The sequence below is a fragment of the Pipistrellus kuhlii genome, unplaced genomic scaffold (assembly GCF_014108245.1).
Source record: "Pipistrellus kuhlii isolate mPipKuh1 unplaced genomic scaffold, mPipKuh1.p scaffold_m20_p_72, whole genome shotgun sequence".
NCBI lineage: Eukaryota > Metazoa > Chordata > Mammalia > Chiroptera > Vespertilionidae > Pipistrellus > Pipistrellus kuhlii.
Window position 1 is genome coordinate 1 of NW_023425576.1, and position 68,051 is coordinate 68,051.

At 52.9% G+C, this 68,051-nt stretch overlaps 4 protein-coding genes across 4 annotated transcripts; all 4 read left to right on the top strand.

Annotated features, from left to right (window-relative positions):
* The first annotated feature begins 2,969 nt into the window (after positions 1–2,969).
* ABCB10 (ATP binding cassette subfamily B member 10) lies at positions 2,970–18,246 on the top strand. Its single transcript, XM_036422757.2, has 13 exons — positions 2,970–3,677; positions 8,261–8,461; positions 9,355–9,557; positions 10,556–10,690; positions 11,242–11,388; positions 12,320–12,455; positions 12,948–13,043; positions 13,161–13,370; positions 13,568–13,647; positions 14,487–14,667; positions 15,739–15,782; positions 15,963–15,997; positions 16,447–18,246. Exons 1-13 carry the CDS (start codon positions 3,191–3,193, stop codon positions 16,676–16,678), a joined length of 2,187 nt encoding a protein of 728 aa, XP_036278650.1. The 5' UTR covers positions 2,970–3,190; the 3' UTR covers positions 16,679–18,246.
* Positions 18,247–19,611: 1,365 nt separating this feature from the next.
* Positions 19,612–41,328, top strand: NUP133 (nucleoporin 133). The gene is made up of 26 exons (XM_036422756.2): positions 19,612–19,889; positions 22,055–22,173; positions 23,483–23,586; positions 24,039–24,146; positions 24,574–24,708; positions 25,570–25,740; positions 25,895–26,050; positions 26,358–26,428; positions 26,677–26,824; positions 27,595–27,742; positions 28,940–29,097; positions 29,231–29,322; positions 30,388–30,545; positions 31,302–31,396; positions 31,995–32,219; positions 32,847–32,969; positions 33,349–33,448; positions 34,034–34,285; positions 34,910–35,043; positions 35,755–35,913; positions 36,493–36,628; positions 36,921–37,039; positions 37,865–37,945; positions 39,114–39,178; positions 39,809–39,897; positions 40,742–41,328. The coding sequence occupies exons 1-26, from the start codon at positions 19,708–19,710 to the stop codon at positions 40,876–40,878; spliced, it is 3,465 nt and encodes a 1,154-aa protein (XP_036278649.1). The 5' UTR covers positions 19,612–19,707; the 3' UTR covers positions 40,879–41,328.
* Positions 41,329–43,801: 2,473 nt separating this feature from the next.
* ACTA1 (actin alpha 1, skeletal muscle) lies at positions 43,802–46,842 on the top strand. Its single transcript, XM_036422764.2, has 7 exons — positions 43,802–43,958; positions 44,732–44,872; positions 44,991–45,315; positions 45,531–45,692; positions 45,816–46,007; positions 46,156–46,337; positions 46,431–46,842. Exons 2-7 carry the CDS (start codon positions 44,744–44,746, stop codon positions 46,572–46,574), a joined length of 1,134 nt encoding a protein of 377 aa, XP_036278657.1. The 5' UTR covers positions 43,802–43,958; positions 44,732–44,743; the 3' UTR covers positions 46,575–46,842.
* A 6,410-nt stretch (positions 46,843–53,252) lies between these two features.
* On the top strand, positions 53,253–60,971 carry LOC118710318 (centriole, cilia and spindle associated protein). The gene is made up of 4 exons (XM_036422776.2): positions 53,253–53,551; positions 54,426–54,858; positions 58,485–58,753; positions 60,335–60,971. Exons 2-4 carry the CDS (start codon positions 54,489–54,491, stop codon positions 60,509–60,511), a joined length of 816 nt encoding a protein of 271 aa, XP_036278669.1. The 5' UTR covers positions 53,253–53,551; positions 54,426–54,488; the 3' UTR covers positions 60,512–60,971.
* Positions 60,972–68,051: the final 7,080 nt, after the last annotated feature.

Consider the following 68,051-nt stretch of genomic DNA (forward strand, 5'->3'; position numbering starts at 1 on the left):
TGAATGAACTCAAACTAATTTATTGAACCATTTCCAGGGAAAGGACTCGGTCCAAGATGTCAGTGACGCCAGAATTTCCACAGTGTACTTCCGACGCGTGATTTTCTTCTGGCCAGGACCCGGGAACTGCCAGGAGATTGTCGAGGGAGACTCCAGAATTCTGTGCCAAAAAAACAAACACATTTTTTTTACTTGAGCCCATGGTGCTAACTCACAGGACATGTTTCTTATAGATAAAAATATATATATTTGAGCCGAAGCCGGTTTGGCTCAGTGGTAGAGCGTCGGTCTGCGGACTGAAGGGTCCCGGGTTCGATTCCGGTCAGGGGCATGTACATTGGTTGCGAGCACATCCCCAGTAGGGAGTGTGCAAGAGGCAGCTGGTCGATGTTTCTCTCTCATCGACGTTTCTAGCTCTCTATCTCTCTCCCTTCCTCTCTGTAAAAAATCAATAAAATATATTTAAAATATATATATATATATATATATTTGAGACATTGCAAGAAGGATCCTTTAGCAACTTAAAGCAGTATCACCTTCCACGTGGCCTGCAGGAAAAGCCTGGAATGGAATCCCTCTGCTGGATGGACTGCACGGCGTGTTGCTGGAAAGAATGAAATTCTCCAGTTGGAGCGAATCATTCTCCGAAGTGGAAATAGCGATCATCCGGAAGCTTTTGCGTTTGTTTTGTTATTTTTAATGCAGAACTTGTTTGATTAAACACAGAAATAGGCTGGGCCGTTCTTCACCTTCCCGATCATGTATATACTTTGTGATTTCAATGGAAGCTCTTAATGATTTGCATATTTGGCCTTTTTTTTTTTCTTCTCCTTTTTGTGAACTCATTTTATTGTGGGGTCATCAAACTTTCTAGAACGCTCCTCAACCTTCTCCCCAAAATCTTTGAAATAGTATTGCGGGGGAGGGTGGGGGGGGGGGGACAGGACGACGACTGTCTGTGTGTCCACAAGGGTGTACAGAGAACGTGGGCGCCCCCTCCAGGTTGCTCTCTGCAGTTTTATTTTCTCTTCAGAGCACTCAGTCCTGTGGGTGATGCTACCATTTTGTATTGAAAATAACCGAAAGTCTAAAGAAAAAAGAAAAAAAAGCTATATATAATTTATTTTTCTGGAATAAAGAAACTTTAGAATATTCAGTTATTTTGAACCACAAGGATAGATCTGTGATGTGTATATGGGGTGGGTTGGGGATAGTCGAAATATCTTAACACTGACAGGCTCAGTAAATCTGATTGTAAATTTTAATTTTAGCATAGACTGGCAGAAAGGAAGAAAGAAAGAGAATTAATTACCAAGGAAAGTCCTGAACAGAGAAAACAGGAAACAGTGAGAAGTTTTTAAATTCAAGGTCTAGCTTCTAAGGAGACTAGTTTTTCCTTTGTTTCATTCCTGTATTTAAAAAGAAAAAATGTCTTGGTTGTATAAAAAAAAAAAAGGTATTTTTTTTGAGTATGTAGGCTTCTCATTTTGCTGTTGCCCAGATTGGTATTTAAGTATATGGATTAAAACCTTTAGTCTGTACTTCAACTTGGCATTCAGTTGCATGTTTTGGAAATGTGTCCGTTCACTCTATGGCCGGGCCACGGGCTGGCGAGGCTGTTTGCCTCCTTCCGGTGCCGCTGTCCCCATGAGCTCCTTTGTCACCCTTAGAGAAGACAAGAACCCACAGGTGGAACTGACCTGGGAGTAATCCCAGCTGCTCTCAAGTTTCCATCCAAAGAAGTTCCTTCTGAACTTGACACCTGTCGGCCACTAAACAAACCTAGGAAGCCTCTATTCACGGAGGGCCAGATTTCACTGCTTGGCACAACCATGCCTCGGCCAAGGGATCTGTCTTTCTGGGGGCAGGATTTGAAGTTCTGTTTGCTGCCTCAGAATTAACACACAACCTTCCCTGGCTTTGCTGTCCCATTTCTTTTATTTTTTTACTACAAACCCATTCATATCTAAGTGCTTTGCTTCTTTTTTCTCCAAGCACACCTTAGAAGATTTCTTGCTCTTCTCAGTGGCCAATTTTTTAAAGTATGTTTTTATTGACTTGAGAGAGAGAGGGGGGGGGGGGCGGAGAGGGAGGAAGCAAGAGAGAAACATGCACGCCCCACTGGGAATCGAGCCCACAACCCCGGCACGTGCCCTGGCCGGAAATCGAATCCTGACCTCCAGGTTCATAGATCGATGCTCAACCTCTGAGCAATGCCAGCCGGGCAATTTTGTCCTAATTTCTAAAAAAGGTAGTGAGACGTTATCCTTATTTTCGAGTGGGAATAGTAATTCGCATTACTAGAACCGCTATCCCCCCCAGCCTCAATCACGATCCTGAAATAAGAACCAGCGGGGAAGCAGCGGGCCCCGCGACCACCCCTCAGCTTACAGAGGCGCCCACCACGAGGCCTCCTCCAGCTTTCCTGGCGCGCGTGTTAACACACATGGCACTCGGCTTGGTCTCCATGTGGTCCAGAGTGCCTGGACCACATGTGCGTTTGCACTTGAGCTCAGGTTATAAACTGATGTCTTCGCCAACCACCTCCTCCATCCACAATGCCTTTCAGAACGGAGCCGCCCCGCAGCGAGGCTCCCTCCAGCAATGTCTCTGCGCCTCGGCTCCGCCCTGGGACACAGGGTGACAGGACCCGTTCCCGCTGGGCCCCCGAGGACCGGACTTGCTGTACGCCCAGCCCAGCCAGCTCGCTGTCCTGCAGCCGCATCCTCACGCCCGGCGTCCTGTGATCGCGCCTGCGCGCTCCGCCCCGCCCCTTCCGCCGGCGTGAGAAAGGGCTCGCGCCGCTCCAGGTTCTGAACAGAGTGGACGGAAGAGCGTGAAAAAAGCTCCCTGCGCGCCAGTGCGCAGGCGTGGCGGTGCTCATCACTTCCGGGCCGGGTCCCAGCCCGCGCGGGCGGCAGGCGGCGGGCCGGCCCTCGGCTGCCCGGTGGGGGGCGCTGCGAGGAGGGCGCCCGGGTCGGTCGGAGGGCGGGTGTGGCCGAGGGGCGCGGCCCGGGGCGGGCGCCTGGGGCGCCGGCCCGATGCGGCGGGTGACGGCGGGTGACAGCGGGCGGGGCGGCGGGCGGCGCGGAGTGCACGCCCTCCGCTCGGCCGGGCCGGGAGGGTCCTCGGGCTCCGTGCGCGCGGGGCCGGCCGGGCGGGCGCAGACACTCCACTCGGACGCGGCGCCATGCGCGGGCCGCTCGCCTGGCCGCTGCGCCTGCTCGTGAGGCGGGGCCCGCTCACCTTCGCGTGGACCCCGGCCGCCCGCGCCCCCGTGTCCCGGCCGCTGCCGACCGGCCTGGGGCCCCCGCGGCTCTGGTGCGCCGGGCCCGGCCCCCTTGGAGGTGCGGGAGCCGCGCGCAGCCTGCGCTGCTGGGCGAGCAGCTGCCCGGGCGGGGGTCCCGGCGGGGGTCCCGGCGGCGGAGCGGGTCTGGCGCGGCTCCTGCTGCTGCGGGCGCGGCCCCCCGGAGCCCCCAGCCTCCCGCGCGCCCTGCTCTCCGGCGGCCCAGCCGGCGGCGCCCGCGCGGGGGGCGAGGCCTGGCGGCGCGGACCGGCGGTGCCTGAGGCCGCGGTGGCTCCGAGGGACGACTCTCCGCTGCGCCCCGCGGCGGCCGGGCGCTCGGAGGCACAGAAGCTGCTGGGGCTGGCGTACCCCGAGCGCCGGAGACTGGCAGGTAGGGCTCCCCGTGCCCTTCCCGCCCCCGCCGCCCGCCGGTGCACCTTCCCCGGCGCGGGGTCCCGGCCCCCGAGCGGAGACCCTGCCCTTGCAGCCCCGCGAGGACAGGGTGACCTCTTCCTTGGGGTTTTGAACCCAGAAGCGCTGGACGGAACCACTCAACCCACAGCGGCGTCCGGTTAGCTTTAGGATTCGCTTTACGATGGTTTGTTCGTTATCCGAGGAGCGCGGCGTGGTGTCTACCTAGAAAGTCGGGTCTGCCGCTCTTGGGCGCTGCCAGCATTCTGCGAATCAGCCGGGTTTCCCCGTCCTCCCCATCTCTCTCTTTTTAAAAAAAACATATTTTGTTGATTTTTTTACAGAGAGGAAGAGAGGGATAGAGAGTTAGAAACATCCATGAGAGGGAAACATTGATCAGCTGCCTCTTGCACACTCCCTGCTGGGGATGTGCCCAGCAACCAAGGTATATGCCCTTGACCGGAATCGAACCTGGGACCCCTGAGTCCGCAGGCTTTATCCACTGAGCCAAACCGATTAGAGCTCCCATCTCTTATTTTTACAAATTAAAACTCGAGCCAAAAACATACCTGCTTTGTATTACGCGCTCACACTGACTTGCTTTATTTAGGCAGGGTTACTAGAGCAGTGGGTTTTGGCCAGGTGAAGTGGAACCATCTAAGCCTTTCCCATTAGGCCCACTGCTTTTTGCCCCTGGGGTGATGGGGAGGGAGTTGCTTTGCTATTTTCAGAGCATTCAAACCTGGCCCGGCTGACTGATGTATATAAACTCGAGAAGTTTTGCCCTGGCCGGTTTGGCTCAGCGGAAAGAGCGTGGGTCCGGGGGACTGAAGGGTCCCGGGTTCGATTCTGGTCAGTGACAGGTACCTCGGTTGCAGGCTCTGGATCCCCAGCTATGGATGTGGCTTAGGTAAAGGCAGCCAATGAATCAATGTCTGTCTCTCTCACTCTCAAAATTAATGGGACAATATCCTCAGGTGAGGATTAACAACAAAATAAAAGATATATCAGTAAACTCCAGACGTTTTGAGAAACGATAGGTCACAACCCAACTAAATCAAAAGTAATTTTTATAAAGAGAATGAACACTTTTAGGAAACAAAATCCAGATAAGACAATTTTCTTTAGCTCCTCGTTTTTTAGGCATTAATTAGAGAAAGCTTTAAATGCACATTTTTTTAGGTTTCTCTAAATCTTTCTTTTCTTTCCTTTTTAAAAGTTGATTTCACAGAGGAGGGGAGAGGGAGAGAGAAATAGAAACATGAATGAGAGAGAATCTTTGGGATTTGAGCCAGCAAACCAGACCCGGGGAATCGAACCGTGACCTTCTGATTGGCAGGTCGAGGCTCAGCCACTGAGCCATGCTGGTTGGGCAAAAATCTTCATTTGTTTAGTTGTGGGTTTCCTTGGAGAGAAACTCGGTTTCTGTCCCTGCTGGGACTTCCCATGAGTGAAATGATCACATGACTAGACATGCAAGTGCGTCTGTGCTGAGGGCTTGGAAAGAGGCCTGTGAGGCTTTTGGGGAGACACTTGAAATGGCTGAGCACCCCACATTCTTTACTGCAAAACCATTGCCGTAGCAAGGGGCCTCCAAACAGCGGCTGGTGACTTGGGGCTTGGTGCTGGGGAGCAGGCAGTCCCCGGGGGAACATTACCTCCCCCTGTCAAAGCTTGGGGGCAAAGAAGGTTCGTTCCTCACTTGGTCCCGTGTAGGCTTTGATAGAGAGAAAGATCCTTTTGCCAAGCCGGCGTTGCTCAGTGGTTAGAACATCGACCTAGGAACCAGGAGGCCACGGTTCGATTCCCGGTCAGGGCACATGCCCGGGCTGCGGGTTCGATCTCTAGTTTGGGGCGTGCAGGAGGCAGCCGATCCATGATTCTCTCTCATCATGGATGCTTTTCTCTCTCTCTCCCTCTTCCTCTCTGAAATCAATAAAAGTATTTTTTTAAAAAGGGAAAGTTTTGAAACAAGGAGCTCCTGGACTGAGCTGCTTGGGCGAGTGGCCGTCCCACTCCTCTGCCCCCCTCCAGTTCTCAGCGTGGGGCCGATGGAATACATGCCGGTGGGACCAGGCCCAGGGTGAGGCCTAACTGAGCCCCTGAGCCCTCCAGGGGGTGGCCCCTTTCTCCATGCAGCGTGGAGCAAGCATACGGAAACCCGGTTTTATTTTGTCTCTGAGGTATTCGATGTCAGGACGGTTTTCTGGTTCCCACACCTGCCATGCTGATATGTTAAGACAGCCCTAGCCACAGCAAGAGCTGTACCTCCTTTTATTTAAAGAAGGAAAGCTTTGTTGATATGCCACCTTGAATAACTATGAACACAGAATTTGAGGAAGTAAATTGCGTTATACACCAATTAAAAAAATATTTTTAAACAGATAATAAATACATGCGGTATCTTATGAGGCAATCTGACAAAAAACCCTCATTAGGACATCTGGTTTCCTGGGAACTCACCCGATAAGATCTCTTGGGCCAGCCTGGGTGCCAGCATTAGTGGGGTGCAGAGGAAGTGAGGGGTCATCATCAGTTTGTAACTTATCTTCCTGAGAGCAGTGCCGGAGGTTGAAACATGCCCTTCAGGTGCTGGAGATAGAGAGCAGTTGTGTGTGTGTGTGTGTGTGTGTGTGTGTGTCTGCTTTTTAATCGAGAGACCAAAGAAAACTCAGTTGAAGAGAAGGAATTCCACTATCCATGTGTTAACTTTTAGAGAAACAAATATTTTTTTTTAAACTATTTAAAAAATTCAGCTACCCACTTGAATAACGGTATTTTCAACCGTTTGCAGCGATTTGTGAAATTGCCACCTGAGCTGCCTGGCCAGGACACTTTGATCTTAAGTCATTTGTACCGGGACCTCCTGTCTGACATGTTGCAGATGCGTGCAGAGACGTGTTCGCATGACTTCCCTGCCCTGCCCTCTGCCCCCACCCCGTCGCCCCGGGCGTAGGGATGGATGCGCAGCTATCTCTCTGCAGCTGTGGCCCTCGGCATTTCCCACTGACAGCCCCTCATCTTATCTCCTGGGCCGGCAGCTCAGATGCGGGGCTCCCGTGTGGGCTGACGGGATAGGAGCCATCGGCTGCACCTGGGCGATAGGGGAGCTGGGCGGCGAACAGGGGCATCGAGTTGGGCCTTCAATGGGCTCCTGGGAGATTCTAACGGGGCTGCCAGCCGGAGGCCCTTGGGGTGATGGCCGAGGTGTGCAGAGCAGCTGCCTTCCCACACTTCCCAGGCCGGTTCCTAGTCACCCTGGGGAAGGTACATCCCCTCCACCCTCCACCCCCATGTGCATTGGGGAACTGTGGGGGCGGGGTGTGGGGGAGGCCTGGGAGGGCGCCTCTCGCTTTAATTCCCGATAAGAGCTGTGTGTGTGGCCTTAGATTAGGACCGTTCTTGGAACCCAATGGCCGCCAGGAGCTCTGGCTGCATCTGTAGTTAGGTTTTATGAAGACAGACCAGGAAGGGACCAAAATGGACAGGCTGTGGGTGCTGGCCAGGACACTGCAGCTGCGCCCAGGCGTGTCTGCCTGCCGGGAAACCCCGTACTTCAAAGAGAACATTGACATTCGGTGCATTGCTTCAAGTGTAGAATACACACGAGATTTGGAAAGGACTTAGTATGAAAGAAAGTAAAGTATCGATACTTTTATCTTGATTACATGTTGTTGGATTACATATTGATACTTTTTATCATGATCCATATTGTTGGATAGTTTGGGTCAAATATTTGGGTCAATGTATTGCTAGAATTAATTTTACCTATTCCTTTACTCTCTCTTTTTTTTTAAATCTTTATTGTTGAAAAAGAAATCTTTGTTAAAAATCCTTTCTTACTAGTATATGCCCTCTTCTCCCCCCATCCCCCCATTGACCCTGCCATGAAGACAGCATGGCAGGCATGCTCTTTTCAGTGTGACAGAACATGTTACGTTCCATGGCCCGGCTCCCCTGACATGCCTGCGGGTGCTGGAGTCCAGTGTGGCACAGGCGCCTCGCTCCCTGGCACACGCTCACGGTTGGGCCTTGCGCCAGACCTGCCAGGACTCAGGCCTCTGTTCTGCCGAGTCCTCTGTGAACCTGCCCAGCTCCCGACATCCTCCACTTCCTGCTCGTCTCTCAGCCCCTCATGTCTTCACTTCCTTCCCTGCCCGGCCTCCATGCTTGTCCCGTGTGTGACGAAGGCCTGTTACCTGTTACTGCCTTCCCACGCTGACTTAACGTGTGGGCATTCTAGACTCATCAAGAGCTTTCCCTGCATAATTGGAGCTAGAAACTAGGATACAGTTAGATGCCAAGGCGTGGCAAAGGGTAGCATGAATGTAGGAAAAAATGCCATCTGAGACGAACACCCAGGTCAAGAGGCAGGAAGGAGGGGCTGGCGGTAGTCCTGGGGTTCTAGTGAGGGGGTAGGGGGTCAGGTTAGGGTGACGCAGAGCATGGTCCACCCTACTGGTTCTGTCCCAAGACCCATGGGTTCTTCCTGCGGTCGGTCCGGGAGCTGGAGGGACGACCGTTCCCTGCGGCCGTGAGCTGAGCGCTGCCCGTGTCTTGCAGCCGCGGTCGGCTTCCTGGCCGTGTCCAGCGTCATCACCATGTCGGCGCCCTTCTTCCTGGGGAAGATCATCGACGTCATTTACACCAACCCCGCCGGGGACTACACCAGCAGCCTCACCCGCCTCTGCCTGACCCTCAGCGGCGTGTTCCTGTGCGGAGCGGCGGCCAACGCTGTCCGTGTCTACCTCATGCAAACCTCAGGTCAGCGCCCCGCGCCCGGGAGCCCCGAGGGCAGCCACGTGGGTGTCGTGTGCTGCGGGTCCGGGCTTCTCTCTCTGCATCACATTCAGTAGGGGGGCTGGCCAGTGTGGCTCAGAGGTTGAGCGTCAACCTATGAACCACGAGGTCCCAGTTTGATTCCCGGCCCAGGTTGTGGGCTCGATCCCCAGGGTGGGGCGTGCAGGAGGCAGCCAATCAGTGATTCTCTCTTATCATTGATGTTTCACTCACTCTCTCCCTCCCTTCCTCTCTGACATCAATACAAATATATTCAAAAAATCAACAGCAATCAGTAGGGACTTACGGCTTAAGGAGCCGTGGCTTATGTTAGCTCCGCGCCTCTCCTCAGCCTCTTCTGCGTGACTTGGATTGGGCTGGGCCGGAGCAGCCGTCTGTCTCCCGGGAGGTTGGAGGCTGGCACGGGGCCTCCCTCCAGGGGGAGCTGGGCGACCGCCACAGTCATGACAGCGCCCGGACGCCCGGCTCTACGTCGGTCGCTTGCCATTTAGCTGATAAAATAAATACCCGGTGGATAATTAACCAGTCATTGCCATTTGGAAGTTCAATACGGAAAAGGTTGCCGGGGAGGGGACACAGGTAGCCTTCGAGCAGTCACTGGAGTAAAACGTCTGTGTAAATAGTCTAAGGATCTCTCGGTCCCGTAGTGTTTACACGGTCCCTGCAGCCTCTCCTCCGTCTCCAGGCTGCACTGGCTAAGGGAGACTAATGCCCCTTCCCGGCAGCTTCCTGCCCAGCTGCCAGGGCCCGGGCGAGTGTCCCCAGGGGTCAACAGGGCAGCAGCCCAGGCTCGGAGGCTGCCGGCGGAGAGGCGGTGACCTCGGGCTGACGCGGCCCTCCCCCGCTGGCTTGTGCAGGGCAGCGCATCGTGAACCGGCTGCGAGCCTCCTTGTTCTCCTCCGTCCTGAGGCAGGAGGTGGCTTTCTTCGACAAGACGCGCACGGGCGAGCTGGTCAACCGCCTGTCCTCGGACACCGCGCTCCTGGGCCGCTCGGTGACGGAAAACCTCTCGGACGGGCTCCGGGCCGGGGCCCAGGCCTCCGTCGGGATTGGCATGATGGTAGGTCGGCCCCCTCTGAATGAGTGAGTGAATGAATGAATGAATGAATGAACAAATGAATGAATGAACGAACGATTGTTCTGTCCATTACTTCACACTGCAGTCTGCTCCTTTTTCTCAGCATTTTAGAAGAGCCTTGTTTTGATTCTATTTTCTGTGCAATTGAGATTTGGTAGGCTTCAGTAATTTGCTGAAGAGGTGCTAGTGCCATTTAGGATACAATCTACAGCCGAAACGGGTTTGGCTCAGTGGATAGAGCATCGGCCTGTGGACTGAGGGGTCCTGGGTTCGATTCCGGTCAAGGGCATGTACATTGGTTGCGGGCATGTCCCCAGTAGGGCGTGTGCAGGAGGCAGCTGGTCGATGATTCTCTCTCATCGATGTTTCTCACTCTATCCCTCTCTGTGAAAAATCAATAAAATATATATTTTTTAAAAATCTACAAATTGCAGGATTGACAGGAACACCGCCCCCCCCAGGCTACTTCTGGAGGTCAGCTGGTTCCCCTCTGAGCCTGACCAGCTGTCAGATCCACATGCTTCCGGCCACTGAGCCAGGGAAACGCTGTAACGCTGCTTACCCTTGTCGTTTATGTCTCCCGCCCGTCACGCGTCTGCCCGTCACAGGACGCGGTGTGTTTGGTCTCTGTGCCGTCTTGGTCATTTCGGTGGGACCGTGGCTCTGGGCACAGGATCCTGCCGTGGTCCCGCAGCGTGAGCAGAGCGGGCCTCTCCCTCACTCCCGCCCTGCTCCCCTTCTCTGTCGTTGGACCCCCTGGTGCAGACAGCGGGGTCAAAGGCTCCCGCCCTGTCTGCAGCAGCTCTTGGTCACGTGGCTCCTGTGTGGCACCTCAGTATTCGTGGGTTTTATGAAAAGTTCCACCAGTGCAGCCGTCTCTTCATTGGAACTCACACTCACACTCACACGCTCACCTACAACGGGTGTGAGAGTTCCTGCTTCTCTGTGTAACAGACACCTTTTGGCTTTGTTTCTGACAGTTTTTTGTCTCGCCTCATCTGGCCACCTTTGTTCTGAGTGTGGTGCCTCCAATATCCATCCTCGCCGTGGTGTATGGACGCTATCTGCGGAAACTGACCAAACTCACTCAGGACTCCCTGGCACAAGCCACCCAGGTACAGGCCCCGCCTTGGCACGGTCCCCGCTGAGTGGGGACAGACCCTGAGCAATGTGCTCAGACTTCGCAAAAACTACTCACTTTTCCTTCCATCCGAACTAAAACACTCTGCCTTCTAGACTGCATTACTGCCACGTGTCAGAATAGATCCAACATAACTGGATCTACTTCTTTCTTCTTCCCATCACTACTTCTTGCAGGACAAAAAAGCTAACCATATCTCCCAAACACCTTCTGGGTGACACTCTGATCTCCATTAATGAATAACGGTAGCTTTGCAATGCTGTCCCATAGTGTCTTCTTTAAAAATTAAAAATAATTGTTACATTTTTATATTGCAAAACCATCTATGTTTCTGTTTGAAAATATGAAGGGAAAAAATAACACGCATAAGCCTGCCTCTCAATTAACATTATTAATATCTTGGAACCTGTCCCTTTTATAAATCTTGTTCTCTGCATGAAGATATATTTCTGTGTTAGTTGTACCTCCAGAACTCTTGACATGTGGCCTTGCCCCTCTCCCCCTGACGTGTCTCTGTTCTCCCAGCTAGCCGAGGAACGCATCGGAAACATCCGAACTGTCCGCGCTTTCGGGAAAGAGATGACTGAAATCGAGAAATACACCAGCAAAGTGGACTTTGTGCTGCAGCTGGCGAGGAAGGAGGCCATTGCTCGGGCCGGCTTCTTCGGAGCAGTAAGTGCATCGTGTGGGAAGGAAGAAGGAGGATGGCGTCCCTGGGAGAGATTTCTATCCTGCAACTCCGGCCATAAGTAGACCGTGAGTCCATTCTACCTCTAGACAAAGAGCTGTCATCCTTAGAGTATGTTTTGGAAAGAGGAGAAACCAGTAAATGCATTGAAGGAAGGCAGTGGGCAAGGAGACCAGACACTGTGGGATCAGGCACTGGTTCTCAGCGTCCCCTGGGCAGACTGTCCGCTCCTTCCAGACCTGTCGAACGGAAACGACACGGGGGGCCAGCAATCTGTTAGAACAGGTTCCCGCGTCTTCTGATGCGAGCAGTGGGAGCCCACTGAGGGTTGGCCAGCACACCCTCAGCACTTCAAGAAGGAAATGCCCGAAAGCTGATCTCAGTGAACTCACATGGGACACTGAGCTAGGAGCTCACCCTGAAGGCGATTCCTAACCCGCTCAGTCTGGGTAGAACTTCACAGGCTGGGACTCAACAGGTGAGGGACAGGCCTGGAGAAGACCCCCCAAGAGCCCCACATCTGACCCGTCAAGGTGGATCAGAGATCCCGGGTTCCAGTCTCCTGGCCCGCCATGGAGACTATGTGAACACACATGTTAGTCATGTGCTCACTGCCTCCAGTGAGCAAAGGAATCCTTCATGTTATTTTTTTCTTTTGCAAATTGAGCAGATAAGAGTGGAATGGGAACCTGAGGGGTGACTCAGCTTCTGGGTTTCTGTGTTGATGAGATGATTTCTTTCGATATTGCAATCTGTTGAAAGTACGTCTTTGTTTGACATTCAGAGGGCACCGTAATAGCTTGGGGAAGCCTGGCTGTGACCGTTAGATGCAGGAAGCGGTCATAGGCCGTGGTCTTGCTGTCTGCTGTCTGGGTCTTCGCCTCCCACCTGACTTCCGTGTTTCCTCCCTCGCAGACCGGGCTCTCGGGGAACCTGATCGTGCTCTCCGTGCTGTACAAAGGCGGGCTGCTGATGGGCAGCGCCCACATGACCGTGGGGGAGCTCTCCTCCTTCCTCATGTACGCTTTCTGGGTTGGACTGAGCATCGGAGGTATATGATCTAACCAGGGGTGGGCCGTTCACGTGGAAAACCGGGTTCTAGTGTCTGAAAGGGAAACTCACTCTCCTGTTGGCCCCTCTCTCAGCACCTGAAAGAACTCTGTGCTAGAATGTTTTCCCTTTAAGCATGGGATAACCTTATATGTGTTTTGTTTATGTTGTTATGCTTTGGGCTAGGCAGAATTTCCTCTGTAGCTCTGTGCTTTGAATTCAGCGGTTGATGAGTGTGGCCATATGTATTTGTAAACTCCCTGACCAGCCACCAAATCCTTATTAGAAAGCCGTGAAATCTGAGGAGGAGGAGCTGAAGGAGAATGCGGGTGTGAGATGGGGGTTCTGGTCCTGGGAGCCCAGGCAGCTGCCTGAGGTCCCTCTTCGAAAGCAGCAGGTCTTATGTGAAACGCACGCTGTCACCTCGCCCCGCGGATGGGGCAGCCGGCGGCTGTGGCCCGCACCAGTGGCGGATGTGCGCCTCTCCCCGCAGGTCTGAGCTCGTTCTACTCGGAGCTGATGAAAGGCCTGGGCGCCGGGGGCCGCCTCTGGGAGCTGCTGGAGAGGAAGCCGGAGCTGCCTTTCAATGGTGGGTCTGCAGCGTGTGGTCCTTCCCCGTGGGGCCGACAGGTGTGCTCCCTGCCCGGCCTGAAGGCGGGAGCTGCGTTCACCGCGCTGAGCGAGGATGCTCCGTCTGCCGTTTCAGAGGGGCTGACCCTGAACGAGAAGAGCTTCCAGGGTGCTCTGGAGTTCAGGAACGTGCACTTCTCCTACCCGGCCCGCCCGGAGGTGCCCATCTTCCAGGACTTCAGCCTCTCCATCCCCGCGGGGTCCGTCACGGCGCTGGTTGGCCCCAGTGGTTCTGGCAAGTCCACGGTGGTCTCACTCCTGCTGCGGCTGTACGACCCCCTGTCAGGTGAGGGGTCCTCCCCGCGGAGGGCGAGCGGGGCTGTCTCACGCCTGTGCCTTGCCAGAGCGTTCCATTGTGCAAAAAGCTGGGATGCAAACTTCTTTCCACTTCAAAATGCTCCCGAGACTGGCCTGGAACCTCCCCACCAGACTGTGTTTACGCGCGTGGGCAGCCCCGTGACCAGTGCTTTCCTTCCCCTACAGGGGCCATCAGTCTGGACGGTCGTGACATCCGCCAGCTGAACCCAGTCTGGCTGAGATCCAAGATCGGGACCGTCAGTCAGGTAGGAGGAAGGGGTGGCTTTTATGGTGTTTTTCTCTTAAAGCTGCTTTGGTCGCTCGCTCTTTGCTTGGTCGTGAGTTTAGCAAAGGAGGGACAGTTCGGGGAAGGAGGAGAGGCGGCTTCCAGACGCACTGAGCTGGTCGCCCGTGGCAGGGGGCATAGGTTTGTAAACAGTGCTGTTTCTCAGGACCTCACGCACTCTAACCCGTTGAAGCACTGACTTTTTTTTAATTTATTTTTTATTTATTTTTGCAATACATTTTCATTTGATTTCAGAGAGGAAGGGAGAGAGAGAAGCATCAATGATGAGAGGGAATTGTGGATCAGCTGCCCCCTGCACGCCCCACATTGGGGATGGAGCCCGCAACCTGGGCATGTGCCCTGGACTGGAATCGTACCCAGAACCCTTCAGTCCGCAGGCCGATGCTCTATCCACTGAGCCGAACCAGCCAGGGCTGGTTGCGTACATGTTAAAAAGCAATGTCCTCGGTGGAAGGCAGGTCGCGGAAAATGCAGAGGGGCTGTGGCCTCCCAGGGCCTCACGACTCCCGAGAAGAGGGAGCTTGCATTTATGAAGCGCCTACTGTGTGCTGAGCGCTGTGCAGGCCTCTGCCTTGGGATCTCGCTCCCTGCAAGGGGGTGGGAGCTACAGATGATGAGGTCAGTGCTGCTGGGTGATTTATGAGGAATGAAGAAGTGGAGCCAAGAAAGCGTGAGCTGTTGGGGGCAGCTGAATAGTCTCTGAGATCTAAGTGCTGTGCTGAGTGAGCTCCGCGGTCTCCAGGCGTGTGAAGTCTGTCTTGAAATGTGAGATAAGCAAGTCCCACTTCCATTTTGCAGGAACCAATTTTGTTTTCTTGCTCCATCGCTGAGAACATTGCGTACGGGGCAGATGACCCCTCTGCGGTGACCGCCGAGCAGGTGGAGAAGGTGGCGGAAGTCGCCAACGCCACTGGGTTCATCCGCAGCTTCCCGCAGGGGTTCAGCACGGTGGTCGGCGAGAAGGGCGTCCTCCTCTCAGGTGCCTGCCGTTCTGTTTTCAAATGTGTTTTTATTGATTTCGGAGAGGAAGGGGGAAGGGCAAAGGGAGAGAAACATCAGTGATGAGAATCTCGGATCACTGCCTTCTGCACGCCCCACACTGGGGATGGAGCCTATAACCCAGGCATGTGCCCTTGACCAGAATCGAACCCGGGATCCTTCAGTCCACAGGTCGATGCTCTATCCACTGAGCCACACCGGCCAGGGCTAAAAATGGGGGGTTAGCGTGGTTTATTCTGTTACCTCCAGTTTCATACGTGCACACAAACCACTGTATGTCCCAGTTTCTTCTCTGGGCCGGGGAAGAGAATGACCTGAGGGAGGAAGGAAGGGTCGGGTGACGCTCTGAGGTGGAACCATGGGTGGCAGGCCCAGCACCTCCCATGCCCTTTGCTCCCATCCTCTGCATGTTCTGCTGAGAAATTGGTGGGCACTGGGCCCCTGCCCCCCTGCTGGCCCTTCCTCTGCAGGTGCAGACCTCAGCTCTGCCACGCACCAGCTCGCACAGCTTCTCCTGTGCCCAGTGCAAAGGGAATAGAAATAGCATCTACTTCATAGGATTTTTAAGATTAAATGAGATAGTACATGTAGTGCATTTAGAAAATGCCTGGCACAGTCCTAGCTGGCTTGGCTCAGTGGATAGAGCATCGGCCTGCAGACTGAAGGGTCCTGGGTTTGATTCCAGACTTCTGGCCCTGGTTGGGGGCATGCAGGAGGCAATCAATCGATGTGTGTCTCTCACATCGGTGTATCTTGCTCTCCTTTCCACTCTCTCTTAAAATCAATGGAAAAAATATCCTCGGGTGAGGAAAAGAGAAGGGGAAAGGGAAGGGAAGGGAAGAAAAGGGAAGGGAAAGGAAAAATGCCTGGGCAGCTAGGATAATGTTTGTCACTATGAATTTTGAGGTTAATGAGGAGGGAGTGTATTTTAAAACAGGTTTCGGTCCTGCCATCCGTGTCAGCGAGGACTGCCTGGAAGAAGTCCTTCTTAGGAAGCCCGTTCCCAGGCCTGTTGTTCGGGCTGCGCACTAAACCCCCTTGTCGTTCTCAGGTGGGCAGAAGCAGCGGATCGCCATCGCCCGGGCGCTGCTGAAGGTGAGCCTGCGGCCCCGGGGGCGGTGGTTCTGTTTTCGCATCTGACTCACTCACTGAGCAGAAGGTTTTCAAGCTTCATTCGTGTTGTATCATGCACCGTACTTCCTTTGTCTTCATTCCTGGGAGTGGGTGTTTTTCTAATAAAAATATGTTTTCTTTTCCATGGTTGTCCTTCTTTAGAATCCCAGAATCCTCCTCCTGGATGAAGCAACCAGGTGAGGCTGTCTGAGCGCTGTGTGACTGTATAAAGCAAACGTTCCTTTTCCAAAGACTCAGCTTCGTATGTCCCAGTGTTCCGCTGCCAGGGCCCCGTCCCTGCTTTAAAGAGAGAGTCCGAGTGAGTGACGGCGGGAGGCAGGGGCTGGCTGAGCAGGAGGGAGGGCTGGAGCTCCAGTTCAGACACGTGTGTGATGCATTCCTGATCACTGCCACCGGCTTCTACCTCTGTGACAGGTTCTGCGGGAATGTAGAGGCCCCGCTTCCTGTTTGATAGTCTGGTTAGACTAGGAGATATGTCATGTAGGCCCGAAAAGTGACCTTGACCCTAGTGAACACCCACTGCTAGCGCAGGGCCGCTGTGTGTCTGTGAGTGTGTGTGTGTGTGTAAAGTGAACACATGGGCCTCGGTCTGCCCGGCCCTGACGTCTTTGCTTTCTCGCTCAAGCGCATTGGATGCTGAGAACGAGTACCTGGTGCAGGAAGCTCTAGACCGGCTCATGGAAGGAAGAACCGTACTGATCATTGCCCATCGTCTGTCCACCATCAAGAACGCTAACATGGTGGCTGTTCTGGACCGAGGGAAAATCATCGAGTGTGGGAAACATGAAGAGCTGCTTGCCAAACCCGACGGGATATACCGGAAATTAATGAACAAACAAAGCTTCATTTCCACATAAAGAAGCAATTGCTGGCAAAGGGAATACGAGACACTTTAAGACACAACAGCATTGCAGGGGGGAATTTCTTAGAGATGGTATGGAATCTAAATCAGACTTCAAGTTCTTTGAAATATGCCTATTTTTCCCAAAGTATATAAACTATTGTTTTGAGATGAACCTGTTCTTAAGACCTTTACAGCCAGAGTTTTAATAATTACAACTTTCTAAATGTCTATAGCACTGAAGTTATTTTCAGGTTTTATACTTTATTTTATCTTGGGATGTTTTCATACAGCATGGCACCTCATTTTTTTTTTTTTTTTTTTTTTTTTTTTTTACCTGCTGTTCGAGATGGAAGCTGTTGTCAAATGACAATTTTAAAAGGGAATTATAAATTTAAAAGCCTAATTATTTTAGGCCAGTCTGCCAATCACTGTGTAGTTCTCTCGGTAGCATTCTGCCCTCTTGGGTGGAATGGTACTGAGTTGTGTCATAGAAGATGAAAACCTCGCCATCTATTTTATCCTCATCTCATGGAGTGAACCCGGGTGTCATACACAGAGCCGGTGACTGTCTCCTGGCGAGAAGGGGGCGTTTACATTCTCCCTCCCCTGCATCTTCAGAGGCGTGAGAGCTCAGGAGGCCATGTCCCTCTTGCCGAGGCTGTGTGTGGGTGTGTGGTTTTTCCAGGAAAACTTCTATTTGCATTGCTCACACATTTCTTTCCGAGAGCCCCATGGAAAGAGGCGTGGACTGCCAGGCATCATCTAGAAAGATGTAAAGATGAATTTTATGTGATGTTGCCTAAGGCGCGTTCTGAAAATTGGATTTTAAACATGTATAAGCCCTAGCCCAAATTGTACAGCCTTTTCTCAGTTACTTAAATACATTTGAAATGTCACCTAATGAGGCTAACATCCGAATGATGTAGCTATCATTTTCAAGCTTAAAGCATTTGAAGAAGGTTTAGACATTCTTGCTATTCTACAGAATGCCAAGAAACCTTGAGAACTCGTCAGTCTTCTGAAAAGAGGACGTTAATAACTTTTTCTTCTACTTACGACTATAGTTTCCTTTACCTCAGAAATCATAAAGCAATGCTGACAGCCACCAGATTTGCCAAATTTCGCGTCAGTGCTGATCATTTGCTCTTGCCTCAAGAAAAAAGTGGGGGTTTTTTCTGCATTGGTGACACCACACCTAAGAAGTAACTGCATTGAGTTAATTCAGATGGAAGTTTTCCCCTGTACTAAGCAATCCTTAGCTTCCTGGTTAGACTGGAAGAGGAATCCACGATTCCATGATAAGCATGGAGTCCTATATTTCCTTCTACATCAGGGAATTCATTCATGAATGTGCAAACTGAGTGTTTTGGGTTGGTGAGCAGTACATCTGTCGCCATCATTTGAACAGACTTCACTGTGACGGTGTGGCTGAGCAGCTACAGAGCTGGGCGTGAGGGAAGTCTGGGCCATTGAAGGACTCACAAAACCGAACTTGATCATTATGTGTATTTTCTAACACAAGATATGCAGCGTGTCTTTAGGTAACATTTATATCGTGGATTAAAATTTATAGTGAACTTTGTGTCTGTCCCTTTTTTTGTTTTTGCTATTTTTATTCAATTTACTGGGGTGACTGATTAACAGCATTATGCTAACTTTCAAGTGTGCAAGTCTACAATACTCTGCAACCCAAGTATGTGCCCTTGATCAGTGATTGGTGTGAGGACCAACGCTCTAGCCATTTAGCAACACTGGCCAGAACTTGGTGTTATGTTCAAAGAACCAGTTCTTGGTTGCATGTATTTTCCTACTGTACTTTTTCTCTGTTTTGTTTAGTTCTGCTTTAATTTTTATTATTTCCTTCCTTCTACTGACTTTTCTTTTTCTAGTTACCCAAGGTGAAATGTTATAGGTTATTTGTTTGAGATTTCTCTTGTTCTTGAGGTAAGTCTGTAATGCTGTAAACTTCCTTCTTAGATCCACTTTTGCTGCCTCTCTCAAATCTTCATGTTATGTTGTCATTCTCATCTAAGAAGGTCATCTTCTATTTCTTCTTTGACCCAGTCTTTGTTTAGTACCAGGTTGTTTAATCTCCACATATTTGTGGTTCTTTTCCGCATTCTTTTTGTAGTTTATTTTCTCATTTAAAAGCATTGTGGTTGGAAAATATCCCTGGTATGATCTCAATCTTCTTAAACCAGTGAGGCTACTTTTGTCTGTGTTGAGAATGTTCCCTACTGTTCTATGATGAAACACTTGATAAATATCAATTATGTCCATTTGATCTAATGCGTCATTTAAGGCTGATACTTCCTTATTGATTTCCTGTTTGGATGATCAATCCATCAGTGTCAATGGGGTATTCAGGTTCCCTACTATAAATTTATTTTTGTCAGTTTCTCCCTTTAGTTCTGTTAGTGATTGCTTTATATATTTTGGTACTGCCTAGTGGGGTGCATACATATATCTTTATGATGTTTTGTCCCCTTTATCACTATGAAATATCCATCTTGGTCTCTTGTTACCTTTCTTATCTTGAAATCTATTTTGTCTGATATAGTTATACTACCTGTTTTCCTCTGGATGCTATTTTCCACCCCTTCACTTTGAGTCTATCTTTTTCCACCCCCACCCCTTGGCCTACCTCTACCAAGCCCCCCACGTTCCCCTCCCTGTGACCATCAGCACCCCGTTTTCTGTGTCTATAGCTCATGCATCTGTGTCCTTTGGCTAAGCCTTTCACCTTTCCCCCAGTCCTCTCCGCTGCGCTGAACGTCATCATCCCGCGCACTCGCCCAGCGCCTTTGACGTCATCGTCCCGCGCCCTCCTTCACAGACCGTGGCGCGATCCTTTAACGTCACCATTCTGTGCCCTCCTTCCTAGGCGCGGCGCTTTGACGTCATCATCCTGAGCCCTCCTTCCCAGCCCGCGGCGCGGCGCTTTAACGTATTCACGGCGCGCCCTCCCGCCCCGTGTTCAAGCTCCGCGCGCCAGCCCCACGGCCGGAACCTACGCGCGCTCTGCAGCTTTTCCTCTCCGTCATGTTCCCGGCCGTCTCCTCTCCGCGGACCCCGGGGCCGGGGGCCCGGAGGGGCCCGCTGGGCGGAGTCGGGCCGGGCTCCACGCCGCGGGCGGCCGGCAGGAAGGGTCTGTCGCTGGGGTCGGCGGGCGGCTCCCCCGCGCTCTTCTCTCCGGTCGGCCGGCACAGCTCGCTGGGCTCGCGGTAAGCGATCGCCCCTGCCCTGGCAGGTTACTGGGCATCACTTCCATTGATCGCGGTTTCGCTCTCGCACTTGCGGGGGGTTACGTTTGAATGGAGGTGAAGGGCAGAGTGTGTTGGCATCGGTGGTTTCCGCCCGCCCTCCCAGCCCTGTGACCTGGTGTGAGGTTCTCCCGTCGGTGCAGTGGCGGGGATGGTACCTGCCCCGAGTCCGCCTCACTCCGGCCGGAGGCGTCCGTGGGAAATGCCGACGCGGATAGAGAGCGATGGTGGGGATGAGCCCCCGACCCCCCGTCATTGTGTAGACCTGACGTGCTAACTGCCGGGACTCTGCCCATCGGGATGATGAAGGGGTTTTAGCTACACACATTCGCTTGCAACTAAAGTAACAGGGAAAAGGCTTCCCATAAGCAGGGAGATGAGAAGAGCTTTGTTACCAGATAAAAACTTGGCATGCTGGTCCGCATCGCTGGTCCACACCACGCCCCCTTCCGCAATTAATCCAGGGCTTTAGGAGGAGGCAAGTTTCAGAGAGGAAGGGAGAGGGAGAAAAATATCAATAATGAGAGAGAATCATTGATTGCTGCCTCCTGCATGCCCCCTATGGGGGATAGAGCCGAAGCCTAGGCATGTGCCCTTGACTGGAATGAACCCGGGACCCTTCAGCCTGAAGGCCCACCGCTCTATCCACTGAGCCAAACCGGCTAGGACAGGTGATGATCCTTTAAAGAAAAAAATCTTTGTTGTCCTACCCTGTTGGTGAACAAAGCTTTGGACCATTCTGTATTTGAAGTCTTCTCATTTAATCTCCATATGATAAGAGATAGAATAACGTTTAAACTGGTGACTTTCCATTTTTTTCTCAATGTTAAAATGAAGGTGAAAAGAAAAAAATATAATTTCTTTGGCTGTATTGGCTGTATTGAATAGCAGGCAGCAGCAGATACGTGTGACCCATTTAATTTCTTTTTTTGTGGTAGTTGTTTTATTAATCTTCACCAGTGGATATTTTTTCCATTGCTTATTCAGGGAGAGAGAGAAACATTGAGGTTGCTTCTTACATGCTCCCTAACTGGGGCAGGGGGTGAATCTGCAACCCAGGTACCTGCCCTTGACCAGGAATCGAACCCTTGACCCTGCGGTGTGCTGGACAATGCCCCAACTATTGGGAAACACCAGCCAGGGATCCTACTTAATTTCTTGCTTGATTATGCAGATCTGGTAGAGTCTTGTCATTCTAGCAGTGACAAGAGTTTAGAAGAAAATGTAATCCGAAGTTTGTAAAACTTGTTTGACCATAGCAGGGAGCTAAGAGTAGTTTTGTTACCAGAATTTATATTCATATTTTATATCCTGTCTTGTTTTCAAAAATGTTGATTGGCCGAAACCAGTTTGGCTCAGTGGGTAGAGCATCGGTCTGTGGACTGAAGGGTCCCAGGTCCGATTCCAGTCAAGGGCATGTGCATTGGTTGCGGGCACATCCCTGGTGAGGGGTGTGCAAGAGGCAGCTGTTTGATGATTCTTTCTCATCAATGTTTCTAGCTCTCTATCCCTCTCCCTTCCTCTCTGTAAAAAAATCAATAAAAAAAATATATATTTTTTTAAATGTTGATTGATCGAGACCCTCAGTTTTACCCACAATTTGAAAAACTCTGATCTAGTCCAACCTTATGTCAAAGCTAAGGAAGCAGAGTTATAAAGAGTTTAGGTCAGTGGTCAGCAAACGCATTAGTCAACAGAGTGAAATAACGGTACAACAACTGAAATTTCTTTTGAGAGCCAAGTTTTATAAATTGAAACCATATAGGTAGGTACATTGTTATTAACTTAATTAGGGTTCTTCTAAGCCTCCCTTTGTTAAAAACTCAAGGGGCCAAAGAGCCCCATGTGGCTCGCGAGCTGCAGTTTGCCAACCACTGGTTTAGGTGAATGACACATGCATCCAGAAACTAGAGTATAAAAGTGTAAGGCCGGGGTCTCCTAAACCCCATCTATCTTTAATGAAAAATACACTTAATTACGAATACACGAGCCAGAGTTTTTTTTTTTCACTGTTCCACTTCATATTTGTTTATCAAAGCTCTTCCCTTTATTGTGGAAATAGATACGTAAACATTAGGCTGATGGAGAATGTAAGTTATGGTGACAATGAGGTCTCTCTTCTTTAGAGGAACACCCACACGAATGTTCCCACATCACTCCATAACCGAGACCATGAACTACGACGTGAAGACGTTTGGATCGTCTCTCCCGGTCAAAGTCATGGAAGTCCTGACATTGGCTGAAGGTGAGTGCCGTCTTCCATTCGCCTCTCATTGCAATTCACACAAAGCCTCGCTCTAGCCAGGAGCTTGAAATGGGTGCCCTCTCTGATAGCCCTCCAGCGAAATGCACAGACAGGGACAACCTGTTTGCTTTTTCACTGTGATCGAGAAATATAATAAATTTTAGAAGCAGGATTTCATGCCAGCACAGTCAAATCTTTAATGGTTGTAAGTACTGCAAATGCAAAACTCGAAGTCCAATTTCAAAAATTAATTGAGGCCCGGCTGGTGTAGCTCACTGGTCGAGCATCAACCTATGAACCAAGAGGTCACGGTTCGATTCCCAGTCAGGGCACAGGCTCAGGTTGCGGGTTTGATCTCCAGTGTAGGACGTGCAGGAGGCAGCTGATCAATGATTCTCTCTCATCATTGATATCTCTATCTCTCTCTCTCCCACTCCCTTCCTCTCTGAAATCAATAAAAATATTTTTTTATAAAAGAATTTAATTCTAGATCTTTGTGATTTTTCTGGAATATTGTTTTTCAAGCTGTAGGTGGTGACTGAGATCAGTTTAGTGTTTCATAACCAGCATTTTTTTTTTAAATGAAATAAAAGAATCTAGAATAGCAGAGTGCATCTCATATAATGTTAAGTAAGTTTTGTTTTGTTTTGTTTTATTTACATTGTTTACAAATGCATCATGATGTAAAATATATTCATACTGTGATTGACAGGTACTCCGTCCTAGAAGATGGAATATTTCTCATCAACATGAACTTGCACATCTTGACTATGATAGTATTACAGAAAGTAGGATATCTGTTTATAACAAAAATTAAGAGAGATTAAACCTAGCTCCAATATATACTTTTTGTCTCCAGGTATATTTCTTTTAAAACTGATTATCAGAGTGAAATGGATCTCTAGTTTTGGATATTGATAACTCCTGAATGATATACAAGAGCATTTTTTTGTTGTAGATTAACCTTTTTCATGAATGGTAATTTTTGTGGTGAAGAATGTGGCAGTGCCCTAACCAATTTGGCTCAGTGGATAAAGCAGACTGAAAGGTCCCAGGTTCGATTCCAGTCAAGGGCATGTATCCAGTAGGGGGTGTGCAGGAAGCAGCTGATTGATGTTTCTCTCTCATCAATGTTTCTAACTCTCTCCCTCTCCCTTCCTCTCTGTAAAAAATCAAAATATACTTAAAAATATATATATATATATGGCAGTGAAGACTTTGGTGTAAGGAAATGTGAACTGCCTGCTCTTTTTTGGACACTAAGATGCACAATGTACCTCATTTTCTCTCCCCTCGTATTTTTGTTCAGATGATGACCTGCTGACCGTTCGCATAGATGAAGGTGGATGGGCTTGTCTGGTCTGCAAAGACAAGCTCATTGTCTGGAAGATTGCTCTGTCCCCCATTTCTAAGGTAACAGCTCTTTGGAGAGATGAAAGGAGATAGAGGAGAGGGAACCCGTTGGCCCTTAGTTTTTACCCTAAATTTGTAGAGTTGTGGGGAGGACAATCTGAATGTCTTCAAGCATGAGTGGGTTTGCACGTGCATGGCGATCCAAAATGCTGAGCACGTACTCCTCTCTGAAGCAGTACACTCTTTTCAGTCCGGGAAGAGATTGGGTTGGTTGATATTCAGAGTGCGGTCTAGTTCTTAAGCTTTCCTGATTTTATATCTCTTTACGAAACTGTTTTAAAACTACTGAAACCCTGATAGAAAATTTTGAGAAGAAAGAATATTTGTAGAGTGCTACCTCCAGCAGTGAAATAGAATGTAAAATGGGCAGAGAAAGAAAATGGTGATGTCAGGTGCATATTCAAAAAGGTGGACGTGATGCGAAAGGTCTTTGGTTGGGCTTTGCTCTACAGCTCTCTGTTTGCAAAGAGCTCCAGCTGCCGCCCAGTGACTGCCAGCGGAGCGCTGACCTGGTGGCTCTCTCTTACTTGGCTCCTGCGGGTGAAGTGCATTCTACTCAGGTAGGTGACTCAAGTGCTTATTAATACTAGAGAGGGGGGGGGGGGGGGGTCCCTTCAGGCCAGCCTGCACCCTTTCTAATCTGGGACCCCTCAGGGGATGTCTGACTGCCTTGTGGGATCAGGCCTAAACCGGCAATCAGACATCCCTTTCACAATCCGGGTCTGCTGGTTCCCAACTGCTCGCCTGCCTGCCAGCCTGATCACCCCCTAACCACTCCCCTGCCAGCCTGATCACCCCTAACCACCTCTGCCTTAATTTAACATTGTATTTATTTAATTTTTTTAAGTATCCAAAGGAGTTTTTATTTCTGATTTTTCCTGATCAGATAGTAAATTGCCCCGGTGTTTTAACGTCAGTTTCATCAGACTCCCAGTTCCTGCATCCTCCCTTTAGCGTGGTTGCTGAGTGTGCTGATCTTGTTTTCAGTCTGTCGCTGTCATGGCGGCCACCAGAGAGGGCTCCGTTCGCTATTGGCCAAGCCTTGCTCATGAAGACGCCTACACGGAGACTTACGTAGACTCGGGAGGTGATAAGACTTACAATTTCCTAACAGCGGTGCAGGTATAGTACGCAGTGCATATTCTTCTCTCTGTGCTGGAAAGCTGTCACATGGCTAAGAAGTGGGGTTTGAATGACTGAATAATTCAGGGTTTTGAACAGACCATGCAGGCCAGGGAGCGATAAAAGAGAGAGGAGAAGGATGCAGGAGTCTATGATTCGGCCGAAACCGGTTTGGCTCAATGGATAGAGCGTCGGCTTGGGGACTGAAAGGTCCTGGGTTCAATTCCGGTCAAGGGCATGAACCTTGGTTTTGGGCATATCCCCAGTAGGGGGTGTGCAAGAGGCAGCCGATCGATGACTCTCTCATCAATGTTTCTAACTCTATCTCTCTCCCTTCCTCTCTGTACAAAATCAATAAAATATACTTAATAAAAAAAAAAGAGTCTGTGATTCGAACAGTTAGTGAGAGAAAGGACTTCTCATAGGGCTCTGAAATGCCAACACTGGAGAGTAGCTAGTGGTGTTTATTTCTTTCAGGAATATTTTATACGAGTGATGTAAAAACTGGGGCACTATGAAGAATGGTTTGCTACTGTAATACTCTGCAGGTTTACCAAAGCAATAAAATCTGACGCTCTATTTGTTTAACCTGCAATGTGGTGAACCTGTAATTTAAAAACCAGAAAAAAATAGGCAGTTTAAAAAACAAAACAGCAGCAAAAGTTTTCCTATGTAGAATGAATAGTCTTAAGTGAATGGATTCATATGTAAGTTATTTTACCAGCAGTGTTCCTTTGTATGCTCTGAGATTTCTTATTAAGGGATAGACGGTTTTCCCTTGTATTGAAGCATTCTGTGTTAACTTTCTTTATCCGGGTGTTAGTTGCTTCACTGAATTAATTTCACACTATTTGTTCCCAGGGAGGAAGCTTTATTTTGGCCTCCTCGGGAAGCCAGCTGATTCGCTTGACGCCGGAGAACCTGGGAAAGGTTCATCAGCGGGCCCTGCCCCAAGGCCAAGGCGTGCTCTCAGGCATCGGGCGGAAGGTCTCTTCTCTTCTGGGGATTTTATCTGCGAGCAGCGATCTCATGGTAAGTTGATAAAATAATTGTTTTTATAAGTTTGTTTTAAAAAAATATATATGTTTATCAATTTCAGAGAAGAAAGAGAGGGAGGGAGAGAGAGAGAAACATTAATGATGAGAGCGGAGTCCGTAAACTTGGCTTTGCTCTCTTCTCCATGCAGCTCTCCAGCGTGCTGTGGGACAGCGAGAGGTCAAGCTTGTACAGCCTGACCAGTGCGAGCATCAGTAAGTGGGAGCTGGATGACTGGTCAGAGAAGCAGGTGCACAGCTGGGACATGAACAGGGCCCTGAAGGAGAACATCACCGATGCCATTTGGGTAAGTAGCGGTCCGCGCCTCGCGTTCACATTTGCGGGGGCATGAGTGTGCTTGCTCCTTCAGTGTTTTATCCGGAAGCATGTATATTAAGGTAATATACAAACACCGTCTTTAGCCACCAGATAAACAAGTCAGGTATTCAATCTCTAGAGATATTGTAGCTCACCGATTGGCTTAATAATGTTTAAAAGGCATGATCACTCAGCAGCTGAGCTTCTGTGGCTGAGGCACGTTAGCCGGTGCTGGGTGCAGAGGTGAAGGTGATTCCTATACGCATGGAGCTTACCTTGTTGATGTCTTCATCTAGGGATCGGAAAGCAACTACGAAGCTATTAAAGAGGGGGTCAACGTTCGGTATTTGGATTTGAAGCAAAACTGGTGAGCCGTTACTTTGTCATAAAGACGCTAGGTGGCTGTCTGGGGAGGAAGGTGGTGTGTGTGATAAAATGATGAGCAGTCTTTCGAGGTCTCTAATGCTGATCTTGCCATGTGAGCGACCAGCGTGACTTCTCCGGGGTGAATGGGAGGGGGCTTGCGAGGCCGCGTGGAACGAGCGTGTTTAACCTCGTGAGAAGCTGCCAGGCGGTCTGCCCACGTGACTGTCCTTTCCCTTCCGCCCTGACCAGTGACGGGCTGGTGGTGCTGGCAGCCGCCTGGCACCCCAAAGACAGCCCGTGCCTCGTCTATTACTCGCTGGTGACGGTGGAAGATAACGGCTACCAGATGTCAGATGCGGTCACAGTAGAAGTCACTCAGTACAACCCTCCCTTTCAGGTAAGACCTTACCTAAGTTCAATCCCAGAGTGATGCTCACACGCTCGGTTTTCTTCCCCTGACCATTCCGGCGTCAAGTTCTTTGAGAGCTGCATCTGCAGGGCTCGGGTATATTTGTTTTATTTATTTTGGCGGCCGTATTTGAAAACAGCTACGTTTTAGACATTGCATTTTACTTGCCATCTCAGACGTGTTGCTCAGCCTTAGCTGAGGAGAAATGCGGTCGGAGCCGCTGGCAACAGCCGTTGGCTGCTTCTCACCTTCCCTCTGAAGGGAGCCTCGTTTCTCTCCTGTTGAGTCGAAAGAAAAGACTGATGAACTAATCAGTGAAAAATAAGGAACAAACTGGGTAGGCATTGGGGTTTGGCTTTGAGTCCTGATATCACAGAAAAATTCCCTTTCACTCCAAGTAGGGTTATGTTTGTAGGCATTCTGCACTTAAAGTTCATGCATTCGGTTAAAAGGAGGGAAAGATCTCCAATGTTAAGGTTCTTAACAGCAATTGGACGTATTGTTGAATAACTGTGAGTTCATGAGGGACAGCCTTAACTGTAAGTTCACTTCATTTAGCCTCGTAGAGTACTAAGCCTGCTAAACCCTTGTGCTTATTTTAATATGGCTTGTTAAGCCGAAGACTGTAAGAAATTCTAACTTGTTCTCTTATTTCAATAAACCGTAACATGTGGTACCCGAGTGGGAAGGATGAAGTCATACAGACAAGCCTTTGTGTGTCGGTCCTCATGAGATGGGATTTCGGATTTGATTTTCAGTCTGAGGAGTCGGCCATGTGTCGGCTGATGGTCCCGGACTTCTCCAGCCAAACCGCCTACCTGTACAGCGACAGCGCCGTCTTCGTGTGCTCCACCGGCACCGGCAGGCTCTCTCCTCCGCAGGAGAAGATCGTCTTCAACACGCAAGGTACGGAGCAGCGGGAGAGTGAGGCAGTGAGCTCGCTCGTCTTTCTTGTCGTCTCTATTCCTCTCCCATGAGTGTTTCTTCAAGCTCGGACCTCCAGTGCTGCTCAGACCTTCAGTGCCACACCCATGATAGCTGAAGTCACAGCAGAACTGAAAAACTAGAAGGGGCGTAGAATTCCCAGGCTGTCACATTTATAGGCAAAATAGCAACACTTTCTCCAGAAAATGCCAAGAAGGGAAGGACTGACATAAGAATTGCTTATCCCTAGTTAGTAAGAGTGACTCATTCTGAGTTGTTCTTTTTTAAATATATTTTGTTGATTTTTTTTTTTTTTTATAGAGAAGAAGGAAGAGGGATAGAAAGTTTGAAACATTGAGCCGAAACCGGTTTAGCTCAGTGGATAAAGCATCGGTCTGCGCACTGAAGAAAGTTAGAAACATCAGTGAGAGAGAAACATCCATCAGCTGCCTCCTGCACACCCCCCACTGGGTGTGTGCTCTCAACCAAGGTACATGCCCCTGACCGGAATCAAACCTGGGATCCTTTAGTCTGCAGGCCGACGCTCTATCCACTGAGCCAAACCAGTTAGCACTCTGAGTTGTTCTTTAAGTGTATCCAGACCCCTGGATAAGAAGACCCTCAGTTGTTGGACTCATGGGGAGGGGGCGGGGTTAAGCCATCCGGGAGTGAAAGAAAGCCAAGCAGATGGTTAAATCAGGATATTTATCTAAAGGGATTGGGCAGGGGCAGAGGGCAGAATCCAGGTGAGGCAACAGGATGAAACCTCGATTTTCTGGTCCCAACACGAGACCTGACTGGTGGGTAGGAGGCATTAAGTAAGGGCCTGAGCAGGCTTAGACCTGCCACTCCACCGCCCGCCCCCAACTGGCTTACCGGTGAGCCATGGCAGAAGAGAACAAAAGGACCCCATCAGGTTACAAAAGCTGGTATTTTGAATTTTTCAAAACGAGTCGTTTTACTCTTTTGCTTACTGCCTGCTATTGAGACTAGCGTTGATTGTCCTGAAGCTGAGGGCACAGGCTGCTCCTTCAGATAGCAGCAGGTTCTTGACCTTGGACTTGGGACAAAGAACTGGGTTCACACCAAGGACGTGTCTCCGTGCGTCAGCTGATTTTCTGCCGAGGAGGGGGTTTTAGGAAGCATGTGTCCTTATAATTGACTGTGTGTGTCTTCCAGGGGACAGTATTTTAGGAGCCGGTTCCTGTGGTGGTGTCCCGATACTGTTTTCTAGAAACAGTGGGCTGGTGGCTGTTACTCCCAGGGAAAACGTGTCCATGTTAGCGGAGGACCTGGAAGAATCTCTAGCTTCTTCCATCGCTGAGCCAAGCAATGAGGTACGTGTTCTATGCCGTTTTTACGTTTTCATCAGGCTGTTTCCACAAATGTTTCTCTCTTCCTCTCTGATATCAATAAAAATATATTAAAATAATCTGACACCTTAATTTCTAAATTATTGTTATTTTACAGAGTATGGTTTTAGAGACCTCTACAAAGAACGAAACCATAGCCCAGGAGGATAAAACCAGATTGCTGAAAGCCGCTTTTCTGCAGTACTGCAGGTATAACCGGTTTTTAAATGATGGCTTATTTAAGTCTGAGGACACAGTTGCTGACATGCTCCTTATTCGAAGACCCAGCGGGTTAGAAGAATGAGTCGTTAAAAAGAAAGTGTTTTTAATGAACTTGACACTTTCGCAACTGTTCTTCTGAACTTGGTCATCATGGGAGGGTCCCAGCTATGCTGGGGGAAGATGATGCGTCACCCTCTCCCCTTCATGAAAAGCAGGGCACCTTCGGAAACAGTGGCCATGAAGACAGCTTGCAGGCATCTTTTTTTATAATGTTAGGCAAATAGAAGGTTGTTTTTATCCTTTTTGTTTTTCTTTAAACCCATTTTTGTTGATTTCAGAGAGGAAGGGAGAGAGAGAGAAAGAGCGAGAAACATCCATGATGAGAGAGAATCGTGGATCAGCTGCCCCCTGCACACCCCCCATTGGGGATGGAGCCCACAACCTGGGCATGTGCCCTGACTGGGAATTGAACCGTGACCTCCTGGTTCATAGGTCGACGCTCAGCCGCTGAGCCTCGCAGGCTGGGCTCACCCGACCTTTGATAGGTGTTTCTAGAAGATCTGCCCGGGGCACTTTCCTCCCTGGCTCATCTCGGCTCCCTCGGTGGCGTCAGTTCTCTCCTGGCTGCAGGCATTCTTCCCTCGAGCACCTGCTCTCTGCCCTGTGCCCTCCCGAGCTCCCGGCCTCCCTGCACTCCCCCTTAGCGGCCGCCACCTCTTCTCCTAGGAGGTTTTCCCGGCCCCTCCGATGGTGTTTGTTCCCCTGTTCCTTCCCAGCCATTGTGTCGGCGTAACTTCCTGTTTCATCGGCTGATCCCTCATGACAAACCATGGGCTGCTCTCCAGTGTCCTGTCATTCTGTCTCCAGTGCCCAGCATATTCTAAGCACTCAGCGTGAATTTGTTGAATTCATGAATGCATTTCGCTAAACGTTACTAAAAGTAATTAATATTGGCCTAGAAGATGGGACTTGAAGTTCACATTTACTTTCTCACAGTGGGTATTGAGCATGCTCTGCCTCCTTTCAAGCTTCTGTTTCCCGGTTCTGTTTCAGAAAAGACCTGGGTCACGCTCAGATGATGGTCGACGAGCTGTTTTCCTCCGATCTGGACTCGGACAGCGAACTGGACAAGGCTGTGGCCCAGATCAGCGTGGACCTGGTGGACGACTATCCCGCCTCGGACCCGCGCTGGGCAGAGTCTGTCCCCGAAGGTAGGCACGTCCGGGGCTGGTACATGGGATGCTCTGTTCTGAGAAGAACATCTTGGCTCTTTTGTGTAAGTGTCTCTCAAAGAATCTGGTTTAAGTTTATGAGACAGTTTAATATTAACTCAGTATTTTTTATAAAGTTGTGGCTTTCCTGCCGAAACCAGTTTGGCTCAGTGGTAGAGCGTCGGCCTGCGGACTGAAAGGTCCCGGGTTCAATTCCGGTCAAGGGCATGTACCTTGGTTGCGGGCACATCCCCGGTAGGGGTGTGCAAGAGGCAGCTGGTCGATGTTACTCTCTCATCAATGTTTTTAGCTATCTCTCTCTTTTCCTCTCTGTAAAAAATCAATAAAATATATTGAAAAATAATAATAAAAATAAATAAATAAATAAATAAATAAATAAAAGGTTGTAGATTGTGAGAAGGACTTCAGACAGATCCACATGATAGAACAGAAACTGAGGGGATGATGGAGCAAGTCTACTTTGTTCCCCCATCGGCCCCTCCCTGTCCCCCCACCGCCCCAGTGTCCGTGTCCATTGGTTATGCTCTCTCATGTTTTAAATGTGATGTGAATTGCAGCACACTCCCACAGTTTCCCTGAGTTTCCTAAACTCTTGGATAATGTTACAAATAATCGCATGGAAAAATTGGTCTTTTCCTTTGGTAGGGATGTCTCTTAGCTTTTTATTCTCACCTCAGTGATGACGATAAAGCCGGTACGTTATGTGTTTTAAGTGTCGTGGCCGTGTTCCCACAGAAGCTCCCGGGTTCAGCAACAGCTCGCTGATCATCCTGCACCAGCTGGAGGACAAGATGAAGGCGCACTCTTTCCTCGTGGACTTCATTCACCAGGTGAGCGCCCACCGCCGGGGCAGGCCCAGCACTGCTCTGCCACCCGGGTCGGCTCCCCCAGGGCAGCGGGGCAGGTGTCCGGTGGATTTTACACACACGCACACACGCTCGCTGGCTTAGGGTTCCGGGATTCAGCTGTTGAAGAGGTCTGGACTCTCGGGGAGCTCATGGGTGCTGATAGGAAAGAACGACTTTGTCATTTTGATAACAAGCAGCAATAATTTGAGAAATAAGATATCTAGAGACAACTTGAGAAATAAGATGTCAACAGACAACAGTAGAGAAACTCAAGAGTAACCCTAAGCTTAGAACTGGAATGTCTATATTTCTTACAGGTGTTAGCAGCCCTGGCTAAGCTGTGTGTGTGTGTGTGTGTGTGTGTGTGTGTGTGTGTGTGTGTGGCGTGTGTGTGGTGTGTGTGGCATGCGTGTGCATGCGTGCGTGGGTGCTGGAAGCAGCCAGAAGGAGAGGCAGCTGGTGGTGCTTTGTGGGGAGCGCTAGGGCAGTGGCTCTGCACCCCACGTGCTTGGGTGGGAGTGTGATGCATTGTGTGTGTTCCCGTAAATGCATCCCAAGGACCTGTGTGTGTCTCTGCAAGGTCGGCCTGTTTGGGCGCCTGCGCACGTCCCCGGTGCGGGGGGCGCCCATGGCGACGTGGCGGCTGCTCTGTGAGCACGCGGAGAAGCTGTCGGCCGCCATCGTCCTCAAGAACCACCACTCGCGGCTGCCGGAGCTGGTGAACACGGCCATCCTGATCGCTCTGCACAAGCGGGACTGCGCCATCCCGGCCAGCCTGACCCCCGCGGACATCTTCTTCAGGGAGGTGAGACGGGCTTCTTCCCTGCATGGCTCCCCGGGGCCCGGCCGCTTACACAGGTCAGGCCCGCGCAGGGGAAAGGTGGAGGGCAAAGAGCACGTCGGAATTTAAGTTGGACTTCCTGCTTTCTGGGCAAATCATTCAGAAAGTACCACTGACTTAGGTGCTCGCAGAACTAAGAAGCCCTCCCTGTCCTTGCTGAATGTTTTAATCCACTTTTTAAAGTATATTTTTATTGATTTCAGAGAGGAAGGGAGAGAGAGAGGGAGAGAGAGAAACATCAGTGATGACAGAATCATTGATCAGCTGCCTTCTGCACACCCCCCACTGGTTATTCCACTTTTAACAACAAAAAAGCGAAGTCTGTACATGCTTCATACAAATGCAGCCATGGTGGGCCTAATACAGAGGGCATGTCAGTGACAATGTCACATTTCCCCCCAAATATTTTGAATCTCACAGATGCAGAACCTATAGCTCTGGAGGGCTGCCTGTACTTGGTATCTAAGTTTAAAAATCTGCCTGCTGACAGCCCAGAATTCGCTTACCCGTGAGGCTGAATTATGTGGGCACTCTAATTCTGCAAAGTTGGGAGATTTGAACTTTGTGGCTGACATCTCTCTCCTCACTCAGGTGTCGCAGGTAGACACCATCTGTGAGTGTCTGCTGGAACATGAGGAGCAGGTCTTAAGGGAGACGTCTTTGGAATCAGTCGAATGGGCTGAGGTGGTGATCAGCGTGAACAACATTCTCAAGGTACCAAAATAGGGTGACGTTTTCAGCAACTCAAAGCCCGGATGTGGATAAAGGAGATAGTGGTTTCTCTGTTCTTCATCCATCAGTCAACGGCTGTTTTGAATATTTGCATGTACATGATAAATTTCTGGGATCCCAGGTTCTATTTAGTGGAATACACCTCTCTTTGGAGAAGGATATATATAACTTTGGTTACTGTAGTTTTCAAAACTCGGAGTTAGATTATGGAGTTAGACTTCAAATGCAAAAAGAACAAGTTATCCTCCAGGCCTATTGGAGGATTTTTTCACATAGATAGATTTTGATGTTTCCAATTCCCTTGGGACATACTGGGCCTCACGGCTTTCTGCATCTGCTAACTCGCTTCATTTTCCTCCAGGACATGCTGCAAGCTGCTAGCCACTATCGGCAAAACAGAAACTCCTTGTACAGGAGGGAAGAGCCCCTGGAAAAAGAGCCGGAATATATTCCGTGGACAGGTGAGCTGGTCAGCACCGAGCCCGAGTATACTGGTCTGCTAGCAGCTCCTCAAAATATATTCTAATGGGGGAGGGGGGTGAAAATATATATATATTTATTTATATATATATATATATATATATATATATATACACACACACACACACACACACACACACAGTATATGTAAATATATTCTAATGAGCCATCGCTTGTGGAAGCGGTATAGTTCCTCTCGGGCAGGTTTGTAAGTGCAATGCAGAGCAGCCTCTACTAGGTTTTAATGTGTGTAGTTATTCATAGAAGCGGGCCCTGGCCTGGAGGTACTGACCTATTTTATGTTGACTTAATAGAAGACAGTAAGTGGAGTAGAATGGAAGGAATTTGGAAGGGAGGGAGGAAGGAAGGAAGGAAGGGCCACGTTGACCAGGCTTTGCTGAGGAAGGCTCTGTAGAGAATATGGGGTTTGAGCTGGCAGAGAGGGGTGCTGAGTTCCTGTTTGGTATTTGCCCAGCGGTGTGAAGTGCCAGGATTGTCAGGCCGGTGGTCTTTCCCAGAGGCGTCACGAACCCTCACTTACCATCTTCTTTCGTGTGATTTCACAGCAACAAGTGGCCCCGCTGGTGTGCGAACAGCAATAATGCGCCAGCACGGGATCGTCCTGAAAATGGTTTACCCGCAGGCAGACAGCAACCTCCGGAACATTCTCACGGAGCAGCTGGTCGCACTGATCGACTGCTTCCTGGATGGCTATACCTGTCAGCTGAAGTCTCTGGACAGGTCCCGGGATCAGGAAAGATTTAACAGCCTGGAGACCGAATATGTGCAGAAGAGGTCGGAGCTCTTGTCTCCGCTGCGTAAGTGCCTGGTCCTGAGCTCGGCTGGGGCCTTGGAATTGGCAGAGCAGGCGACGGCGTGACACAGCGTCAGCCCGGCTGTGGGAAAGGGGCAGCTTGTGCGTTCCTTTATGCAGCCGTCTTTCCATGAAGACGGGGAGGGGCCGCTATTGCACTCACACATGAAGGAAGAGAATAGCATCCATTGATGAAGCCAGGGGCTGAATTTGCATCTTTACTGATTTTATGTTACTTATTTATTTTTTTAAATATATTTTTACTGATTTCAGAGAGGAAGAGAGAGAGAGAAACAGCACTGACCAGAGAGAATCATTGATCGGCTGCCTCCTACACGTCCCCTACTGGGGACTGAGCCCACAATCTGGACATGTGCCCTTGACCGGAATTGAACTGTGACCTCCTGGTTCTTAGGTCTACGCTCAACCACTGAGCCACCCTGGCTGGGCTCTTCCATGATTTTATGTGGATTCTGAATCCAAATGTCAGTAACGGGAAAGGTTTCTATCCCATTAATTATTTTTAGGATGTAAAATGGATAAGGGTAAAATTGCAAGTAATTTTTTTTCTCCTCTACATCTTAAGTTTTCACTAACAAGATTTGTTTCCATCTGGTCTCATTTCCAGTCACTCTGGGCCAGTACTCCTGGGCTGCTTCGTTAGCAGAGAAATACTGTGACTTTGATATTTTGGTGCAAATGTGTGAGCAGACGGACAACCAGACCAGGCTCCAGCGCTACATGACCCAGTTTGCCGACCAGGTAACACGCTGGGAATGGGCCGCACCTGCTGTGTTAGGTTCTTACCACTTCCTGTCTCACCTGGGGCTTTTGGAAGATGACACAATCTTTTTGTGTTTAACTTAGATCCCAATTTATGTATCACGTTTCTGTCGAGCACTTAAAATGTGGCCCGTGTGTGCCGAAACCAGTTTGGCTCTGTGGATAGAGCGTCAGCCTGCGGACTGAAGGGTCCCAGGTTCGATTCCGGTCAAGGGCATGTACCTTGGTTGCGGGCACATCCCCAGTAGGGGGTATGCAAGAGGCAGCTGATTGATGATTCTCTCTCATTGATGTTTCTAACTCTATCCCTCTCTCTTCCTCTCTGTAAAAAAATCAATAAAATATGTATTTTTTAAAAAATTATTAAAAATGTGGCTCATGTGGTTTTAAGTTTTAATGTGTTTAAATAGCTACATGTGACCAGGGCTGCCCTGTTGGACAGTGTACATCTAGATTATGTCTCATTTTGAGCAAGATGATTTTTTTTCCGAGTCTGAATGTCCTCATTTGTCCAATGTGGTGATTCAGTTAGGTTCTTTTTGAGGATCTATTACACAGGAAATTAATGTTTAAAATAAGATTTCTCTTCTGGGGTCTCAGACCTTGGGGAGAAATTTAATACTTTATTATCAAACATGTTTTAAAACTGTGTTACTGAACAGGACTGGATCCCTGGCTTTGTATTTATAGAATTTTTCAGACTTCCTCTTCCGGTGGTATCTGGAGAAAGGAAAAAGGGGCAAATTACTGTCTCAGCCCATTGCTCAGCATGGACAGTTGGCAGATTTCTTGCAAGCTCATGAGCATCTCAGCTGGTTACACGAAATTAATAGCCAAGAATTAGAAAAGGTAAGACGGATTCAGTTATATGGAGCAGATTTTGGTAACTTTAGTTAATTTTATTGTAATTTTTGGAATTCAAATCCTACTTATAAATCATTTAAAATGTGTATCTCTTTTCCTCTCACATAGAGGAAAAGAGATACATAATTTGAATGCTTTTGTTCTATGATAGTGTTGCCATTACTTCTTAATCTCAATTAAAAATACAGTCCATTGTGATTTGACTATTACAGTAAAATTTTGATTAACGTGTATAATAAAAATGTTTAAATTATGAGTCAAAACAGTACACAAATTAATTTTTTAAATTCCTGACAAAGATGTTGGAGTGACTGTATAATTGTTATAGAGCAAATGCATGTTATGTGTTTCTCTTCCCAATAGTGTGGGTGGTTGATACTATTGGAAAATTCCTTTTTCATATATATGGTACTCATCAGTTTTCAGGTTTGCTAATATTGACTTGATTTTTCATTGATGTAGCTTGGGGAGGGAGGAGGACAGTTAGAGCTGTACTTAATGTTTATTTCCATTTAAATCAGTAACCAGGGTCTGACCACAGTTCTCACATGTTGTTGTTTGTAGGCTCATGCAACCCTTCTGGGTCTGGCAAACATGGAAACGCGTTACTTTGCAAAGAAAAAAACCCTTCTCGGCTTGAGTAAATTGGCTGCATTAGCTTCAGATTTTTCAGAAGATTTACTGCAAGAAAAAATTGAAGGTAAAAAGAATTTTAAAAGAAGACATACCGATCCTTCATCTACTCACTTAATGGGCCCATGAGAACTAGGGCCGTGTTTCCTGTAAGAGAATGTTCGTTCAGTGTCCTCAGATCAAACCATGACTATGTTCTGACATCATCAGGATGAGCAGAATTGAATCGCTCTAAGATGGCTGAACAGGGAAGAGACGATCTTTAGAGAGAGCCCTTTTTCTCCTGAAATCAGACCTGCTTTAGAGGAGCAGAGTGAGAGCTAACCCCTCCCCCCGCCACCGTCTCGTTTGCATTCTAGACATGGCCGAGCAGGAGCGCTTCCTGCTGCACCAGGAGACGCTGCCCGAGCCCCTGCTGGCGGAGAAGCAGCTGAGCCTCAGCGCCATGCCAGTGCTGACCGCGCCGCAGCTCATCAGCGTACGTGCTCCTCCGGCCCCCACGCCTCTTCTCGGCTCCAAACCTCAGTGTCTTGTGCAGCGCGGTTTCTAAGAGCAGCCGTCTCCCACTTCCTGTTTCCCGGGGACTGCCCCTGGAATGGTTGGTAGGAGCTGCCCGGGAGCAGGAAGCCAGGGAGCAGAGCCATGGGCCAGCCTCGCCTCCCTGTGCCCCACCACCACCACCACCACCCCCAGCTCCTGGAGATGCTGATGACCAGCCCACTTCCTGTGTGACCTTTTCCATTCCAGCAAATCGGTGCCAGGAGATACATTTCAGCTCTTCTCCAAGAAGAGTAGTGAAGGGCCCGGATGTAATAGCCCGGAGCTGCCATCCCCTCGCTTTGCTCTGCCGCATGACCCCTTCCTGAGCATCGCTAGATTCGGCCGCAGCCAGGGGAAGGCAGTTCTGGTGCTATGTGTGCTGGTGGCTGCAACTTCAGGACAGCATTTCCAATGCAAGAATGATGTCCTAGGATTGCTTTGAACTTGCTCTGATTATATTTAAAAAGGAAGAAGTGAAAAAACAAAACATGATAGCAATTCTCAACAGCATAGTTCTTATAATCGTGCGCTCACCCAACCTCTGTGTTGATAACATGTTGCTGTATGTTGAGGTTACTCAGATTAATTACCGATGGAGCAAATGGGTATTTTAAGAGAGAGATGGAGTATAAGTTACAAATGTGGCACTGTTCTTTGTTATAAAAATAACCTATAACTTACCTGCAAGACAATGACTTCAAAAAATGTCTGTAGTCTCGCTTATGTCTTTACTTAACCCAGTCCTCCGTCTGCCTTGCCGTAGCTCTACGTCTGCGAGGAGAACAGAAGAGCTAATGAGTACGATTTCAAGAAGGCTCTGGACCTGCTGGAGTATATCAATGAGGTAGGTAAGATCACGCAAGAGATCACAGACAGTATGAGGTTCATACAGAGTTTTCTGTGGAACTGACTACATTAAAAACACACCACCTCTTCAGCCAGTCATGAGAACGTGGGGAAGCCTGGCTCAGCTCCCCTCGCTCGGGGGTATGAAAAGAGAGAGGTTTCATTTCCCGATGACTCTCACACGTCCCCGGGCGTCTTTTTTCTGTGCACAGGTTCAGAGTCCGAAGGTATTTTTTTCTCTTTCATTTATTAAGTCGTGATTAGTTCTTCGATTTACATTGCCTTATTTATTCTTGATGGTATTCACCCTGTTCTCAGCCTCTGAGACAAAAAAGGTTGCAGTGAACGTTCTGTGGGCTAGGTCGTTGGCCTTGCACTTGAGAATAGCTTGGGAGACTTGGGAAACAGCAGATCTTGAGGCTATCCTGCTAAGCGAAATAAGTCAGGAGAAGACAGAGCCATGGAATTTCACTCAAACGTGGGGCATAAAACCGAAAGCAACAAATGTAAACACAAAACAATGTCCTAAACACAGCAGTTTGGTGGCTACCACGGGGGAAGGGGGTCCAGGACATGACAGGAAATGTGACTTTGAGCGGTGGGCACACGATGCAGGGCACAGACCACGTAGCTTAGAAATGTGCGCCTGAGACCTAACCAGCCTATTAACCTCCACACGTCTAACTCACAGAGGAAAAATAAACTTTTGAAAAAGAATAAATAACAATGCTTGGGTTTGTACATTACCGTGTTCAAACTCTTAACCTTCTTGTGGGCTCCATCCCCATTTTGGGGCGTGCAGGAGGCAACCGATCAATGATTCTCATCACTGATGTTTCTGTCTCTCTCTTTCTTTCCCTTCCTCCCAGAAATCATTAAAAATATATTTTAAAATACACACACATACATACATATATATATATATATATATATATATATATATATATATATATATAAAATCTTAACCCTCTCACTATTTCTGATAAGATCAGATTATCCTAGAATAATCAGGAAACCAAGTCAAACAAATTATTGGTTTACTTCCTGTGCAATGTTAATGTTTTAAAGGAAGGGAAATTTTTTTAAATTATGAATTAAAGTGAAGCAATAATTACGCAGAATTTTCAAATCAGGACTTAATGAGGATTTTTTGTTTTGTTGTGAAGGAGGAAGATATAAATATAGACCATCTGAAACTGGAAATCCTTTGCAAAGCTCTTCAGAGAGATAAGTAAGTTCTCACGGCATGAATCTAAGATATGCTTTTGGAAAGGTACTCTGTTGGGAGGGATATTATATCATCCATCAAATAATGTTGTGGCCTAATTGTATTATGTACTAATACATTTTTTGTTTATCACGTTGGGTAAATCCATTGATTGTTGATTCCCAAGCAGTGTCTCTGTGTGTTGGAATTTCTAGTGGAGAATCTCAACTAGAAAAAGCAAGCTTACCTAGCAGCACTGGTTACCTTTTCACTTTTATGAGAACTGAAGGTGTCATATGAGCGGTAACTGTGGCCTGCGCTCTCAGAGGTCCTACTCAGGGTCCCTCCCAGGTTTATTCCTTCTGCACAGAAACCCCCGGAATGATGCCTCACTACTTGGTTTTCACACCAAATACCGTACATAATGGTTGTATTTGCGAAAGGCTACCTAAGTGTGGCAGCTTATACCTCATGTAAAGAGTCTCAGTATTGTCAGCACTTAAAGCTCCCTGGTTTCAATCATTTGAAAGAGTCTCACAAAACTCACGGTTTGCTCTGCCTGCGCCCCACAATCCAAACCAACCACAGTCAGATGTTATTTATGTCACAGACGCCGTGATTTCATTTCCCCTTTGTACCGATTCTGTTTTCCAGCTGGTCCAGCTCAGACGGTAAAGATGATCCAATTGAAGTATCGAAAGACAGCATATTTGTGAAAATCTTACAGAAACTTCTAAAAGATGGTGAGTGGTTTGTTAGTATCGGACATGAAGCGTTGCTCCTTCATTTTAGAAACTTTACATCCATCAGCTGCCTCCTGCACGCCCCCTGCTGGGGATGTGCCCGCAACCAACAGACTTGTACATGCCCTAGACGGGAATCGAACCTGGGACCCTTCAGTCTGCAAGCTGACACTCTATCCACTGAGCCACACCAGTTAGGGCATGGTTTTAGATTTAAACATGAACACATTTGGAGATACGGTAGCTAGCTTTCATGGAAGAATTTCTTCCATGTTATCTCCCAAGTCGGAGAAGATATAATCTTGTGAAGTACTTGTGTCCAGGTGGTGATTACTTTAAGGAAACCCACCCAGCATGCACCTTGGCAGGATGGCGGAAGCCATGGAGAAAGAGAAGAGGTCAGGTCCCATGGAAGACCTAGCTAGACCGCTCTCTGACCACCAGGGGGGTGCCCTTTGGTGAGACCTGCCGGTGTGGGACAGATGGAGCAGCTGAAGGCAGGGCCTGTCCCAGCAGCCCCCGCCGCACAACTTAAATAGAAGCACAGGTGTTCGATTCCCGGGGGAGTTTCCTGACCATAAAAACCACCTCTGGCCGAAACCGGTGTGGCTCAGTGGTAGAGCGACGGTCTGCGGACTGAGGGGTCCCAGGTTCGATTCCGGTCAGGGGCACCTTGGTTGCGGGCACATCCCCGGTGGGGGGTGTGCAGGAGGCAGCTGGTGGATGTTTTTCTCTCATAGACGTTTCTAGCTCTCTATCCCTCTCCCTTCCTCTCTGTAAAAAATCAATAAAATATATATTTTAAAAAAAAACAAAAAAAAAAAACGCCTCTGTTTTGTCGCAGGCATTCAGCTCAGCCAGTACCTGCCGGACGTGAATGATCTGCTTCAGGCCGAGCAGCTCGGGGCCCTGAAGGCCAGTCCCTACTTCGCGTTCGTTTTGAAAGCAAATTACGAATATTACGTCCATGGACAGGGCTGACTTCGGGACATGTGCATCCTCGCCGAGAATCGGCGTCGGCTCCTTAGGAGCACGCTGGGCCTTACACGCCGCGCCTCCCCCGCTGTGTCAGACTCACTGTGAGCGCGTCTTAGACTTCACTTGGAGGCGCCTACGGACCAGCTGTGACAACCGTCTTGGATTTTAGTGACATTATTTCCTCTCCACCTTTTCTCCGTCAGAAATGTATTGGGTGCCCGCTGCCCATGCTGTCTCCTCCCTCCGCCCAGGGCGTTGAGCTCTTGTCCTGGTCCCCCTGCCGGTGCTCCCTTCCCATGGCCCCGGAGCAGGCGGGCAGGCTGGCTGTCCCTGAAGTCGCTGTGACTCGGGCGCTGCGCACGGAGGAGACTCGGGTGGGCGTCTGTCCTGCTGGTCTGTTAATAAGCGGGGTCACGGGTTGCTGGCCTGTCAATAAAGTGTTAGACGAAATGACGACGCAGAGTGGGCCTCATCTGTGTGAGCGTGGTGTCTGATGACTCGTTGGGGAAGCTTTAAATTGCACACACGGGAGTGTCCATGCGAGTGTCTTAGGGCATAAAACACGTGTGGCTCGGGGTTTCCCAGAAGCGGACGTCGAGGGCTGGCCAGGCCTTGGTCACCTCCCGACCCAGCTGGGGAGGAACTAACAGAGACCAGAGCCCGAGTGAGTGTCACAGAGACGGAGGAAGCGGACGCTGTGACCCCACAGGAAGTAACTCCCGGGGCCAGCTGGAAACGCCTCTAGGTGCTTGCCATGTGCTATGCCTTCTGCTGCTGGGAGGTAGGCTTAGTGAATTGCAGCACATCCTACCAAAATTGAAGCTATCCCCCCTCGTTTTTTCCTCTAGTGTCTCCCCTCCCCACGACATAGCAGAACACGTATTAAAAAGGAAATATGGGTCTGTCCATTATTCATCCTCCAAAATAACGGGAAAGGCTAAATGGGAACCCTGGCCTGGTAGCTCAGTTGGTTAGAGCATCATCTAACCAACTGAGGCACCAAGAGGCGCCAAGGTTGTGGGTTCCATCTCTGGTCAGGGAATCGGAAAAAAAAAAAAAAATTATATATATAATTTTTTTTATTTTTTTTTTTTTTTAAAGAAACAGGCTTTGCCAAAACCGGTGTGGCTCAGTGGATAGAGCTTCAGCCTGCGGACTGAAGGGTCCCGGGTTCAATTCTGGTCAAGGGCACATCCCCGGTAGGGGGTGTGTAAGAGGCAGCTGATAGATGATTCTCTCTAATCGATGTTTCTAGCTCTCCATCCCTCTCCCGCTCTGTAAAAAATCAATAAAATATATTTTTTTAAAAAAGAAATGAGCTTTTCTATTTAAAAAAAAAAAGAGAGAGAGAGAGAGAGAGAAATAGGACCCAAATAAATAAACATGGTTTTCTTAAGGCTAAATAGGAAACCTTAGTAGCTTTTTTAACGAATGACCCTTTGCACTTATCCAAACTCCTCCTTCTCTAATTGACTTGGGTCATTTTTAGGAAACGCGCCACATGGTGTTTTATTTCCCCGGAGAGCCCACACCTGTCCCGGTTGCCGGCTCCGTTCCCCAATGGTAATGGCGACTATTTTGGGAGCGCTGTAGGCACTTGAGAAAAAAATGACCGATTGGGTTCTGGCCCGCGCCCCGCCGCTGATGTATCCCCCAAAAGCACGCCGCTGAGTTCATCGCCAAAGATCGCTTCTCCCTGGGCAGCCACAGCAAGGTTAGGACTGTCCTTGTCCTGAGGGGTGGGAATGGGGGGGGGGAGTGAGGCAGGCAGCGCCCCCCTGACCTCCCGTGACCCCCGCTCCACCGTCCCAGGGCAGACCCAGATCCCAGGTAGTCTGAAGGCATGGAAGCCGTATAAATAGAAGCTCCAGGGCTCCGGCTCTGCGGATGATGGTGACTCCAAGGTGGACTGGTCTTGGCCAGCCTCATCTCTAAATATAAAGACGGGCGTGTGCGGCCGGTGCGAAGGAGCTGCGGCCTGTCGCACACGCAGTGCTTGTCCTTGTCCTTGTCCTTGTCCTCAGGCTTCCTTCAGTCAGAGCACCCACCGCCCCTGGGTGCTGGGTGGTGGTCCAAGGGCAGACTCCGTGAGCCTCCAAGGTTGGGGGGTTCGAAAGTAGGGCTCAGCTGGGCCCACCACCACCTGGGGCCCCTCAGTCCAGCCTGCAAGGAAGAGACCCTCCCATACGATGCACTTTTGCAGGCACCCCTGACCTGAGCTCTGGGTGCCCTGGCTTGGTGCCCCCAGCTCCTGCCTGGACCCATCCCATTCCGGGAGCCCCAGCCTCCGCCCCGCCCTGCGCCGCCCCACCCTCCTCGGCCTCCATGGTGCCCCATGCCAGCTGTCTGCCCCGGGCAGCTGCCCACACCCTCTCTGCGGTGGAGGTGGGGGCCGGCTTGGCTCTGCCCCCCTGGATTGGGGCGCCCAGGGGTAGCCATGCAGAAGAAAGTTCCTTGGGGAGGGAGGGGTCACGTTCCTTCCCTGCCTGGGACCGGGACACACCGGGTTGACTCCTTCTCCCGCCTTCTCAGACCCCCTTGGACCGGCTCCCTCCTCCCTGTAGACGCCAGGAGGGTTTGGGGTCTGAGTAAGGAACCTGGAGAAGGGGAGACACGTGGGAGCCGCTGTCCGGAGGCCCAGTGCGCAGCTCATTGCGCGCAGAGTGGACGGGGCGGGGCGGGCGGCTCCGGGCAGGACAGGTGCAGCCACAGGCGCGGGCGCTGACCCTCGCTCCACCGGGGCCCCTCCCGCCCGGGCCGGGAGACACTCCATATACGGCCCGGCCCGCGGTACCTGGGCGCGGGCCAGGCCGCTCCTTCTATGGTCAGCGCAGGGAACCCGGGCGGGGGGCCCAGGCCGCGGACCGGGCCGTGGGAGGGTCTCCAGTGCCCAACTCCCAAATATGGCCCTAAAAGGGGAGAGACATTCCTGCGGGCGGCGCGGGGGGAGCGCCCACGGGCTATATAAGCCCTACGCGGGGGCGCCCTCGGCCACCGCAGCGGACAGCGCCCCAGGAGCCTCGCTTCCCTCCGTGGCAGCCAGGGCCCCAGCCGGAGAGCGACAGGTGTAGCCACCCGTCCAGGTAGGGGCAGGAGCAGGACGGGAACGGAGGGACAGGCCCCACCCACTCACTGATCAGCCCCCGGCAGCGCGCCCTGCGCCTCGGGGACCCCAGAGCCACGCGCTCCTGGTCTCCAAGAGGATATGCCAGACCGTCCATGCGCCTTTGCACAATCTCTCCAAAATCCCCGGATCCATCCCCTCGCGGGCTGCAGTTAGCATGCGCCCAGGCGCATAAAGGGTTTTCCTTCAACGTCCCCAAACGCAAACCCTCCCAGCCGAGCGCCAGAGCCCGGGCAGCCGAGGCCTGGACTTCCCCGCCCGCTCCCAGCAGGCGCAGGGCGCAGGGTGCTGAGTCCGGGACGCGCAGGGCCGTTCCTTCTGGGACAGGGCGTCGCCGCCCTTCCCACCAGCTCCCTCCGCCCTCACACGCGCCCAGCGAGTGGGTATCAGAGCCCCATCCTCCGGGGGCGAGGCCTTAGCCCAGGGGAGGGTGGGCGCACGCACCCGGCCCCTGCCCGCAGCAGCGAAGGCACAGGGTCTCCGGGGACACCGTGCGCCTAGGGTTCCAGGCTGGAGAGATTCCCAGTGTGATTCCCAGATTCTCCACCCCGTGTCCCCCTCCCAGGCTCAGCGCAGCCCTTCCCCGTCCCCCTGGTTTGATGCGCGCAGCGTGGCTGGACGTGCCCAAAGGTCCCCCGGGCCGGGCCGGGCCGGGCCGGAGCGCGGTGCTGGGGCGGTGGGGCCTCCTGAACCGACGTGCCCTGCATCTCCGTGGCCCTTCTGTCCCTGCAGAAACCAAACACCATGTGCGACGAAGACGAGACCACCGCCCTGGTGTGCGACAACGGCTCCGGCCTGGTGAAAGCTGGCTTCGCCGGCGACGATGCCCCCAGGGCCGTCTTCCCCTCCATCGTGGGCCGCCCGCGCCACCAGGTCCGGCTACGCCTCTGCGGGTGGGCAGGGGAGGGGGGCGGACGGAAGGGGCTGGGCCGAGGTCCCAGGAGTCCAGGCGGCCGGCCGGTGCTGAGTGCTCGGTGTCCCCGCTCCGCAGGGCGTCATGGTGGGCATGGGGCAGAAGGACTCCTACGTGGGCGACGAGGCTCAGAGCAAGAGGGGCATCCTGACCCTCAAGTACCCCATCGAGCACGGCATCATCACCAACTGGGACGACATGGAGAAGATCTGGCACCACACCTTCTACAACGAGCTGCGCGTGGCCCCCGAGGAGCACCCCACGCTGCTCACCGAGGCGCCCCTGAACCCCAAGGCCAACCGGGAGAAGATGACCCAGATCATGTTTGAGACCTTCAACGTGCCCGCCATGTACGTGGCCATCCAGGCCGTGCTGTCCCTCTACGCCTCCGGCCGTACCACCGGTGAGTGCCCGCTCCCGGCTCCCCCAAATCCCTCCCCACCCCATTGCGCGCGCGCTCCCCATCCCCAAACCCCACCCCAGCCCAGTGCGTGCGCGCCCCGCAGCCCGAGCGCCAAGATCGCCGGCCTCATCCCCGCCCACGGGCCGCCCCGCTGCGCCTGCGCGCAGGTTGGAGAGGCCACTCACCCCTGCCCTTTCCCCTCCCCACCCTCCCAGGCATCGTGCTGGACTCTGGGGACGGTGTCACCCACAACGTGCCCATCTATGAGGGCTACGCGCTCCCCCACGCCATCATGCGTCTGGACCTGGCGGGCCGCGACCTCACGGACTACCTGATGAAGATTCTCACCGAGCGTGGCTACTCCTTCGTGACCACGGGTGCGTGGGGCCGGGCATCCCAGGAGGCGAGAGCGCGCGGGGAGGGCGCACGAGAGGGTCCGAGGGTCCCCGGCTCTCGCGCGCGCTGACGGCTCCCCTCTGGCCCCGGTCCCCCCCCTGCAGCCGAGCGTGAGATCGTGCGCGACATCAAGGAGAAGCTGTGCTACGTGGCCCTGGACTTCGAGAACGAGATGGCCACAGCCGCCTCCTCCTCCTCCCTGGAGAAGAGCTACGAGCTGCCCGACGGGCAGGTCATCACCATCGGCAACGAGCGGTTCCGCTGCCCAGAAACGCTCTTCCAGCCCTCCTTCATCGGTGAGCCCGGCCCCCTTTTCCCCCAGGCCCTTCCCGTCCTTCCCAGCCCTTCCGGGCCCATCCACGCCCATCCACGCCCATCTCCAGGGCGCACGGGGGTCCCCCCACCTCCCCAGCCCCTTCTCACTTTCCCGGGCGCGCCCTCCAGGCATGGAGTCGGCGGGCATCCATGAGACCACCTACAACAGCATCATGAAGTGCGACATCGACATCCGGAAGGACCTCTACGCCAACAACGTCATGTCGGGGGGCACCACCATGTACCCGGGTATCGCCGACCGCATGCAGAAGGAGATCACGGCGCTGGCCCCCAGCACCATGAAGATCAAGGTGGGCGGCCGCCCGTGCGCCCTGGGGGTCCCCGGGTCCCTGGCCCCCGCCCCCCCTCCCTCAACCTGACACCCCGCCGCCATCTCTCTGCAGATCATCGCCCCTCCCGAGCGCAAGTACTCCGTGTGGATCGGCGGCTCCATCCTGGCCTCGCTGTCCACCTTCCAGCAGATGTGGATCACCAAGCAGGAGTACGACGAGGCGGGCCCGTCCATCGTGCACCGCAAATGCTTCTAGACGCCGCGTGCCCGCCCGCAGGGCGCGCCCCTTCTCCTCAGGACGACCCCGCGGCTGCCCAGCGGCCCGGCCCCCGAGCCACCCACCCACCCACCCACCGCGGCCACTTTGTCTCCAGCAGCCGCTCCCGTCGCTGCTGCAAACCGACACAGTGTTGAGACCGTGTATATACCTTAACTTATTTACCTCATTTTGTTATTTTTCAAAAAGCAAAGCCCTGTGGAAGGGAAAGGAACAACTTGAAGCATTAAATACAGCTACTATGTTACGCGCTGCGTCCAGTTCTTGGTCGTGGGATGGGATGGGATGGGATGGGGGCGATCGGAGACAGAGAGGTGGCCAAGAGGGACCCCCTTTGCTTGCGTCACGTTCCACCATACTGAGTGCGCTCCCTACCAGACCTAAGTGAGGTCTCCCCGGGGTCACGGTCTCCCCTCTGGAGCGCATCCCGTCTGCAAACGGGCCGGCGCGCCTGGCCCCACGGGCGGGCGGGGCGCGCGCTGAGCGCCCAGCGCCCTCCCCTCCGCGGCGCGCCCAGGCCGGGGCGCTGGCCGTGGTGCTGACCCAGAGCCGCCCGCAGGGCTCGCTGCTCCACCCCGCGCGAGTCTCCGTGTTCCCCAGGCCCAAAGGGTTGTGTTTGGCGGTTAAGGAATCTGTGTTCACCTCCCTTCTCCGTTGGAAAGCCTTTTGCTTCGTGCCACGTGATGGTGGCGCAGAGAAGCGCTGTTCAGTGCGGGGAGGCTGGGAAAGAGGGGCGCCCAGATTTGGGGGTGGGGTGAGGGGGAGGAGGGAAGGCCACTGGAGCCGCCCAGCAAGGAAGTGCCTGGAAGGAGAGTAGCTCGGCCGGTGTGGCTCAATGGTTGTGCATCGACCTACGAACCAGGAGGTCATGGTTCCATTCCCAGTCTGGGAACGTGCTTGAGGTTGTGGGCTCAATCCCCAGTGAGGGAGCATGCAGGAGGCAGCCGATCCATGATTCTCTCTCATCACGGATGTTTCTCTCTCTCCCTCTCCCTTCCTGTCTGAAATCAATAGAAATATATTTAAAATAAAATGAAATAGCTGCAGTCTTTTCCCTGGCAAAGTTCCCCGAGCTGACTGGACACCAGCTGGGAGGCAGAGGGGCCTGGGGCCTTGCAGCCGATGCCAATGTGGCACCTGTCACCAGGGTCAGCTGAGCCAGGGAAAATGAGAAAATGAAGGGCAAAAGGACAAACTGAAAAAAAAAAGAAAAAAATTAATTGATTTCAGAGAGGAATGGAGAGGGAAAGAGATAGAAACATCAATGAGGAGAGAGAATCATGGATCGGCTGCCTCCTGCACACCCCCTCCTGGGGACTGAGCCTGCAACCCCAGGCATGTGCCCTGACCGGGCATGGAACTGTGACCTCCTGGTTCATAGGTTGATGTTTAACCATTGGTTATTCTTTAGCTCATTCTCACTCCACTATGGCCTTGCTAATGGGCACAGCTTCTAGTCATCAACTAACTGACAGGCTTCTTCAGCAAATGCTTACTGAGGGTGCTCTGGGCCCGGCCTGTGATGGCAGATGAAACGGTGGTGAGCCAGAAACCCAGGGGGCCCAGCCCTCGGCTGACCACGTCGTGGGGCAGACAGTTAACTCCTCGTGGTGGAAGTCTAAATTCTCAGGTGCTGGGAAGCAGGGGCGTGGGCCTGACAGCAGAGAACAAGCCAGGGCGCCTGGGGCCAGGAGCACGGGCAGGTGGAGGGACCCAGAAGGGTCAGCAGGTGTAACAGGTGGAGGAGGAGCAGCCAGGTGGGAGGAAGTGGGTGCTGCGGGAGGAAGTGGGGTGGGGGGTGGAGGATGCAGAGAGGCACCTGAGCAGACCCGTCATGGCTCAGCATTGATGTTGTCTCTCTTTTGTTTTCTTTTCTTTTCTTTCTTCCTCATTCTTTGCTTTATGTGTGTTGTTGACTCTATGACAGGCGTCTCCTATTTCTCCCCTTCCGACCCCCTCCACCCTCCCCGCCCCAGGCCTCCTTCACCCGGCCAGCTGTGCATACATGTTCTTTGGTTGATCTCTTTCCCTCTGAGGTCTTTCAGCCTGTTTCCTTTCTTTTTGTTCTAAGAGCAATGGAAAGAGAGAGAGAGAGAGAGAGAGAGAGAGAGAGAGAGAGAGAGAGAGAGAGAGAGAGAGAGAACTCTGTGACTGTGGCAGGCCTGTGTTCTCTGACTCACAGCAGATCCTCACTGAGCCGAGGGGCAGCCGGAGCTGTGAGCAGCCGGGTGTGGGAGCCAGGGACAGCTGCTGGGGGGACAGAGCAGATTTGGCCCTGAGATGGGGTGCAGCCTGGTCCCTCCTCTCAGTGGGCTCCAGGCTGGAGCAGGCTGAAGGCTCCCCAGAACGGAACATTGGCTGCAGGAAGCCCACCTGCAAGAGCAGGAGGCAGGTGCTGTTTGCATTCCCTCCCACCCAGGCACCCAGGGGGGGGTGCCTCTTAACGTCAGTGAACCTGGGGGAGCCTCCCCCTCCCAGGCTCCATCCCTTCTACCTGGTGGCTCCCAGGATCTGTGCTCTGTGCGCTGGGAAGGGGGGAGGGGGGAGGAGGAGCAGAGGAGGGATGTCAGGGAGGGAAGGGCAGTGGGAGGAGGGAAGGAGGAGGGAGGGGAGAAGGAAAGAGAGGGGAGGGGGTAGAGGAGCAGGAGGGGAAGGGAGGGGGAGGGAGGCCGCAGCTGTCTGCCAGCCCTGCTGCCTGCCACCCGGGGAGCCCGGTGCCAGCTCCCCCGCCCGCTTCTATTTTTATCCCAGCGCCTGCTCAGATCTGCCAGGCTGGGTAAGTGCCCGGTGGCAGAGAATCTGAGTCCTGTAGAGGCCTAACTGGGAATTATAAAGCCGGGAGCGCCGTCTCTTTAATTTAATAAACAGGCGCTAAGGACTGGGGCCACCGGAACAGCAGCCTGGGCTTGGCACCCCACAGGTGGGGGAGGGGGGGGGGCAGCAGGAGGGCTCAGGGAAGCTGTGCTAATGGGCACCTACATGTGACCCCAGCCAGGTGCTCAGAGCGGAGCAGACAATAGATGATCAGGAATAAGCAGAGGCCCGGCCCATGTGGCTCAGTGGTTGAGCATCCACCTAGGAACCAGTAGGTCACCGTTTGAATCCTGGTCAGGGCACATGCCCCGAGGCGGAGGCCCAGCGGCTGAGCCTGGCACAGCCGAGCGCCCGGGCTGCACCCCCAGGAGCAGGCACCCGCCCTGGGGAGGGTTCATCTTAGCCGGGGACTCCCAGGACAGACAGCTGTCCGCTCCCTCACGCGCTCGGCCTGACCCTAGAAGGAAGCAGAGGGACACTGACAAGTGGCCTGATGTCCCCCCACCCCCCGGGCTGCTTGGACCATAGAGCTGGCTCCAGACTCCAAATTAGAGCCGGAGCGGCTGGGTGGGCCCTACGGGGCGGGGCGGGGCGGGGCGGGACAGGGCCACAGAGGGTGTACCTGCCGTGCCAGCCCCCTCTGAGCACACTGAGGGGACCCCAAACCCCATTTTCTGAGACATCGCCTCTCAGCCCGTGCTGCTTCCACACATGGGGGGCTCACCCCTCCTGTGCCTCCATTTATCCACAAATGTTTGTCTTTCCTGAGCATGTGCAGGTCCCAGGGGCAAGGGCAGCCTGACCTTGAACTGCCGGGACCCTTTCTCAGGCCCCAAATGCCTATGGTGGGTGTCATGGATCTCAGGTGCTCCCTGAGAGCAGTGGCCAGCCCCCCTCCCCTCTAATCATGTGCTCCCCATCCACCTCCTTCCCTCCAGGGGGGCTCGGTGCCAGGCTGCCGTCCGAGCAGCCAGTATCACGACTGGGCTGAGGGGCCGGCCCCTCGTCTGCTAGGAGCAGTTGGCTCCTGAGGAAGCCGGAAGGATTCCCATTTTACAGATTTGGAAAATGAGGCTGAGAGTGGATGACAGGATCCCAAGCTAAAGTTGCATCATGAAGCCCATGGTACCGGGCTGGCGTGGCTCAGTGGTTGAGCGTCCACCTATGAACCAGGAGGTCACAGTTGGATTCCGGTCCAGGGAACAGGCCCAGGTTGTGGGTTCGATCCCCAGGGGGGGGCGTGCAGGAGGCAGCCGATCCATGATTCTCTCTCATCATGGATGTTTCTCTCTCTCTGTGTCCCCTCTCTCTTCCTCTCTTAAATCAATCAAGATATATTTAAAGCCGAAACCAGTTTGGCTCAGTGGATAGAGCGTCAGCCTGTGGACTGAAGGGTCCCGGGTTCGATTCCTGTCAAAGGCATATACCTTGGTTGTGGGCACATCCTCAGTAGGAGACGTGCAAAAGGCAGCTGATTGATGACTCTCTCTCATGGATGTTTCTGACTTTCTCTTTCTCTCTCTTCTTCTCTGTAAAAAAAATCAATAAAATATATTTTAAAAGATATATTTAAAATAAAAATAAATAAGAACCCCTGTCTCTGACCTGTTACTCGCTCCAGAGTCCTGGATGCCCAGAAGGAATGTGGGGGTGCTGGGCACAAGATGGCGGGAGGCATTTTCCTCCTAGAGTCCTCCCCCCACCCCACGTCAGGGTCAGCATGGACGAGAGCCCCCCACCTTCCTGAACCAGGCTTCTGACTTCTCCCTCTCCCAGTGGCCTCCGCTTTCTCGGGGCTGGTTGTCCGTTTCCCGGGCTCATTCTCCTGTCATGGGGGGCATTAGAGGGGCTGCCCGGCGCTGGCCCCGGAGCCGGAGCTGGGGAAGATGTGGGGACAGGGAGGGACAGGGAGGGACAGGGCAGCCTTCCTGGGCTGGGCTCAGCCACGACAGCTGGGCCGCATGCCTGCCATTCCCGCCAGCAGGCTCATCTTCTCGTTATAGGGCGCCTGGCACACCCGGCAGGGGGCTCTGGCCTGAGGGGAGGGCCTGGCCTGGGGGGCCCTGGCCTGGAGCGGACGCCCTGCCGCTTTAGGGCAAGGCCACCACGGGGACAGGCGGCCGGTGTCAGCTTTCGGCCTCTCCTTGCATGGCCAGGGCCCGCAGCCCGACTTCTGATTTGTGCGTATTATTAGGTCCCAGGGACACCGCCGGGCAGCCATGGGCGAGCCTCCGGGGGGAAAGGGGGGGGTCTGTCCAGGTCCAGTCTGTGCAGGGAACTTGTCCCTGAACCTGAACTTGGGGGGGGGGGCATGGGTGTAGGAGAACAGGCCCATGGCCCTTCCAGGTGCAAAGATGGAAGGCGCCTCTGGTGCTTCCAGGGCCCTTTCATGCTGCCCCCTCAGCCTGGTCTATGTGGCTCAGTGGTTGAGGGTCGACCTCTGAACCAGGAGGTCAGGGTTCGATTCCCTGTCAGGGCTCATGTCCGGGTTGCGGGCTCCATTCTCAGTGGGGGGTGTGCAGGAGGCCGCCGATCCATGATTCTCATCACTGATGTTTCCGTCTCTCTCCCTTCCTTTCTGAAATCAATAAAGATAGATACACACTGAGTGGCCAGATTATGATGATCTCTGAATGCATAATAATCTGGCCACTCAGTATATATATATATATATATATATATATATATATATATATATATATATATATATTGTGTATATGTATATTAGAGGCCAGGTGCATGAATTCGTGCATGGGTGGGGTCCGGCCAGCCTGGCCAGGGGGAGGGGACATGGGCAGTTGGCCAGCCTACCTGCTGGTTGAACTCCTGGTCGAGGGGACAATTTGCATATTAGCCTTTTATTTTATAGGACAGACGCTGAGTGGCCAGATGATTATACATCCAGAGATCATCATATCTGGCCACTCCGTGTATTTTAAACAAATAAACCAATGGACCTAGCTCCTGGCTGGCAGGGGCTTCGTTGCCCTCCCTCCCTGGAAACAGATGGGCATGTTTACCGGGCAGCTACTGGACCAGGAGAGCTAATTTTGGAAACTGGAACCACACTCCCTGGAGGCCTGGGGCCAGGTGGGCTCTTGTAGCTGAGCCTGTGGGAGGCGCAGGCCCTGCCCAATGGGCGGGCAGTTGACAGGGAGGTGATGGAGTGACAGGCAGGCATCTGGGGCATCTGGAGAGGAGGTGAGCGAGCCTGCCCCCTGCCTCTCGGAGGACTCAGGGCCGAGGTCAGGCCTGCTGAGTAGATCTGATGTGATTTTATTATTATTATTATTATTATTATTTTATGAGGCAAAAAAACTTTATGAACCTTAGCCTCCAGCTTTCCCCCAAGATCTTCAGCTGCATGAGATGCAAAGAATGAATTGTGTATGAGCAAGATTTATAAAAAGAGCTGGGGCCCTAGCTGGTTTGGCTCAGTGGATGGAGCATTGGCCTGTAGACTGAAGGGTCCTGGGTTCGATTCCAGCCAAGGGCAACAACAACAACAACAAATAAATAAAATAAAAAGAGCTGGGCCTCTCTGGCCGGTGTGGCTCAGTGGCTGAATGTCCGCCTATGAACCTGGAGGTCAGGGTTGGATTCCCAGTCAGGGCACAGGCTGGAGTTGTGGGCGCGATCCCCAATGTGGGGGTGTGCAGGAGACAGCTGGTCCATGATTTTCTGTCATTATTGATGTTTCTTCTTTTCTCTCTCTCCCTTCCTCTCTGAAATCAAAAAGGTTTGAGGTGTAGACAAGGAGTTAGACTAAATCGTGAAAATGGGTTAACGCCGGAGTCACAGAGAGGAAGGGAGAGCCTCCGGGAGGACGTGGAGGTGTTTGGTGTCAGGCTGGGGACGCGGGTGGCCAGCTGGTCCCGGACAGGGTGAAACGCGGGACCCCGGGGCGCCCACCCGCGGCTCCCCGCCGCTCTGCGCTCAGGCAGCCGCCCCCACGAGCCGGGCGGAGCGCGGGGGAGGCGTCTGCTCCGGGGACGGGGACGGGGACGGGGCGGCGTCTCCCGGCGGGGCTGCGCGGCAACCGGGCGCCATCGGCGACGTCCTGCGCGGGAGGGAGGAAAGCCGGGCCGGCGGGCCGCTCCCCGTTCCACGCGCGGAGGACGGGCCGGCGCGGCCGGAAGGAGGTAAGGCTTCCCCGCGGGGCGCTCGGGGGACGCGGAGGCCCCTCCGCTCCCGGGATCCCCAGCCCCGTCCCCGCGCTCGCGTCCTGGGCTCCTGGGCCTCCTCCTCCCCACCCCCCATCCCCACTCCCCATCCCCGCTCCCCGGCCCGCTCCCCGGCCCTCCGGCCCCGCCCGGCCCGCAGCTCTAGCTCCCACGCTCCCGATCGCCTGCCCGGGAGACCCGCACCCCCGCAGCCCGGGCCGCTGGCCCTCTCCCCCGGAGCCGCCGACTCGGTCCCACCGAGGCTCCCAGGACCTGGTTGCGAGCTGAAATGCCTGGCGAGCAGGTGCCCCCGGGACCCCCGGTCACCGAGGCCGGGCCGCCCACTCCCTGCTGCGCCCCGCGTCTCCTCCCCCCGCCCGCCCTGCCTCTCCGTTACCCCGCGCTCCTCCCCGCCTCCCTGCGCCCTGTCCCCCGCCTCTCCCATCTTCCCGCCCGCCCTCCGCGTCTCGCCCCGCCCCTATCCCCGCCTCCAAAAGCCCCGTCCTCCTATAGTACCGCCCTCCCACTCCTATCCCCGCCTCTCAAAGCCCCGCCCCAACCCGCCCTCCTATAGCACTGCCCCTCTCACCCTAGCCCCGCCCCAAAAACACCGCCCTCTAGCACCGCCCTTTCCATCTCTAGCCCCGCCTCCCAAGGCACCGCCCGCCTATAACACCGCCCCTCCCACCCCTGGCCCCGCCTCCCAAGCCCGCCCCGCCCCCCTTTACCTCGCGCCCCGCCGCCCCGCCCCGCCCCCGCCGCCGCTGCGGGCGGGGCTCCGGATTTAAATGTCGCGGCGGGCCCGGCGGCCGGAGGGCGGACGGGCCTCTGTGTCGTGTCCCCGCTTCCGCAGGCGGCGGCGGCGGCGGGACCGGCGGCGGGACCTGCGGGCACGGAGGCCGGCGGCGGCGGCGCCATGTCCCCGGGCTGCGGCGCCAAGAGCGAGTACATGAAGCGCTACCGGGACCCGCGCTGGGCCGAGTACGCGGCCTGCTACCGGGAGCTGCTGCACTACCGCCGCGGCCGCCGGCTGCTGGAGCAGGCGCACGCGCCCTGGCTCTGGGACGCCTGGCGCCCCGCCGGCTCCTCCGACGACTCGGCGTCGTCGGCGTCGTCGTGCGCCGGGAGCCCCGCGCCCCGGGCCGCCTCGGCCTCCCCGCTGCCGCCGCCGCCGCCGCCGCCGCCCGCGGAGGGCCCGGCCCGGGGGGCGCGCGGGTCCCGGGAGGAGCCGGCCGCGAAGCCCGGGGATGCGGAGGCCGGGGATGCGGAGGACGCGCCTGTGCCAGGTACCGGGCCGGGGGTGGGGGACGCGGGATCGGGGCGGCGGGGGGGTGATGTTCGGAGAACTGGAGGTGCCCTCGGCATCGCACCGCCCCCTCTTTCTTTCTTTCTTTCTTCCTTTTTTTCTTTCTTTTTGAATCCTCATCCGAGGACACGTCTCCATGGATTTTTAGGAGCGTGGGAGGGGGAGGGAGAGACGAGGGAAACATCCATGGGTTGCCTCCTGCACGCACGCCCCGATCAGGGCGGGGGCCAGGGAGGAGGGGGAGGAACCTGCAACCGAGCTAAGTGCCCTGGACCAGAACCGAACTGGGGACCCCTTCGGTCCAGTAGGGCCGACCCTCTATCCACTGAGCCACACGGGCCAGGGCTGCTTTATCCCCTGAATGAACGGGGAATCCGCCCCCCTAGAGACAAAATAAGGGAGCTGTCAACCCGCCCCTCGGCCCCCTCCCCCCTTATTTCCCTAATCTGGGGGCTCGAGCCTGCAGCGAGGGCGAGGTGGCCTTGGGGAGCCCGTGCACCCCGATCTGTGCATTCCTAAGCACCCCCCCCCTTTTTTTTTTTTTTAATGAGAAGAGCCCAGCTTTCGTCAGAGGCTCAGGGCGTCTCGCTGAGGCTCAGATCCACCGCGCTGAGCTCTCTGTCTTGTGAATGGAGCTGTTGTGTTGGGGTGTGAACCCCGGGACCTGGGGACCTGGCTGTGCGGGCCCGGGGGAGCAATTTGCATTTGTTTACACGGGGGTGACGTCACTCCGGCGGGTGGTGCGAGGGCCTGGCCGGTGGGGGGGGGTCTCCGTCACTTCCCCCGCCATTTCGCCCTCAGCAGGAGCTGGGAAATGGCCTTGGGGGGCTGTCCCCCTCTTTCCTGCCCAGAGGGCCGCAGAGTTGGGGGCTCAGCCCGGGAGGCGGGTGGCGGTTTTGAGGGCCAAGTTCAACCACTGGGATACAGTAGCCAGCGGTGCCTTCCTGCCGCCTCCTAAGGTGGTGTCTGGATTTTATTTTTATTTCTTTAAAAAATATATTTTATTGATTTTTTTTTAACAGAGAGGAATTGAGAGGGAGAGAGAGCTAGAAACATCGATGAGAGAGAAACATCCATCAACTGCCTCTTGCATACCCCCCACTGAGGATGTGCCCGCCATCAAGGCACATGCCCTTGACCGGAATGGAACCCGAGACCCTTCAGTTCATAGGCCACACCGGTTGGGGATGTCCTGAGTTTTTTAAGTTTTTAACACCTATCGGCTCTCTTTTTACCTCTGTCCTAACCCGTAGTCACAGCCCATGGCTACCCCCTCTGCATACAGGCGTCATGGAGTTTGTCAGCTTCATGACGAGTATCTACACTTCTGTGCCCGAGCAAGTGAGGCTCAGAGCTGCCCTACATAGATGGCCCTGGCTGGTGTGGCTCAGTGGATAGAGCGTCGGCCTGCAGACTCAAGGGTCCCAGGTTCGATTCCGGTCAAGGGCATGGACCTTGGTGGCAGGCACATCCCCAGTAGGGAGGTGTGCAGGAGGCAGCTGATGGGTGTTTCTCTCTCATCGATGTTTCTAGCTCTCTAACCCTCACCCTTCCTCTCTGTAAAAAATCAATAAAATATATATTTTTTAAATATAAAAGTCAACAGGAAAATATCCCCGGGTGAGGATGAAAAAAAAAAGCTGCCCTACTTCGTTGGCCCTTTTCTCTCTTTCCCAGCGCAGCCGGCAGGTCGGGTTCGGGCTCCCTATCGCTCAGGACATCGGCCCGCCCAGGGCCTCTGACCTACTTCCATCTGGCGGGCGCTGCTCTGGGCGGCGGCTGCGGGAGGTGCCCGGGGAGGGCCCGTGGCCCCCGCCCTGGGCTCCGTGGCTTCTCCTGGGGAAGAGCCTCATGGCGTGGCTTCCCGGCATCTTTCTTGATGGAGCCCCTCCTGGCGCAGACTTTTCTGAGACCCCGCATGTCCAAGGATAGCCCTCTTCCTGCCCCCCAGTCCGGCGAGGGGGTGGCTGGGCGGGGGACCCTGGTCAGAAGGAATTATTGTCTCCGCATCTGGAGGCATCGCTGGGCGGGTGTGCCTTGTGATGTTGCCGGCACAGTTTCGGTTCATTCGGATCCTAGTTCTGTTGTAGATCACACCTCCCTCCTTGGGAAACTTTCGGCGTCTCTCTCTCTTCGAGTTGACCTAATCTTCTGTAATAATAAAAGCGTAATATGCTAATTAGACAACCCAAGAGTAATATGGCCGAAACCAGTGTGGCCTGGTGGATAGATCATCAGCCTGCGGACTGAAGGGTCCCGGGTTCGATTCCGATCAAGGGCATGGACCTTGGTTGTGGGCACATGCCCAGTAGGGGGCGTGCAGGGGGCAGCTGATGGATGTTTCTCTCTCATCGATGTTTCTAGCTCTCTCTCCCTCTTCCTTCCTGTAAAAAATCAATAAGATACATTTTTTTAAAAACAAAACAAAATCAGGGGATTTATAAAGAGTGATGGATGGCAGAACCACAAAAGGCCATGAGGGGAAATAGTGGTGCTTTGGAGTGTTCACCACGGGGGCGGGCAGGCCGTAACACCGATCGCCGGCTCTGCCCACTGTACGGGGGGGGGGGGGGGCCTGTGGTCACGGGGGCATTTCTGTGGAGGGCCAGCCCCTTACACCCGGCTCCCAGGCCTCCAGCTCTTCACCCTGCGGATGTGGGTAACCATGGGAACCACAGCCTATTGTGATGGGCCTTTCAGGTGGAGGTCAGCAGCTCCCTCCTCCCTGGAGTTTGTCAGAGCCACGTGGGCCTCGTCCGTCCGGAGGGGGGAGCATCGAGGGTGAGGGGAGCCTGGAGCTTGGGTTGAGCGACTTACAAGGGCACCTGTGTAGCTGCTGGGTGATTGTCACCAATCCAGACCCTCCACCCCGACCTGGGATTTGTCTTGGGGTTTGGAGAAAGCCATTAGGCCAAAGAGGTCCCTTACTTTAAATAAATAAATAAATAAATAAAATTAATTAATTTAATTAAATCAGAGAGGAAGGGAGAGAGGGTGAGAGAGAAACATCAGTGGAGAGAGAGAATCATGGATTGGCTGCCTCCTGCACGCCCCCTGCTGGGGATGGAGCCCACAACAGGGGGCACATACCGGACCTGGGAATCCAACGGTGGCCTCCTGGTTCACAGGCCAACGCTCAACCACCAGGCCATGCCACCCGAGAAGAGATCTCTTAATGTTTAGTCTCAGAAGCCCTAGCGGGTTTAGCTCAGTGGATAGAGCGATGGCCTGCGGACTGAAGGGTCCCGGGTACGATTCCAGTCAAGGGCATGTAGCCTGGTTTCAGGCACATCCCCAGTAAGTGGTGTGCAGGAGGCAGCCAGTGGATGGTTCACGCTCATCCATGTTTCTCTCTTCTCCTGCTCTCTCTGAAAAATCGATAAATGATTCTCTAAAAGAAAAGTAAATGAAATAAAAATGGGGCCTCAGGTTCGAAACCGCTCCTTTTGGCATCTGCGTTAAGCGAAACATGCAAACAGGACGATCGGTGAAAAGGTTACTGCCTCAGTGAGGCTTACTGTGTCCTTCAGCCCAGACAGCTAGAGGAACTAGACTCCAGCCCAGGTTTTAAAGCACCTAACTCTTGTCTTCTCTTTTTCGAAAAAGCACCGCCAGTCAAAGGCAGCAAGGAGAAGCCGGAGGAGGAGGCCGGGATGGCGGGGACGGACCGGGCGCCCGGCTGCACCAGACCCCGCCAGCACCCCAGCGCCCTGTTTGCCCGACGGGACAGGAAGGCGGCCCGAAGTCCTCCCAGGTCCTCGAGTAGAACGAGAGAGAGCAAGCACCCCTTCGCTCTGTACGGGTGGGGGGAGCGGCGGACCGACACGGGCGGCCAGAGGACCCACAACGTCTGTGCCTCCGCGCCCGTGCACGAGGTGTGTGCGTGTGTGTGTGTGTGTGTGTGTGTGCGTGTGTGTGTGTGCGTGTGCGTGTGTGTGTGTGCGTGTGTGTGCGTGTGTGTGTGTGCGTGTGTGTGTGTGTGTGTGTGCGCGCGTGTGTGTGTGTGCGTGTGTGTGTGTGCGTGTGTGTGTGTGTGTGTGTGTGTGTGGGGTGGGCGTGTCTCGGCTTCCCCTTGGAGGGAGGGGGAGGGGGAGGGGGAGGGAGGGCACAGGTGTGCTCCTTGGAGGGACAGTGCACTGGGTCCTTCATCCTGTTTTATTATTTATTTTTATTGATTTCAGAGAGGAAGGGAGAGGGCGAGAGAGATGGAAACATCCATGATGAGAGAGAATCTCGGATCGACTGACTCCTGCACGCCTCCTAATGGGGATCGAGCCCACAACCCACAGCAGGGGGTGGGCAGGAGGCAGCCAGTCCATGATTCTCTTTCATCATTTATGGTTTGTTGTTTTTTTTCTCTCTCTCTCTGTCTCCCTTCGAAATAAATAAATATACACACTAGAGGGCTGGTGTATGAATTCGTGCATGGTGGAGTCCCTCGGCCTGACCAGTGATTGGGCATGATCGGGGATGGGTGGGGGGAGAGGGGAGCAGGACCACAGGAGGCTGGTCAGCTGCAGGGGGTTGGCTGTGGGAGTGCACTGACCACCATGGGGCAGCTTCTGTGTTGAGCATCTGCCCCCTGGTGGTCAGTGTGCGTCATAGCTACCAGCCAGTCATCTGATCATAACAGTCACTTAGGCTTTTATATATATAGATATATAAAAAAAAAGCAGCAGCAGGAGGAGAAAGCGGAGACTGCTTGAATTCTGATTAAATGCCATAATCCCATTTTTACCAAACAGCCTTCTAAACCCCGGCAGATGGTGTTAGTTAGCGGGATATCTGAGACAACAGAGCTGGGGTTTAACAAAGACCGGCTGGTCCCTGGGGTCAGGTTTAACCAGGCGTATCTATGGCATCAAATGTCCGAGGTGGCACCGTCCCTGGAGGATTTTTCTTTTTTCTTTTTTAACTGCTTTGCCGTAAAACATTGCCAGTCCTTTCCTGGAATAGGTGCCCATGCTCCAGGCAAAGCCGCTGTGGTGATTTTCCAGAGCCAATCTCTAGAAAACTGGCTGCTTAGCGTTTGCATCTCTCCCCTGCCTTCCCTCTGAGGTTTCATGGTCTGATCCATGTTTCTCTGTCTCTGGATCTATTTTTGTTCATCAGTTTATATTGTTCATTTAAATATTTTTAAATTTTTTAAAAATATATTTTATTGATTTTTCACAGAGAGGAAGGGAGAGGGATAGAGAGTCAGGAACATCGATGAGAGAGACACATCCACCAGCTGCCTCCTGCACAGCCCCCTCCTGGGGATGTGCCCGCCACCAAGGCACATGCCCTTGACCCAAATCAAACCCGGGACCCTTCAGTCCGCAGCCCATCGTTCTACCCACTGAGCCACACTGGCTAGGGCTAAATATTTAATATATAATTATTCGCGCAAATCGGTTCAAAAAAACCTCTGACGTCATTTCCGCTTTTGTTTCCCTTTATGAACCGCCCCTCAGATCCATGAGTCGGCGCTGCGGGCCAGGAACAGGCGGCAGGTGGAAAAGAGGCGGCTGGCGGCTCAGAGGCAGCGCGCGCACTCGGCGGACGCGGAGAAGGGCCGGAGGCCGGCGCCGGCCGCCGCGGACAGCCCGTGGGTCACGGAGTACATGCGGTGCTACTCGGCCCGCGCCTGACGGGGCCTCGTCAATAAAAGAGAGAAAAGAACCAGAACTGCAGGCTCCCAGGGGCGCGGGGCGCGGGGTGCGGCCCGGCCCCCTCCCACCCCCGGCCTGGGCAGCAGCACCCCCGGAGCCATCGACGGGGATCGCCCCTGCGTCTCAGCTCCTCCTTTAGGGTTGTGTCTCGAAGCATCTTCATCCTTTAAGACACCGACACCCAACGCCTTTCCGTGGCTGGAGATGCTCCAGAGCCGATGTTTGTCCTGGAAGTTTTGGGCCTGATCGTCCCGGCTTCAAGGACCTTCCACATTCCACGGTGGATCCTGCGCCTTCAGCATCGGAGGCCCCGTCTGCGGGAGCCAAGGTCAAGTCCACGGCGGCTCTGAACGGACGTCAATGCCGCGGGCCACGGAGCCGGGAGCCGGGCCACGGAGCCGGGAGCCGGGCCGTCGTTCCGGCCAGCACTTCGGGCGGCTGTGGTCGCAGGGAGGGTCCTCTGTCCCAAAGCACTTCGGGCGGCTGTGATCGCGGGCGGGCACCTGTCACCCCACAGTGCGGATGCGCCCGGGGTGCGGCGCGTCCTGGGAGTGGGTGGGCGGAGAGCTCAGGAGGGTGACGTGGACGGGGAGGCTCGGCGTGGCCTTGCCAGGGGTGCCGGTCACCCGTGCCATGGCCATCAAGCCCGTAGACCCCACGAGGACCGGAGGTCAAGGCGGGTGGTCAGTGCGGTGCAGCCGATGGGCAGGCCACGCCCTACTGTCCGGGTTTGGGGTTAGCCATTCAGCCCAAGTGCTTGTGACGCAACTGACAATCTTAGGAAGAAAGTCCCCCCCCAAACCCCCCCAAACAGACTGCCTTAGACCCCCAGCTTCCTGCCTGGCCGGTGTGGCTCAGTGGGTGAGCATCCACCTGTGAACCAGAAGGTCATGGTTGGACTCCCGGGTACGGGCTCCATCCCCAGTGGGGGGCGTGCAGGAGGCAGCCGATCCATGGTTCCCTCTCATCGTGGATGTTTCTATCTCTCTCCCTCTCCCTTCCTCTCTGACATCCACAGAAACATATTTTAAAAATAAATAAATAAGTAAACCTAGCTTCCTCCAAGCTTTCAATAAGCCACACCCCTTCCTTCAGAAAACACTCCTATTTAATGAGCTTACTACTGAAAACTCCAGAGGGAGATCTGGAAAGACCTGGCCACATCTTCCCCCCACCCCCAGGATGTTTTTCTAGGGATTTTTTTTTAGGGAGAGGGAAGGAAAGAGAAACATAGATGTGAGAGAAACTGGTTGCCATCTGCACGCACCCTGACCAGGGCCTGGGCCGGGGGGGAGCCTGCAACTGAGGTCCGTGCCCTTGACCAGAATCACACCCCCGTACCCTTCAGTCTGCGGGCCGAAGCTCTATCCACTGAGCCACCCGGCTAGGGCTCCCCCCCCCCCCTTTTTAAGTAAAGGTCAAATGACCAGGATTTTTAAGGTGATTTTAATGTGCATGAACCATGAGCAGTTCCGCACGAATGAACTGTGAGAACACTTCCTGTGTCCGGCCCTTGAAGGTCTCAAGTCTAACTTGGGCGCCTACGGAAGGCTGTAAGTTGTAACCATTTGATGGTCTGGAAACTCCTACGTAACCGTGTTCTTCAGTCTGGGGCCGACTGGCAAGACAAGCAGGTGGTTTAGAAAAATCCCCTTTCATGCTGGAAAGTGGGGCTTAAACTGTGGAATAAAATCATGGCTTCCTAGACTTTGAAAACGTCGGCTTCCAGCTCGTCATGGAAACAGTTTGCCAAGCGTCTGTTACAGCATCGAGGGAAGCCAAAGGCTCACCACCCACACTCGCCGGGAGAAGTAAAATGGAATTCGTTCTTTTTATTTTTTAATAAAAAACCTAAAAGAGTCTCTCACTTGGTACCTCTGGGTATGTTTAGGCCTTCCCACCCCGAAAAATTCCTAAGCACACAGACACATGTTTTAAAAATATATCTTACTGAGCCGAGACCGGTATGGCTCAGTGGATAGAGCGTCGGTCTGTGGACTGAAATGTCCCGGGTTCGATTCCGCTCCATCCACTGAGCCAAACCGGTTAGGGCTCCTTGAGCCTCTTAAAGACTCGAGCGCTTTAACACTTTGCTGAACCAGCAGATACAAGTGCCCAGAACCAGGGGCCCTCCAGGCGCCAGAGCCGCCCCAGGAAAGTGACCAGAACCCAGGACATAGCCAAGGGGCCCTGGACCCCGGCCCACAAGCGATCGGGTGCCTGGCTCTGCCACTGTTTTGGCCTGGACCCCGAGCAGCGCCAGTATGTGCTGGGGTGGCCCCTCCTCAGGGGTGATCGAACCCATGACACCGAGGAGAGTCTGTTTCTCTCCCGGACACAGCGATTACACGTGGGCGCTGCCCCGCCCGTGTGGCTCAGTGGTTGAGCTTTGACCTATGAAACAGGAGGTCAGGGGTCCGATTCCTGGTTGGGGGCTCCATCCCTGCTGTGGGGGTGCAGGAGGCAGCCGATTCATGATCCTCTCTCATTATTGGTGTTTCTCTCTGCCCTTCTCCCTTCCCCTCTGAGATCAACAACATATTTAAAAAAAAAAAACAAGAAAAAAATCTCACAAAACCTTTTCCAAAAACCCAGCAAGCAGAATAGCAAGTAAAACCAGGTTTGTGGTCTGAGGGCGCCGCCTTGTGGACATCTCTGAAATTGCGTCTGCTTACATTTTTTTTTTAGGCGATCCCAAAGCAAAACTACAGAAAAGTCACTAGCAGAGACGTCTCTTCATGAGCAATCTGAAATGACCCGTGTGGTACCCCGTGACACCCCCACCAAATATTGTAATTTTTTCTCACAAATACCAGGGGCAATTTTCTATAAACCAGGGCCTCCTCCTGCACAGCCATCAGCATTGGGGGGTTCACACTGATGCGTGTCTGCCGTCCAGTCCTCTGACGGGATTGCCATGTGGCCCGTTGTCCCAGGAACGCCCTTGCAGGCTGCCAGAGAGCCCGCTGACACCCCCTTCCCGGGAGAGGCGCCCTTTGCATGGAGTCTTCACCCCTCGGTCCCCCTCCTGGAACCTGTCACAGACTGAGCGCTTTCACACTTTGCTGAAGCGGCAGATACTAATGTCCGGAATCGGGGACCCTCCAGGCTGCAGAGACGCCCCTGGTACACAATCAAAAACTCTGAAAGCCCGGTAAGCAAAATGGCAAGTGCACATATGTGGATTTGATATATGCGATTTGATACGGATGCGATTTGATACGGATGCTATTTTGAATAACAATCTTCAAAACTTCATATTTTCTGAAGGCGTTCACATCATAGTTATTTTAAGGCCTAAAAATGTCGAGTTTAATGCCAAAGAAAAGAGCATTTGCAGGAAGTTTTAGTTCATTACTAACAGCTGCCTCTATGGGGGGAAATCCCGTTATTAATCCATATTCCTGGTAAGACCACTTCTGTGATGTTATGTCGCCGTCTTGTGGACACATGTGGAATTGCACCGTTTAATTTTTTTTTTTTTTAGCCACCCCAAAGCCAAACTGCAGTAAAGTGACAAGCATAGCACAGAGATGTCTCTTCACGAGCAACCTGAAATCCCCCGTGTGATGCCCTGTGACCCCGCACATATTAATAATTTTTTTCTCCCAAATACCAGGGGCAATTTCCTATAAACCAGGGCCACCTCCTGCACAGCCATCAGCATCGGGTGTTCCCTCTGATGCGTGTCTGCTGTCCAGTCCCCTGACAGGATGACCATGTGGCCCGTTGTCCCAGGAACGCCCTCGGCAGGCGGCCAGAGAGCCCGCTGACACCCCCTTCCCGGGAGAGGCGCCCTTTGCATGGAGTCTTCGCCTCTCCCGGTCCCCCTCCTGGAATCTGTCAGACCCGAGCGCTTTCACACTTTGCTGAAGCGGCGGATACTAATGTCTGGAATCGGGGACCCTCCAGGCTGCAGAGACGCCCCCTGGAACTCAAACAGAACTGGGGACGGAGCCAAGGCGCCCCGGACCTCTGAACCCCAAGAGATGGGGCGCTAGGGGGACCCCCTCCGCAGGGGTGGATCAGACCCATGCAAATGCAGTGTGAGCCCTAGGTTAATGCGGTGCTAACCCTGAGTTAACAGAGTTAACAGCCCACAGCCAAGGAGTCCTTCTCTCGCGGGCACAGCGATTGCACCTGTGTGCGTCCGGGCAGTGTGGCTCAGTGGTTAAGCTTCGACCTGGGAACCGGAAGGTCTCTGATCTGATTCCTGGTTCGATGCCTGGGTTGAGGCCGCCATGCCTGGTGTGGAGGTGCAGGAGGCAGCCGATTCTCACTGTGGATGTGTGTTCCTGTCGCTGAAATAAATGAAAATGGGTTTTTCTCTCAGAGAGAAACGCAGGGGTGGCTGTGCCAGCTTGCGGGGCTGCGGGTGGGGACGGCCTGTGAGGTGAGGGGGCAGCGGCAGGAGGCCTGGGAGGAGGCACTTCAGGAGGCAGAGGAATGAGTGTCTCTCTCGGGAGGACCCTGTGCTGGGGCCACCTGACCGTGGCTGCAGGGTCGCAGGCTGGGGGTGAGGGTTGGGGAGCGGAGTCCCTCCCGAAGGACCCGGAGCTTCCAGGGCCTGGTAAGTTCGCCTCCAATTCTCAAGCAAATGTTCTTTTTGTCTCTGTTCTTTGGAGCTTTGACTGCAGAGGAGACCGTTAAAGCCACCGATGCCCTCCGGCCGGTGTGGCTCAGTGGTTGACCTTCGACCTATGAAGCAGGAGGTCATGCGGTTCCATTCCCGGGCAGGGCACATGTCAGGTTGTGGGCTCCATCCCCAGAGTGGGGTGTGCAGGAGGCAGCCGATGGAAGGTTTTCTCTAATCACTGCTGGTTTTTTTTTTTTTTTCTCTCTCTCTCTCTCTGTCTCTCTCTCCCTGCCCTCTGAGATCTATAACATATTAAAAATAAAAATAGAAAAAAACCTTCTTAAATCCCGGTAAGCAAAATGGAAACTACAAATTTGATACATATGCTATTTTGAATAAACAATCTTCAAAACTTCATGTCATATTTTCTGAAGGCGTTAACATTATAGATATTTTAACGCCTAAAAATGTCGAGCTTAATGCAAAAAAAAAAGCATTTGCGGGAAGTTTTATTTCATTACTAATAACTGCAATTATGGGCGGGAAAAACAACCGTTATTGTTATACCTGGTAAGACCACTTTTGTGATGTTTTGTCGCCGTCTTGTGGACACTTCAGGAATTGCATCATTGGTTAAAAATTTTTTTTTAAGCCATCCGAAAGCAAAACTAAGGCAAAGTGACAAGTACAGCACAGAGTTCACTAGCAATCTGAAATTACCCGTGTGATGCCCTGTGACCCCGCCCATATTATAATTGTTTTTCTCCAAACACATTGGCAATTTCCCATAAATCAGGGCCTCCTCCTGCACAGCCATCAGTATTGGAGTGTTCACGCTGATGTGTCTGCCGTCCAGTCCTCTGACGGGATTGCCATGTGGCCCGCTGTCCCAGGAACGCCCTCGGCAGGCGGCCAGAGACCCCGCTGACACCCCCTTCCCCGGAGAGGCGCCCTTTGCATGGAGTCTTCACCCCTCCCGGTCCCCCTCCTGGAACCTGTCAGACCCGAGCGCTTTAACACTTTGCAGAAGCGGCGGATAGTAATGTCTGGAATCGGGGACCCTCCAGGCTGCAGAGAGCCCCCGGAAGGCAGCCAGAACCGGGGACGGAGCCAAGGCGCCCCGGACCTCCAAACCCCAAGAGATGGGGCGCTAGGGGGACCCCCTCCGCAGGGGTGGATCAGACCCATGCAAATGCAGTGCGAACCCTAGGTTAATGCGGTGTTAACCCTGAGTTAACAGAGTTAACAGCCCACAGCCAAGCAGTCTTCCTCTCGCGGGCACAGCGATTGCACCTGGCTGCGCCCCACCAGTGTGGCTCAGTGGTTGAGCTTCCGCCTAGGAACCAGGAGGTCTCTGATCTGATTCCTGGTTCGATTCCCCGGGTTGAGGGATCTATCTCTGGTGTGGAGGTGCAGGAGGCAGCCAATTCTCACCCTGGATGCAAATCCCTGTCCCTGAAACCAACGAAAACGTGTCATTTTCTTTTAGAGGGAAACGCAGGGGTGGCTGTGCCAGCTTGCGGGGCTGCGGGTGGGGATGGCCTGTCAGGTGAGGGGGCGGTGGCAGGAGGCCTGTCTGGGAAAGGAGGCACTTCAGGAGGCAGAGAAATTAGTGTCTCAGGAGGATCCTGTCTCTGGGGCTGCCTGACCGTGGCTGCAGGGTCACAGGCTGGGGGTGAGGGTTCCAGAGCGGAGTCCCTCCCTGAGGCCCCGGAGTCTCAAGTGCCTGGTAAGTTCACCTCCAACTTTCAAGCAAACGTACCTTTTGTCTCTGTTCTTTAGAGCTGTGACTGCAGAGGAGGCCATTAAAGCCATCGCCTGCCCTTAGGCCAGTGTGGCTCAGTGGTTGAGCTTCGACCTATAAATCAAGAGATCGTGCGGTGCCATTCCCAGGCAGGGCACAAGCCAGGTTGTGGGCTCCATCCCCAGAGTGGGGTGTGCAGGAGGCAGCCGATGGAAGGTTTTCTCTAATCATTGGTGTTTTTTTCTCTCTTTCTCTCCCCCCCTGTCCCCTCCCCTCTGAGATCCATAACGTATTAAAAATAAAAAAATTCTTAAAGCCCGGTAAGCAAAATGGCAAGTGCACATATATGGATATATATGCGATTTGATACATATGCTGTTTGGAATGACAATCTTCAAAACTTCATATTTTCTGAAGACGTTAACATCATAGATATTTTAATGCCTAAAAATGTCGAGTTTAATGCCAAGAAAAGAGAATTTATGGGAAGTTTTACTTCATTACTAATAACTGTAATAATGGCGAAAAAAATCCCAGTTATTAATCAATATTCCTGGTAAGACCAGATGTTATGGGATGTTATGTCGCCGTCTTGTGGACACATCTGGTATTGCATCATTTAAACTTTTTTTTTTTTTTTAAGCCATCCCAAAGCAAAACTACAGTAAAGTGACAAGCATAGCACAGAGACCTCTCTTCACGAGCAATCTGAAATCCCCCGTGTGATGCCCTGTGACCCCGAAAATGTTATAATTATTTTTTCTCCGAAATACCAGGGGCAATTTCCTATAAACCAGGGCCTCCTCCTACACAGCCATCAGCATCGGGTGTTCACGCTGATGCGTGTCTGCCCTCCAGTCCTCTGACGGGATGGCCATGTGGCCCGTTGTCCCAGGAACGCCCTCGGCAGGCGGCCAGAGACCCCGCTGACGCCCCCTTCCCGGGAGAGGCGCCCTTTGCATGGAGTCTCCACCCCTCCCGGTCCCCCTCCTGGAACCTGTCACAGACTGAGCGCTTTCACACTTTGCTGAAGCGGCGGATACTAATGTCTGGAATTGGGGACCCTCCAGGCTGCAGAGATGCCCCCCGGAACGCAACCAGAACCAGGGACAGAGCCAAGGCGCCCCGGACCTCTGAACCCCAAGAGATGGGGAGCTAGGGGGACCCCCTCCGCAGGGGTGGATCAGACCCATGCAAAT

Excerpts from the sequence above, each read along its gene's own strand:
- ABCB10 (XM_036422757.2), top strand. The coding sequence starts at position 3,191 with ATGCGCGGGCCGCTCGCCTGGCCGCTGCGCCTGCTCGTGAGGCGGGGC. Across the intron at positions 11,389-12,319 it reads GGGCCGGCTTCTTCGGAGCA|ACCGGGCTCTCGGGGAACCT; the intron begins GTAAGTGCATCG and ends CCTCCCTCGCAG. Across the intron at positions 13,648-14,486 it reads AGATCGGGACCGTCAGTCAG|GAACCAATTTTGTTTTCTTG; the intron begins GTAGGAGGAAGG and ends TCCATTTTGCAG.
- NUP133 (XM_036422756.2), top strand. The coding sequence starts at position 19,708 with ATGTTCCCGGCCGTCTCCTCTCCGCGGACCCCGGGGCCGGGGGCCCGG. Across the intron at positions 26,825-27,594 it reads AGTACAACCCTCCCTTTCAG|TCTGAGGAGTCGGCCATGTG; the intron begins GTAAGACCTTAC and ends TTTGATTTTCAG. Across the intron at positions 31,397-31,994 it reads TCGTGGACTTCATTCACCAG|GTCGGCCTGTTTGGGCGCCT; the intron begins GTGAGCGCCCAC and ends TGTCTCTGCAAG.
- ACTA1 (XM_036422764.2), top strand. The coding sequence starts at position 44,744 with ATGTGCGACGAAGACGAGACCACCGCCCTGGTGTGCGACAACGGCTCC. Across the intron at positions 45,316-45,530 it reads CGCCTCCGGCCGTACCACCG|GCATCGTGCTGGACTCTGGG; the intron begins GTGAGTGCCCGC and ends CCACCCTCCCAG. Across the intron at positions 46,338-46,430 it reads CCAGCACCATGAAGATCAAG|ATCATCGCCCCTCCCGAGCG; the intron begins GTGGGCGGCCGC and ends ATCTCTCTGCAG.
- LOC118710318 (XM_036422776.2), top strand. The coding sequence starts at position 54,489 with ATGTCCCCGGGCTGCGGCGCCAAGAGCGAGTACATGAAGCGCTACCGG. Across the intron at positions 54,859-58,484 it reads GGAGGACGCGCCTGTGCCAG|CACCGCCAGTCAAAGGCAGC; the intron begins GTACCGGGCCGG and ends TTTTCGAAAAAG. Across the intron at positions 58,754-60,334 it reads CCTCCGCGCCCGTGCACGAG|ATCCATGAGTCGGCGCTGCG; the intron begins GTGTGTGCGTGT and ends ACCGCCCCTCAG.